At 39.7% G+C, this 64,724-nt stretch overlaps 2 protein-coding genes and 1 long non-coding RNA gene across 8 annotated transcripts; 2 read left to right on the top strand and 1 right to left on the bottom strand.

The window, feature by feature from the left end:
• The first annotated feature begins 26,060 nt into the window (after positions 1-26,060).
• Positions 26,061-28,210, top strand: LOC113018862 (uncharacterized). Its single transcript, XR_003271876.2, has 2 exons — positions 26,061-26,196; positions 26,305-28,210. It is a non-coding gene; the product is annotated as an uncharacterized LOC113018862 (long non-coding RNA).
• Positions 28,211-35,419: 7,209 nt separating this feature from the next.
• Positions 35,420-39,746, top strand: LOC145425395 (uncharacterized). Of its 5 annotated transcripts, XM_080298403.1 has the most exons (10): positions 35,444-35,891; positions 36,322-36,400; positions 36,599-36,716; positions 36,819-36,887; positions 37,040-37,414; positions 37,541-38,093; positions 38,191-38,369; positions 38,465-38,558; positions 39,063-39,419; positions 39,515-39,739. In XM_080298403.1, the coding sequence occupies exons 6-10, from the start codon at positions 37,830-37,832 to the stop codon at positions 39,722-39,724; spliced, it is 1,104 nt and encodes a 367-aa protein (XP_080154529.1). In that variant the 5' UTR covers positions 35,444-35,891; positions 36,322-36,400; positions 36,599-36,716; positions 36,819-36,887; positions 37,040-37,414; positions 37,541-37,829; the 3' UTR covers positions 39,725-39,739. The 5 variants fall into 5 exon arrangements, 2 of the variants coding, with proteins under 2 accessions (XP_080154529.1, XP_080154528.1); XR_013906075.1 differs by having other exon boundaries at positions 35,420-35,891; positions 37,040-38,093; positions 39,056-39,419; positions 39,515-39,742; XM_080298402.1 differs by having other exon boundaries at positions 37,040-38,093.
• Positions 39,747-44,276: 4,530 nt separating this feature from the next.
• LOC145425396 (uncharacterized) lies at positions 44,277-48,895 on the bottom strand. Of its 2 annotated transcripts, XM_080298404.1 has the most exons (6): positions 48,624-48,895; positions 47,981-48,187; positions 47,365-47,530; positions 45,907-46,398; positions 45,703-45,770; positions 44,277-45,192 (listed from the first exon to the last, which is right to left on the bottom strand). In XM_080298404.1, the coding sequence occupies exons 3-6, from the start codon at positions 47,399-47,401 to the stop codon at positions 45,100-45,102; spliced, it is 690 nt and encodes a 229-aa protein (XP_080154530.1). In that variant the 5' UTR covers positions 47,402-47,530; positions 47,981-48,187; positions 48,624-48,895; the 3' UTR covers positions 44,277-45,099. The 2 variants fall into 2 exon arrangements, with proteins under 2 accessions (XP_080154530.1, XP_080154531.1); XM_080298405.1 differs by having other exon boundaries at positions 47,365-48,895.
• Positions 48,896-64,724: the final 15,829 nt, after the last annotated feature.

Below are 64,724 nucleotides of genomic sequence, written 5' to 3'. Positions count from 1 at the left end.
CTAACCCAAATTTTGATTTCCCACATTAAATAACAGCATTCCTCTGTGTTCTCACCACTCCTCTCTGTCGTCCTCTCACTCTTTTGTCCTCTCCCACTTCAACAGTCCCGGCAGTTCTCCTTCAGCTTTGTCCTGTGTCCCACTGTCCCTTCTTGCCATTTTACTCCACAGGTGGCAAATGTCAAACTCCAACTGTTCAGTTCTCCTCAAACGTTTTCTTCACATGCACAGTGAAGTTTCAGCTTGTTGTAGACACAGTGCCATTCATCCGATCAGTCAGGATGATGGGTTTGCTCTTCTTCTCTGATGCTGTTTGTCCACATTGCTGCTGCTTGTTGGGACTCTTTGCTCAGGACTTGCTGCTGTCTTTATCTGCCATGTTATTGCTCTTTGGAGCTGCATTCTTCAGGGAGGAGTGAGCACTTGCTTGTGAGGTTGAGAGACACATACACATTGCGCTGTAAATAAGTCAGCCAGAAACTTGGCCTGCATGTTTCCATTGGTGTTAAACTATAACTTTCTTCCGACCGCTGCATGTGGAAAATTGATTCAGGTCTGCTTTTCACCTGAAAGTGACAAACTAAGACATGCTCATTATTATCATCACTGCTTAATCAACACACATCTCTCTCTCTCTCTCTCTCTCTGTTTTTGTGAACAATCCTTTCTTAAAAGCAGAAAATAAGATTGTAGTTGTTCTTGGCTGATCAACACAAAACCTTTTTCCTATGATTTTTTTCATCTACAAAGTAAATTCTCTCTTTTTCACTCCTTTTTTTTTTTTTTTTTAAATAGCTGGTGACCTGCAGAATCACCGCTCTCACAATCAGAGGCAATCACTTTTACACAGCGCACAAAAACACTGTGACGTCAGACACATTCACACTCACTTTTTCATCTGCGTAAATAAATCACATGGCTGATGATATGTGCCATGGTGATCCATAAATATGATCACCAGTTTATTTAACTATTTTTCAACCCAACAAAACAAATAAACAAAAACATAATGCTGATGTTATGAACACTCTACACACAAGTCAAGATGCAGGAAAACTGCTCACGGAAACGCTGCACACTCCAGTTATCACAGTTATCATATTTCTGTTTGTGTGAATTATCTGCTTTCATTATTAATACCAGTTTATAGGTTGTTATCCTTTTTATTATTAGTTTGAATGCATTAAAATTAAGCTGTAATTTAGCTTTTTGTTTATTTTACTTTATTCCTCTTGCATTTATATCTATTCAGTCGGGTCTGTTTCCAACCCTTTTTTAAACTACTTCAAACTACTGTGATCTCTAATTTTCACTGGGTGAGGGATTATTATGTTCTTCCTAGTCTGAACTGCTCTCTTCACCTGAGCTGCTATCCTATTCTGAGTTACTGTCTACTTTGTTTCTTCTACCTCTTGCTCTTCCACGATGGATTCCTCTCTCTTTCTTTTGGATTAGTCCTGCTCCGGCTTGCTGTTTTTCTAGACATTTCTCATCAGGTGTTAATTTTACTTGTTTATCACCCATTTTCAAAGATTTTGCTGGGCCGTCGCTGGCACGCTTGACTTCAGAGTGGTTTACTGATACGGCCTTCGACTTCACCCTAACGGTGAAGCGGTATCAGTTTTATGAGATGAAACTCAACCGTTCTCCTGTCACCAGCACGTGAGCCTCAGCAAAGAAAACAAAAATGGAAGTAGTTCAGCAGCGTATTGTGCTGTAAAATCAACTTACTTCCAGACACATACACACACATAGACATTTGCGCGCTAATTTGTCACGAGATAATTTCGGCTACCTCTAAAACTGGTCAAAACACGGTTCCTTTTGGCGAACTTAAACCCTTTTTTCTATCACATTTCTTTAAACTTTTGCGGCCGTCTTATATACCAAAATAGTGTTTCTCACCCCTGACGTCCCACTGGTGATTCAGATCATCGGACTGAATCCCACCGCCGTGGACCAGATTATAACACCGGCCCAGACCCGAATTTAACGTCCTGGGGCTCTCTCCTCATCCAAGAGGGCTGTGCACAGGCTTCGGTGCTGGCTCCCCACGGCGTCAGGAATCAGTGCTGGATCTTGGTATTTTCTGCTCCGGCTACGAAGGACCAAATCAATGTTAGGGAAAATATTCTAAACACTTCTTCAGTAAAGACTCAGAGAAGAGAAACACACAGAACTTCTTGCTAGCAAGGGCAGCCTCCAGACTGAGAGACTCGCGCTGAGCTTTGCCCTGGTCTTTATTTATACTTCAGTGGTGTGTGTGTGTGTGTGTGTGTGTGTGTGTGTGTGTGTGTGTGTGTGTGTGTGTGTGTGTGTGTGTGTGTGTGTGTGTGTGTGTGTGTGTGTGTCCTGCTGATCAAAGGGTCATAAAAGCACAAAAGGTACATCCTTGGTCAGGAAAGGGTAGTCTCCCCCTCACCCTAAATAACATGGTGAGGAAGTCCAGCAGTTCATCTATATGTAAAGAAGCACTTAAACTAAAACAGACATAGCTACGTTAATCCTGCCGTAAAACAATAAGAGAAGGTATGACCTCTCTCGTGCTCCCAGGATGTGGGTGTGCATTCTAGTGTGGAATACACACCAAGCCTTTGCAGCCAGTTAGAGATCACACACAATTAATTATATGCCTCTAAGTATACATGGTTGAATATTTCCTAATACAAATAACTACATGCAGTACTCTACCATATTAGATTAGATTAGATTAGATAGAACTTTATTAATCCCTCGGGTGGGTTCCTCTGGGAAATTCGATTTCCAAAAAAGCACAGCACCGACAGAAGTTACAGAGTTACAGAATATTATATATATATATATATATATATATATAATACACACACACACACACACATATATATATATAAATACAGAGACAATATAAATAAAATATACGAAGGGGATAAATAGAATAAATAGGAATAAAAATAAAAATACAAGTGAATTGCACATTTCAAGTATTGAGTCTATTGCACCGTTGACTATTTACAAAAGTATTGCACAAAAGGTATTGTACAGTGAGGTGAAGAGGCACTACAGCTTAGTTGTTCCCCCCTCCTTTGTCCTCCTGTTTCCCCTCCCTCTCCCCTCCAGGGAGGAGTTAAACAGTTTGATGGCGTGTGGGACAAAGGAGTTTTTAAGTCTGTTAGTTCTTGTCTTTGGGAGAAGCAACCTGTCACTGAACAGACTCTTCTGGTTGTTAATGGCCGTGTTCAGAGGATGCCCAGCATTGTCCATAATGTCCATCAGTTTCTTTAATGTCCTTTTCTCTGCCACTGTCACCAGAGTGTCCAGCTTCATGCCGACCACAGAGCTAGCCCTCCTGATCAGTTTCTCCAGCCTGGATGAGTCCCTCTTTGCTGTGCTGCTCCCCCAGCACACCACAGCATAGAAAAGTACTCCAGCAACCACCGACTGGTAAAACATCCTCAGGAGCTTCCTGCAGATGTTAAAAGACCTCAGCCTCCTGAGGAAGTACAGTCGGCTTGGGCTTTTTTATACAGGTGCTCTGTGTTGCATGACCAGTCCAGTTTATTGTCCACCCACAGCCCGAGGTACTTGTACTTGTTGACCACCTCCACCTCCTCCCCCTCTATCTGAACCGGCAGTGGACCTGCTCTAGACCTCCCGAAGTCCACAACCAGTTCCTTAGTCTTTGAGGTGTTGAGTTGCAGGTGGTTTGTGTGACTCCATGCGACAAAGTTCCTCACCAGACTTCTGTACTCCTCTTCCTGATCATCCCAGATACACCCCATGATGGCTGTGTCGTCTGCAAACTTCTGAATGTGGCATAATTCAGAGTTGTAGCCGAAGTCAGAGGTGTACAGGGTGAAGAGAAGAGGGGACAGCACAGTTCCCTGTGGTGCTCCTGTGCTGCTGACCACTGTGTCAGACGTGATGTCCTTCAGCCTGACATACTGTGGTCTGTCGGTGAGGTAGTCGGAGATCCAAGCCACCAGGCAGGGGTCCACCTCCATCCTGTTCAGTTTTTCTTGAAGCATACAGGGCCGGATGGTATTAAAGGCACTGGAAAAGTCAAGAAACAGGATCCTGACCGTGCCTTTTCCCCCATCCAGGTGTGAGTGGGCTCTGTGTAGGAGGTACAGGATGGCATCCTCCACTCCGACACCCGCCTTGTATGCAAACTGTAGTGGGTCCTGGGCATGTTGTACCTGTGGTCGGAGGAGGTTGAGGAAGAGCCGCTCTAGAGTCTTCATAAGATGTGACGTCAGTGCCACCGGTCGGAAGTCATTCAGCTCATTGGGCCGGTTCTTTTTGGGGACTGGGACGATGCAGGATGTCTTCCATAGGGCGGGCACTCTCCCCAGTCGCAGACTGAGGTTGAAGACTCGTTGTAGCGGCTCCCCAAGTTCAGCAGCATACGCCTTTAGCATCCTAGGACACACCTTGTCTGGGCCTGCTGCCTTTCTGGGGCGAAGCTTCCTCAGTTGTCTCCTGACCTGATCCACTGTGACACTGGGAGATGTTTGGGAGGAGGGGAGGGGGGGAGATGTCTTGCTGCTGAGAGAGGGATTGGAGGAGGGGGGTGTCATGGTGTCATATGCAAACGTATATCACTAAAAGATTATACTGACTACTAAATACAATTTTCCATTGACAAGTAGGAAAGCTTTTCATGCAGACTTCCTCTGAGTTTAATTTCCACCTGTCTCACTTTCCTATTTAAAAAAAAACAGTCCTTACTTCTAACAGACCCATCCTACAGTCTCTTTGTCCTGCAGAGGTGCTGCTCTAACCTCTTCTTTGTTGAAAAAAACAAAACTAACGCTATGAAACATAAACATTTAAAAGTACAGTGTGAAGCAAACAATATTTTGTGGTGATAGGTTAATAATTTTTATCACTTTTCTTCCTCTTACGGTGCCCCTGCCTAGATTACTGCAACAGTCTAAGCAAACAATCAGCTGAATGACTGCAGACCAAACAGATTTAAGCTGCCAGGCTTTGAGCTCAAACACATCACATAGGATCCCAGCACTCCCATTTTTCATACTGGCTCCCAGCTTCACGCTGATTTTAACCTCAAAGTAAATGTAAAGCAGAAAAATCTGTGAGTTTTGGAGTATAAATAAACTATAACTTTACAAAGTAAATTCTAATACATTTTATATTAAAATGTTGTGTTACAGTGTGAAAGCTATAAATTGTTTTATTGTGACTTTGTTTTGATTTTCAGACTTCAAACTGTCTGTGAATCATTTGCTTTGCATTCACTCTACTCTTACGTTATAAACAGCAGAGTTTTCATGTTTCTCTTCTAACTGGATCATTATTATGTGAACAGTTCCCACTAAGCCCACTGTGACCCTGCAGCCATCCTGGACTCAGATATACTGTGGTGAGACAGTCACTGTCAGCTGTGAGATTCATGGAGGTGAAGGAGCTCAGTGGACGTATGAATGGAGACGAGGCCAAGTAAACATAGGTTCAGCATCCAGTGAATACAGAATCAGCAGCGCTGCTGAGTCTGACAATGAAGAATACAGCTGCCCGGGTAGAAGAAGCTTTTCCTGGACAGAGTGGAGAGCAAGGCTGGACTGGGACAAAAAATTGGCCCGGGCATTTTGACCAGAGACCGGCCCACCAGGATAAAGATTAAAAATGTGACGTCATTCAGGGGTAAAACCGCAAAGGATTCTGGGAACTTGTGGCAAGAGGTACTAGCGCACGCAGGCTTTCAATTGAACTCAGTTACACAGCGATAAAAAGAAACACAAAAAATGGCAAGAAGCTGTTGTATTATTAACTGCAATAGCCGGTCGCATGACAGCCACGGGAAGCCGACGGGTAAAGAGATCGTTTTTTTTTTTTTATCGGATTACGTCGTTGAAGAGAAATTTTTTAAGCCATGTTTCCGAAGTAAGAGCCGACGGATGGTCTGGATATACCAAATATAACGTTTCAGAACACTCCAGCTCACATGTTAGTCTGCTCCAAGCATTCCCACAAAGGTCAGAGTTTTGTAGTAGTTAATGCGTCATTTTTCTTAACATAATTGGTGATATAGGTTACAAGCAAGTCTGGCGCTGAACAGAAATTGTCACGCTATGCTCCTTTGTTTATTGTGTTTATTGTGCATAAATAGTGAATTGTCCTGACACAATATTGCGTTTCGCTTCTGTTATTGCCATGGTACATTGACAAAAACATATACTTTTATTCACAGGATAAAACAGTTGTTTTGTATCACTAATTGTCCAGTGCGATTACAACATACAATATTATTGTCACTGCTACATTTCTGTGATGCTACCAGAAATTATTTCCACTACTAAATAATTACCGTTGAGCTCAAAGGTCCTATTAACAAACGGTTAACGAATGTGTATTTATGACGACGATTTGTGAGACTGGTAAACTTACCTTTGTTCGTACGATGGTCTTTCGTTCTACACGGTGCATTTCAAGGTCCTGCACCCATCCGTCGGTAAACTGTACCTGGGCTTGTTGCAGTGACCTGAAGTTACTAAACTTCATGAGTGTATGCACTCACTCCAAGAACCGTATAATTATAAATCTGAGCGTGGTGAAAGTTGGGCAGCACGCTAACGTCTTTTGTCCACTCTGTGTGCTCATACGGGTCTAACCCTTTCACTCCTTTGATTTTTTCCTCATATCTTTTCTTTGTCTTTTCGTCGAGTCTGGCTTTGTACGGACCGGTATTGTTCTCCTTTTGTTTTGTACATTCCTTTTTTGTGCGGCAAAGAAAAAACAAGAAGGTATTGGAACCGGAGAATGAACATTTTGCGGTGCTGCAAATGCTTGGATTGTTTTGCCACTAGTTCCCGGCATGCAATGCGCGAAAATCACGTGATTGCTAAACAAGGGGGAGGGTGCATCCGGCCTCCTCGGCTGTAATTGGTCCAGCCCAGAGTCGATCATGACCAATTAGCCAATCCAACACCTTTCATTATATATACCCTTCCTTAAAAAAAAAAAAAAAATCCATCGGCCCATAAAAACAAAAAATCGCCAGCGGCCCACCGGGCATGTGCCCGATGGCCAGTCCAGCTATGCTGGCCAATAGGGATGGGTATCATTTAGGTTTTATCCGGTGCCAAACCGTTACTTTTGAAACGTGCTGGTGCTTAAACGGTGCTCAAACCGTTGCTTAAAGAATGGAGAACACAAACTTTGTCCAAAAGCCTCTTATATTTTTATTTTTTTGTCAGAACCCATATCGGTACCCATCCCTACTGGCCAATACCAATATACCAACAACAAAAATACATTTCAGTGCAAATCGAATAAACCATGAAAAGTGTTTCCAATGGAGAGTTAGTTAAAACCTCACATGTAAGCTATGGCGTTATTTTTGTGCCACTATTTTAAGCGCACGTATAAAAGATTTTTGCAGGTGTTACATTTGGAAGAGAAATTTATTTTGAGCGAAGATAAGCTAAATTCGAATGAACAAAGATTTATTGCTGCTTCATTTCAGTGTTTGCAATTATCCATATCCATAATTTTGCAATTGTCCATATACACACACAACAGCAGCCCTTTTCGCTCAGCTTTTGCATTTGCTTTTGCTCAGATCACGGACCTGCTCACAATGTGTTGCTTGCGCTTCTCAACATTTCTACCCCTGTGCGTTCAACTGTTTCTGTATGCTTTTATATTTGTGCCACAAAACCAACCAATCACAGACTTGGATGCAAAAAATTCTGATTGGCTGTTTTGGTCTCCAATCGGCTCACTAGCTGCTGTAGCTAAACCCAGGCAAATATCCCAGAATGCATTTCATCCAAAACTCAAACGAGGCAGTGGCGGAAGAAGGCAGAGTGGCGGAGTTTAAAATATTACTCTGTCTGGATCACAAAATAAACTTTTACAATATTTTCAGGCGAGAATGTTGCTGTGTAAACTTCAAACATCTGCTCGATTTAACAAGACATCACATATTTGCAACAGTGCTCTAACGTTTTCAGAGATGCCTGTTACCCACCAGCTGACCGGCTGGTCAAGGCTCCCGCACATTGCTTTCAAACCCCCCCTGTGGTCTTTCCCTACTCGGGTTAAACATAATATATAAGTCACTTAGATCAGCAGTCCCTAACATTTTTTTGCGCCACAAATTGGTTTAATGTCAGACAATATTTTCACAGACCGGCCTCAACGTGTCGTGGATAAATACAACAAAATAAAATGATAAGACCAACAACAAAACTGTGGTATTTTGTAGATATAATAATAAACGCAAATTCACTGCGTAATTGTGTAACTTTATTGGCAGTGTCCTCCTAAAATGTCCTCAACTAAAAAACAAATATAAAGTACATGAAAATATAGAATTAGTCATAACACTAAATCAATGAGAGCCCTGTGCTTGTTTCTCTGCAATGAATGTAATGATGGACAATGGAGGACAATGACATCCAAAGTTTGCTGTCCAAAAATCTTCCCGTGTATTGACTAGACCACCAGGTATTATAGGAAAAACCATAAATCCTTTGAATGAAAACAAACGCTTTTGTGACAGTGATAAACAGTCTTGTTGGTATATATATATATATATATATATATATATATATATATATATATATATTAGGGGTGCAACGATACACAAAATTCACGGTTCAGTTCGGTTCGATACTTTGGTGTCACGGTTCGATATTTTTTCGATACAAAAAAAATGTTCATGCCTTTTTAATTTGTCATTTATTAAAATTATAAATATATATTTTAACTCAAAAGTACAGTTTTTAAATTTAACCCTAACCCTTGTGCGTGTTTTTTATTTTGACAGCGAATGCGCACCTGCGGACCACTTATGTGCAGCCCTGGTTATTTAGCTCGTCATATTGCAGCCACAGAAATTCTTTTGTCCATGAAACCATAAAGCTGCACTTTCTTTTTGCCTTATAGTCTGATTTGTCATAACTTCTCCGTTTTGTGGTAAGCTTTTCTTTGGCTGTCACTTCTTCACCCTGACCTGTCTTATTTGGCTCAGCAGAACTAAAATATATATCCTGCTGCTTTTACACACGCACTCACATAAGCTCAGCGATTCTCTGCGCGATCAACCTCTCACATGTTTAAGCTGCGGGAGATTTCACTTGTCATGTTTGCGTAGTAAGCTACCAATTAATAAGACGATGTCAGAGGAATTGGTGCACAAATTATCATCACTCACAGATCAGTGCTGTCATTGCAAAGTGAAAGCAAAAAAACAAGCGCAAATTCAAACGCGACTTCAATATGTCACATATTGACAGTGGCTCACCGATGCCAATGACATAATTACCCAGCTACATTTCTGAAAGAATGCAAAAGCATTGACATATATTTTTCCTTCCTACAATAGCCCGACGGGCAGGGCAGAGATAGATTTTGGTAGCCCGACTGAAAAGATCGCTAGCCCCGGGACGTCGGGCTAGCGATATTGCGAGCCCTGTATCTGATTGAGGAATCACTCATGTTTGGAAAAGAGAGTTTATTACAGAGAAATGTCTCTTTCCAAAATAAAAGCTATACTATCCGCTTCTTCTGGGCTATATTCTCAGCAGCATATTAAACATATAAGGAGAATCGTGTGCTAACAGCTGTCTAAATGACTCAGCTAAAGTTAGTAGCATGCTTGCTTGTTTTTTTTCTGCTTCCACTTGTCTTTGCACTAGGATGATGTCGGCGTAAATGTGCAGTCATATTCGTTGTGTTCCCACTAGTGCTTTCAGGTTAATCTCGTTGAAATGACCTTAACGCCACAACACGGCAAATCTCCGTTAACGAGCTACCGCCGATCGCCCCGTGCATGGGGCTAGACGGCCAACACGTTAACGAGCTAACTGCGCTAACACACTAGTTCCCACCCATGTAATTGAGCATTGCATGGCACATCCAACATACTGTTTTACTTTAGTGCATGACTCACTTACCTTCAGGGTCATACGTCACATGAAAACCAAAATAATTCCAAACGCCAGATCTGAATGAGGGTGGGGGAGGTCCATGATGCAAGGAGAGCTTAACTTCTGTCTCGCTAGCTTGCCCTGCGCTCTTCCTTCTGACGATGCTGTCTGTGTTGAGCGCTCAGTGAATCTGCGTTCGACTACTCCGCCTAGGCTCGACAGTGCAGCCTAGGCGGAGTAGTCGAACGGACAAACATCTTGAGAAAGTTGAGGGTAAACAGGAATATTTCCTCTGAATGAGTCCGACTCACCTCTCACCACATATCTAAACCAATATCATGACCAGCAGCTTTTACAGCTGAGGCTCCAGCAAACATCACCTGATACTAGAAAGTAATATTAAATAAATTCAAACGACAGCTGATCAAGCTTAAACATGCTGCTGTTGTTTCGAGCGACATCCACTGGTTTCCTCTTTTTGGTGCAAAGTGAGCGATAAACAAACAAGAGAGATGGGACTAGCAGGAAAGCCGACAGAAAAGCCGATCAGCTGATCATTGATCTGTTCCATGACTGAAGCAGCAACAAGAGAGGGAGGGGGCGAGAATAAGAGAAGAAGAGAGGGGGGGGGGGGTTCATTCTAGCTGAAGTACGGGACAAACTTTTCATCTCAATAGGGATGTATTGTAATTGGTCCACCCAGACTTGATCATGATTAATTGGCTAACCCACCACCTTTCATTGTTTATACCGTTACAAAAACAAACAAACATGAAAAATGAAAAATTGCCATCGGCCAACCGGGCCGATCAGCTGGTGGGTAAAAAGCATCTCCGAAAACGTTAGAGCACTTTTGCAAATATGTGATGTCTTAATAAATCAAGCAGATGTTTGAAGTTTACACAGCACCATTCTCGCCTGAAAATATCTCAAAAGTTTATTTTGTGATCCAGAAAGAGTACTATTTCACTGCCTCGTTTGAGTTTTGGATGAAATGCATTCTGGGATATTGCATTTCGCGCTGATTGAAGAACAAAACAGCCAATCAGAATTTTTTGCATCCCAGTCTGTGATTGGCTGGTTTTGTGGCACAAATATAACGGTGTACAGAAAGAGCTGAACGCACAGGGGAGAAATGTTGAGAAGCGCAAGCAACACATTGCGAGCAAACGCAAAAGAAACGAAAAAAAAAACATTGCGAGCAAACGCAAATGCAAAAACAGAGCGAAAGGGGCTGCTATTGTGTGTGTGTGTGTGTGTGGATAACAGCAAACACTGAAATACATTTTTGCACGCAGCAATTCATTTTGTTCACTCAAATTTAGCTTTTCTTTCCTCAAAATCAAATTCTCCTCAAAATGCAACACTTGCACCTGCAAAGGTAGCACGTGTGGGTACACTAGCATACTTTTCACAGGGCTAACACATCTAAGACATCGTTAACAGCTTCTACAATCACATAGAAGCTGTTTTATAAAGTTTTATAAATTTTATAAGTTAGAAACCGGACTGTGAATCAAATTTAATTTGCACAATTCGAGACTCACCGGAGTTAATGTATTGCTCAAACAATACATGAACTCTGTAGCTCAACACACATGGTAAATGGACTGGTTCTTTCTACTCTCCTGGAGTACTCAAAGCGCTCTATACAACACACCCATTCACACAGGCATTACTATCTATACTTTAAGTGCTTTCTAACTATCAATCATACGCATTCATACGCCATAAGTATCTTGCCCAAGGATATTTGGCATGCAAACTAGGGGAGCCAGGGATCGAACCACCAACCCTCCTGAGCTACAGCCACCCCACCACAGCAGTTTTGTGTATCTGCAAAACAAAATCAGTGCTCAAAACTACGTTTCATGGAGTTCTTTTACCCTTTAAACACAGTGCAACATACAGAGAAATTTACCTTGCTGCGTGCAGAGAGCTGCAGTGAAAGAAAGTTAACATGAGCAGTGCAGCGGTGCATTCATGGTACATGGGAAAACTCAAGACTTCACTAAAGATAAAACAAAATTAAAATTAAAATAAAATAACAACCAATAACCAATAATACATACCAGGACCAGGGTGAACTTTGAACTTGTAGGTGGGAAACAGAAGACACGGAAATATACAACCAGTTTCCAGTTTACATTAATTTATGCATCTGAAAACCAGAATAAAACATTTAAATAAAATTAAACAACAATATGTAAAAATCTCTCTCTCTGTCTAGTTCAGGTTAGTTTGAAATTTTATCTGTGGAAACTACAAGTTAACCTGTGTTAGCTCCTACAGGGTTAACCAGCTTTCTTTCAGCTGCTCTTCAAACTTTGATCAATATGAGTCGACTCAGTTTACTCACTAGACCTGCAGAGTGGCTGGTTAGGAATAATCAGTAACACAGTGAGTTACCAGTACAACACCAACACAGTGGATGGAATTACAACACTGAACGCACAAAATCAGCTGTCCACTTATTTACAGAGAAAACCTTCCACAGTCACAGTCTGGTGTGGAATCAGTTCTTGGATTATGGGGGAGTCGTATCACAGTTCAGAAGTGTGAGTCAGTTTCCTGATCTCTGGAATATGAGTTGATCCAGCAGGAACAGAAGATTTCAGTGGAGGTTCAGATCTCCTAGGCGTGGATCACCATCAAGATTCAACAGTCTCAGATTTCAGTTCTGAGATCTGCACTCGGCTAATAAACCTGATCTGTTTTGCAACACAAACACTGAAGTCTTATTCCAGCATTCCTAACAGCTCAGCTGGAAATCACATCCAAACTGCTCCCTGCAATGGCATTGGTGAAGTTGACTGTGCGTATTAGTGTGCGACAGGAAATGTCAGCTTCCACAGCAAAAGAATATAAAACAACCTTACTAGGTCTCATCTTAGCTATCAGAGGCTTCAACATCAGATTTAGTAAAGAACACAATGACATAACGTGCTAACTGACACCAAAGAAAACCAACTGTGACTCACCAAATCCCAACACACCAAAAACAAAAGTAAAGAACAACACCAATGAAATGATAAGTGCTCACACTCATTTAGGAGCAATTCTCACATGTTCAAAATACAATCAGATCATATTAACCTGGGTTGCTTCCTCATTATTGATCAATAAACTCAGTCATGCTTCAAATGAATTATTTGAAATGTGCATGTATGTAATAAATGAAAATACACAAAAGTAAATAAAACAAATTCACTGTTTTGATCAAAAGAGTAATACAGAATATTTTGTGTGACACAGTTTGTTTTATCTCAACTATGGTTTTGTGATATTTGATCATTTACATGTTTCCATCTTTAAATTGTTCTGATTCAGTCATTTTTACTTTTATGTTCTTGTTCTAAACTGAACTGCAGCGAAACCAAAGCCTGAACTGAGAGCTGATAGGACAGCTGTTCCAGTAGGGGGCAGTGTGACCCTGACCTGCTCTGTGAACCCATCATCATCATCATCATCATCATCATCTGGATGGAAATACTACTGGTACAGAGATTGGAAATCTTATCAACCTGTGAGAAATGGACAAATCAGTGTCTCAGAGGGAGGACGCTACAGCTGCAGAGGAGGAAGAGGAAAACCAGTTTACTACACACAGTTGAGTCAGTTAGTCAGGATTGACACAACTGGTGAGTTTAAATGTAACTTTCTACAAAGCACTACATCTGATGGTAACTGAACTTTTTGTCTTTCATGTGTTTTTATTGTACTTTCTTGAACATTAACAGCCTCAAACAGGCCTGTTGTGACTCTGTATCCAAACTGGTCTGAGATATACAGAGGAGAGACGATCACTGTCAGATGTGAGATCCATGGAGGAGACACTGAGTGGAATTATGAGTGGAAAACAAACAGCAACAGAAAACCTCAAAATCTAAATGAATACAGGATTATTTCTGCTTCATCATCCAACAGTGGAAACTATCGCTGTAAGGGCAGAATGAAAAGTTCACAGCATGAAACAACAGAGTGGAGTGATTCAGTCACACTGACAGTTTTTGACAGTAAGTCATGTTTGCTTTAAGCTGTTTGAACACTTTGTAAAATGTGTTTCTGTTCATATAGACTGAGATTATTATTCTTTGTATAAACTGAGCTCACTGTTCAGAGACTGTACTACATGTTCACTGAGAGAAAATCTTTGTTGAACAGATGAACCCCGTCCTGTCCTCACTGTGTCTCCATCATGGCTGAGTCCTGGAGCCTCAGTAACTCTGAACTGTGAGGTTGAACATCCGTCTGCAGGATGGAGCTTCTACTGGTATAAAGCTGTTCCTGATCTATCAGAGAAATCCTCCAGTTATGAGCTGCTACCTGATGGTAGTGGGACTGCACAGGACTCCTACATCATTCATGGACAGACACACACAGCAGGATATGTGTGCAGAGTTGGAAGAGGAGACCCAGAGTATCACACTGATCACAGTCAACCAAAGTTTGTCTGGTCTGCAGGTCAGTTTGTTTCTCTGTCCTTTCAATGAGCTCATGTTAGCTCATCATTTTTATTCACAAGGATTTAGACCATTAAAATCGCATCTCCATGACAACCATTTATCTCCGTTTATATCAAAACTCCCCAAAAGAACAAATGAACTGAATGTTTTCCTTTCTCTCTGTGATCAAACCAAACTGAATTTATTTTCCTTTTCTTATTTTTCAGTTTTATTTAATGTGATAACATGAAAAACAAAAGACATCTATGAGATTTTAAATGTTTTCTATTTGAATACTTTTACTTTGATATTTAAACTCATGTTTCTGTTTGCACTGATTATTTTTACTTAGTGCACAGACAGGATTTACACAGTTAAGACTCTTTGTTTAGTGCTCAGGTAGGTGTTCAGATAAAAAAGTCAAATATAGTTAATAAAGAAACAAAGATGTCAGCAGGCAGGTTAACAGCTCTGACAAATACAAGAGAAACACTGACTACAGATGGACGCTAGAAGAAGACGTCACAAATAACAGCTGCTGTTATTGTTCATTTAAAATATACTTCAAAGGTTTTTAGTTTTGGTCCTGCTGCTGCAAAATATCTCACTGTAGAAGGAATCTGTGAAACAGACAATATCACAGAATTATGACAGAAACATTACAGCAAATGACTGAAGTGTGTTCAGAGTGATCTGTATCAGGTGGATGATGCTGAGAGTGATGACTCAAAGCTCATGATGTCACATGACGTGTACCAAGCTCTACATGAGCTGCCAGCAGATAAAGCATGTGGGTTAGATCATCTTAAACATGTCAGTATTCGGCTCCTTTGTTTTCCATTGATTTGACTGTCTGTGTGATTCAGGGCTTGTTGTCAGACTCAGTGTTGTCTCACCAAACAAACACTTTATCACATTGAACTATTAAATTTGATTTTCAAAACAAAAGCTTCAAACAAATATTTTCACTGTGATATTTTGAATCCTAACATCTGTGAGCTTTGTCTCTTCACTGCATGTTGTTTCCAGATGTTCATTCAGCAGCGTCTCTCACAGTGAGTCCTGACAGAGTGCAACACTTCACCTCTGACTCTGTCTCACTGACCTGTGAGGGAAACTTCACTGAGTGGAGAGTGAGGAAGTTCTCTGAGGACGGCCGACTCTCTGACTGTAGGAGAATGACTGGATCCACATGTAACTTCAACACATCAAAGTCAGATACTGGAGTGTACTGGTGTGAGTCTGGATCAGGAGAGTTCAGCAGTGCAGTCAACATCACTGTACAGAGTATGTTATTATACATTTACTTCTTGGATCTGAATGATTTAGACGTCACATGAACATTTGTCTCAGCTTTGCTGTATGTGAAGTAATTCTATGTGGAAAACCAAAAAAAAACTGAGAATTTCAGACAATTTCAGGCAACGAAGCATCAAAATATTCTTGGTTGTTTGTCTAATTTGTCTTCATCCTTTCATAATCCAGTTTGTCATAATTTGTCAACAGTATTTTTTATTTTCTCTGTCAGAATAAAACTCAAAAAAGCTCAACATCTCTGTCGTCACATTAGATGAACCTTTAATGTCTCAATTCAGAGAAATTTGGGAAACACGTCATGCAAAATAACACAAACATACAAACATTTACAATTTCACCTTTAACCATTCAATAATATCACCGTCAATAATTTGACTCCTGCAGGGAACATCCCAACTATATTTCCAGTCCTCATAATCACTCAGAAAACCAGGTCTGCATGTAGATCATGAGACACGACTCACAGCTTTTTCTCAAAGTGTGCACCAGCTGGTCTGACTGAAACAATTGTGTGTGATTGTTTCACAGATGATGGTAATGGTCCTATCCTGGTGAGTCCTGTTCATCCTGTGACTGAGGGAGCTTCTGTTAGTCTGAGCTGCAGTTTGAGAACACAAAAAATACTTTCCAATGTGTTTTTCTATCACAATGACAAACTTATTCAAAATGATACCCGAGGGGAGCTGAAGATCTCTGCAGTGTCAAAGTCTGATGAAGGTTTCTACAAGTGTCAGTACTCAGGAAGAGAGTCAGCACAGAGCTGGATGTCAGTTAAAGGTGAGCAGGATCAAAACATTTGATGTGTTTCTGTAAATGAGTTTCATGATTGAGAAATAACATCATATTATCTCTTTTAATGTTTAAATCCACCTGGATCTATTTAGTCAGAACTTTATAAAACTATTATGTAATATCTCTAAATTGTCAGGTTTAATATCATTGTGATTCAGGACTTATGTGTGGGACTCAGGTGAAAACAGCAGAGGATGTAATCAGTCAGTTTCTTTATTCAAACAAAGGATAATTCATTTAACAAAACAGATTGCGAGCTTTGACTCAGTCAACAAGAACAAAACATAAATGAACCTAAACTTAAGGAGCGAGTCCTACAAAAACATCTTAACTGAGGTGAGAGAGACAGGCCAGAGGAGCGGACATAACAGTGTGAGGGCGGCAGATCTGTGGGAGAGGAGAGAACAGTTAGGGCAGGAAATCTGAGAGAATGTGACAAGACAGAGAGTGTTCATAAAGTGGCTGCAACTATGCCTTACTTGGAGTCCAGACTAGCTGGGTTTAGTGGATGAAGGCAGAGGCCCAAGGAAACTGCTGAATGATGGGCAGGCAGGCAAGTGAGGAAGAGGCTCTGAGGGGGGCAGCGGTGGTGGTGAATAGGGGGGTAATGATCCAAGGTGGCAGGCGTCTGACTGGAGGTGAATGATGGCATGAAAACAAATCTTGAAGCAGGAAGAAACTGAAACAAGGGGAAAGTCTGTTAGCATACAAATCTTATTTTCCTAGAAAGGATCCCAGCAGACCTGCCTGGTTACCTCACTGACGAGCTGCAGTCATGTTAACTATCCATTAACATTTGGCTACAGCCACCGAGGTCTTCAAGGTCAACTTTATCACTAAATAAAAATCCTTATAACATAGAAACTATGATTCTTACAAAGGTGCTGTGTATTGTCAACATATAGAAAGTAATGTATAAAGATTTAAAATATCATTTGTTTGACCTCTGACCTCAATTTTACATTTCTTATCGCCCTTTCTTGTCATGTTGAAAAAAATCTGCCTTTGGACTTATTTTCACTGAACTACAAACTTCTCACAGTACAAATAAAAAAAAAAATACACTAAAAATATATATTTTTTTCTTTTAAAGCAAATACTGTCAACAGAGTGAGCTGCCTTAGCAGAAATTTGTGCTCTCTGTGTTTGTTTTATACTTTATTAATAATTAATTATTGTTTGTTGTTGCAGTAACTGTGTCAGGAGCTGACAGCTCTTCATCTCCTGTGTGGTTGATGGTTGGACTGGTTTGTGGAGTCTCTCTCATTATTATTCTCCTGCTCTTGTTGTGTCACTGCAGACAGTCCAAGTGTAAGAGCCTCTTCTTTTCATGCTGTATTAGAGAGTTTATTTACTACATACACTTTAATTATTCACACATATACATGTATTCTGATCTCATGACACTAAATATCAGTGGAACAATTTATACATGACAAACATGTGTAATAACATTTGTCTCTTTCACAGATTCCTGCTTCACCAGGTTGGTAAAATACTTTTTATTATTATTTTAAACAAACATCAGTTACTTTTGAGTTTATTGTGTTTATTTCCTGTTTTAGGTCGATCCAGTCTGAGAGTCACAGTCTGGGCTCCTCCACAAATCATGGAGTCAACCAGAATGAAACTCATGTTTACGACTCTCTTCAACATGGTCAGTGTAATGATAACAGCAAATCCTTATTTGCCTAGTATCATGTTTTATGCTGTTAATACTCCTAGACGGTAGGGGGAGCTAGAGAGCAGAGGGAGTTACCTCGGAGTAGACTGTGATGGCGAAGCTTTGTTTACATGTGAACCACAGTTCGACAAAATACCTTCTCTTCAAGTAATGGTGTCATTCTTAAGAACCCACAACAACATAAAGAAACAAGACATGGGGTCCGTTCTTCGTACCTCGCTAAGTAAGTTAGCTGGATTTGATTGTTGATCCGTAAGCGTAAACCTGCTCGGGAGCAGGCTTACTTTATGTAAACAGGATTAGATCGCGGCCACTCAGGTATGTCCGCTTCATTTATACGAAAGCAACAGCGATATTTTACCACTGTTTTTCCATAAATAAATATTATCAATGTAACTAAAGTTAATGCAGTTTGATCCTTTTATTGATTCCATACAGATACATACAGGTCATTTCCTAAAAAAAGGGAAATGTACTATTAATCATTCTATTCCATGTATTTGATTATTACAGATGTAATTCATATTTTAGAGTACCGTAGTAATAGTAAATTACTTCGTGTAATCAAGATGAGAGACCACGGCTATAAAAGCGAAGGTGGATTTGGGAAGCCTGTCGCAGCCATGTCCTGTCCATATACGCGAGCCACCCATTGCGGAAGGTGCAAGATTGATAAGGAGAGTTTTCAGAATTCAGCGTATATTGCGGGACAGACAGGATCCTTTAGCTCAGCGCGACAGTGTGCTCATAGAGAGATATCGATTTTCCCGTGAGGGCATTATTTACTTAACCAACTTGTTGACGAGGGGGTGCAGGACCACCACCTGTCTTCTTTTGCTCTGCCCTTTCCTTGGTTGCTGTTATAAACAAACAAACAGATTATTTCAGGGTCTCTTTTCAAGAGACTAAAAGCAGTATAAGTGATAAATATTACCATTCTGTAGAATATTCTTATATTTCACTTTTACTTGCTCCCATGTGCTAGTGGGTCCTGTTGTGGCTCTAATGTGAAAGAGGATATAATGTAATATAATATAATATAATATAATATAATATAATATAATATAATGTAATATAATATAATGTAATATAATAAATTTACCCTACCGCCTACTGGTGTTGGCCAGAGGGGCCGATGGCGCGATATGGCAGCCTGGCTTCTGTCAGTCTGCCCCAGGGCAGCTGTGGCTACAACCGTAGCTGCCTCCACCAGTGTGTGAATGTGAGAGTGAATGAATAGTGGCATTGTAAAGCGCTTTGGGTGCCTTGAAAAGCGCTATATAAATCCAATCCAATTATAATTATTATTATTAAATTACTTACGAGTTTAATTTGTCAGCAACTTTCTGCCAGCCCTCTCTCCTTGCTTTTGCAGCCTTTGCAGTGTTCCCTTGCATTTTAATTAAACTCTGAAACTCCTGAAATCCCTCAATCAAGAGTTCTTGCTCTGCTGCCGAAAAATACTGAGCGCGCTCCTTCGACATTTTCGCCGACCAATCAAAGGGTTGCCGATCAATGTTTCTACTATCAATGCGTAGCCCCTGTTAAGCCACCCAGTGATCTCACATTACTTCATCCAGCTATACTAACCGTCAACAACAGGTGTGTTCGGAGAACCGGAATAGCGAGCTCAAAGTTGGCGCGATGATTTGATCTTGGATGTGTCATTTGATCTTGGATGTAGTAAGCGAGGTACGAAGAACGGACCCATGGTGTCAGAAGATGGACTTGAAGAAAGGTAACGGACTACAATATAGCAGTACCGACGGATCAGCTTAGCAGTGAACGTAGTGTAGCTAACTCGCCGAGGGAGAGAAAAGAGACCTAGCGACGTAAGCATGGACGGCTTACACCCACCACCGATTCTTCAGTTGACTGGAAATGTGGCTGAAAATTGGAGAAGATTTAAGCAACGTTTCACGTTGTACCTATCAGCAATTGGACTTGACGAGGCAAGTGATAAAAAGCAAGCGTCAGTGTTTTTGCATATAGTGGGTGATGAGGCACTGGAAGTCTATAATAACTTCACATTTACTGATGGTAACGGAATGAAGCTGAATAAAATAATGGAGAAGTTTGAGGCTTACTGCATACCTAAGAGAAATGTGACATTTGAGAGGCACAGATTCTTCATATGTGTACAGAAGACAGGGGAGACAACAGATCAGTATGTCACAGAGCTGCAGAACAGGAGTAAAACATGTGAATTTGGAGGACTGACAGACTCTTTGATAAAAGACAGACTTGTGTGCGGGATTCCAGACAACGGTCTGAGAGAGAGGCTACTGAGAGAGGAAAATCTTGACCTGGAAAAAGCTGTGCAGAGCAGCTGAAACAGTGAGGGCACAAGCTAAAGAACTGCTTAGTGACAGCTGCAGAGTGGATGCTGTGAATAAGAACACACACAGAGTCAAAAAGGAGAGTGCTGCCGCTGAAATGAAACTGCAATGGAAATCGCCAGCAAACAGGGACAGAAAAGAAAAGACTTGTGGTCGCTGCGGAATGCAACATCCTCCTAAAAAATGTCCAGCATATGGGAAAAGATGCAATAAATGTAACAAAAATAACCATTATGCTAGGTGCTGCAAAGCTCAAACCCTGAAACAAAGTGCAGTCCATACTGTGGATGAAGAAGACACAGAGGAACTCTATGTAGCTGCAGTGACAGACAATAAGACAGGTGAAAAGGACTGGATAATGACACTCAAAGTGAATGACACACTCATGAAAGTCAAGCTGGATACTGGAGCTCAAGTGAATGTCATATCAGAAGCAGAGTTCAAGAAAATCAGACCTAGACCTAAAATGCATGCAACGAAGGTGAAGGTGAGTGGATACTCAGGTGCAGAAATACCTGTGAAATGAAAATGCATGGTTAAAGTGACACACAAAGACAAGGAGCACACGCTAACATTCATTGTGGTGCCGAAGACAGTGCAGCCTATACTAGGGTTACATGCCTGTGAGAGTCTGAACCTAGTGAAAAGAGTGCTCGTTGTGGAAACTGATGATGACATGGACTATAATGAGTTGATGAAGGAATATGGTGACCTATTTCAGGGACTTGGTTGCCTTGCTGGAGAACACACAATCAGAGTCGATGAAAGTGTAACACCAGTCATTCATCCATGCCGCAAAGTACCATTTGCTCTACAAAAGCCACTGAAAGCCGAGTTGGACAGGATGGAAAACCTGGAAGTGATTGAAAAGTTCGATGAACCAACGGAGTGGGTGAGTTCTCTTGTTATTGTGGAGAAAAAGACTGGAAAGCTCAGAGTTTGCATGGATCCTAGAGATCTGAATAGAGCAATAAAGAGAGAACTTTTCAAACTACCTACAAGAGAAGAGATAATGTCACAGTTTGCAAAAGTGAAGTACTTTAGCAAGCTAGGGCGAAGCTGGACGAAGCAAGTTCAAAACTGTGCATGTTCAACAGCCCATTTGGCAGGTACAGATTCCGTACCTGCCAGATTCCGGCGACTGCCGTTTGGCATTGCTTCAGCACCTGAGGTGTATCACAAGCAGTGTTGGGGAGTAACGGAATACATGTACCGCCGTTACGTATTTAAAATACAAAATATGAGTAACTGTATTCCGTTACAGTTACCGTTTAAAAAGGTGGTATTCAGAATACAGTTACTTTGTTGAAATAAATGGATTACACTGCGGTACTTTCCTGTTTCATTTTGTCGCGGGTCAGGACTGTTTGGGTTTTGTTTGACAGCTACGTTCTGTTGTTCCAGGCAGCAGCGTTATGGTTGCCATGGTTACAGGGCGACGCTCTCTCTCTCTCTCTGCGACTGTGTGTTTCCTGGGTGAGAGAGCGCCTTTTCGTTGTTGTTGTGCTAAGCTAACAGGCAGAATGCTACAAGCATAGCTCTAAAGAATGTAGCATCATAGGCAATGTAGTCCGTGAGGGAAGCTTTGTTTATATGTGAACCACAGTTCGATAAAATACCTTCTCTTCAAGTGATGGTGTCATTCTTAAGAACCCACAACAACATAAAGAAACAAGACAGTCAGCATTGAAAAACAGTTTTTATTATCATTATTAATATTTACTTTTATTAAACCTCCATTAGCATGAACATTTAATAGGTTCAGTTTGCGTTCACAAGTTTTTTAAATAACATTTAAAGATCTTACAGTCCTGGTTTTGACTCACACAGTGTTTCTGTGTTTGCTCTGATCTTTAGTGTAACTGTAATAAAATGATTAATGTGAGCCTGGCTTGTTTTTTCTTTAGGTACTGCTGACGTCTATGAATCAGTCACACAAGTGACAAACAGAAATGGTACAGTATATGTGCTGAAAATCACAGAGCAGTTAGAGATGAAACTTGTTTTTGATTTAATGAAACTAATTTCATGTGATATGTTTTTACAAACCTGTAAATAAAATATGAACATTTCAGGATAGTTTTACAGAGTTTATTTACTACATTCACTTTAATTATTCAAACATTCATTCTGATCTGATGACACAAAATATCAGTGAAACATTTAAACATAATAATTGTAATTGAAAGAATCTGAACAGTCTGATGAAGAAGACCAGCTCTGTTCTGGGACGTCGTCATGACCCAGTGGAGGTAGTCAGTGACAGGATGGTGGCTCAGCTGTCACCCCTGTTAGATAACACCTCCCACCCCACGCAGGTCACTCTGACAGCACTGAGCAGCTCCTGCAGTGACAGGCTGCTGCACCCACAGTGTGAAGGAGAGATTTAGGAGATCTTTCCTTCCAGCTGCTGTCAGACTCTACAACATACATCATCATGTGAAAGCACACATGCACACACTGGTGTCTGTAAATATCTCAATGTGCAATACTCTATACCTGCTGCTACTAACATCCATCGACTGCACGATGAAATGCTGCCATTTGCAGCTGGTACAACAGAATTAAAATTCTCTACTTTTTGTGGTGTGCATTATTATTCATACTTTGTGATATATTATATTATTTAGTTTAGTCAGTTACTGTTCTTACTGTCTTTGAGCCACTGTGACCACTTAGTTTCCTCTGAGATTAATAAAGTATTCTTATCTTATCTTACAGATTCATGCTTCACCAGGTTGGTAAAATACTTTTTATTATTATTTTAAACAAACATCAGTTACTTTTGAGTTTATTGTTGTCAGGTCTGCCGTGGCAGATGAGTGGAGGTTGAGAATTAGGACCTAAGATGCAGGCAGCTGAGATGCAAATGAGTTTTATTCATGAAGTGGTGAAACAAACAGAGACAGCAAAGGCAAAATGATGATGCAGGGAGACACGGGGGACGACACAGAATGATGCAGGGAAAGAACACAGACGAACCAGCAACAAGCACACGAGGACACACACTATAAATACACACAGAGGGAAACGTGGAATAGCAAACAGGAGGCAGACACAGCTGAACCAAATTGAACTGACGAGACAGGGGAAAACATAAACTGAACACACTAACAGAAGACATGGATCTTCACAATAAAACAGGAAATGCACAGAGACACGGTACAGACACTAAACAGAGGAAACACAGAAACCAAACTCTAGGAACTAAAAAGTCTAAACCCCAGTACACAAACAGAACAAACACAATATCATAATAATGAAAAACACAAACCGTTGGGTCAAAAGACCGAGGACCATGACAATTGTGTTTATTTCCTGTTTTAGGTCGATCCAGTCTGAGAGTCACAGTCCGGGCTCCTCCACAAATCATGGAGTCAACCAGAATGAAACTGTGTACGGCTCTCTTCAGCATGGTCAGCATTTAAAACAATCTTTATCATCATTATTTATATTGACTTTTAGTGGGGAAAGGCTAATTGATCAATCTAAATTGCCCATAGGTGTGAATGTGGGAGTGAATGTGAGCGCGAATGGTTGTCTGTCCCTGTGTGTGAGCCCTGCGACAGACTGGCGACCTGTCCAGGGATAGCTCAGTAGGTAGAGTGGTGGCCCCATGATCGGAAGGTCGGGGGTTCAACTCCACTGAACGGCTACCCTGAGGTACCCCTGAGCAAGGTACCGTCCCTACACACTGCTCCCCGGGCGCTGCATTGGTGGCTGCCCACTGCTTCACTGGGTGAATGGGTTAAATGCAGAGGAACTATTTCCCTATGGGGACTAACACATATACACACATTAAGGGTGTAGCCTGCCTCTCGACCTATGACAGCTGGGATAGACTCCAGCGCCCCTGAAAAGGATAAGCAGAAGCGAATGGATGGATGGATATTAACTTTTATTAAATCTCCATTAACGCGAACATTTATCAGGTTCAGTTTGTGTTCAGCAGTTTTTCAAAGAACATTTAAAGATCTTACAGTCCTGGTTTTGACTCACACAGTGTTTCTGTTTTTGCTCTGATCTTTAGTGTAACTGTAATAAAATGATTAATGTGAGCCTGGCTTGTTTTTTTCTTTAGGTACTGCTGACGTCTATGAATCAGTCACACAAGTGAAAAATAGAAATGGTACAGTATATGTGCTGGAAATCACAGAGCAGTTAGAGATTAAACTTGTTTTTGATTTAATGAGTCTAATTTCATGTGATATGTTTTTACAATCCTGTAAATAAAAATATGAACATTTCAGGTTCAGATGAATACGATGACATCACCTCCTCTCTTATTGAGTTTAAAGATCTTAGAACTAAGAATGAGTACACCAAAGTTAATTTTATAAAAAGAAAACCTGGTTTGGAAAGTTTTTTTAATTAGTATGAAATTAATTTTGGGGCTGGGAGGGGGGACATTTATTCCCCCCCATTTGAATAATACATTTATTGAAATGTATTATTTTGTTCTTTTCATCTTTTTTAATCTGTGTATTTAGTTCTGATCAAACTGAACAAAGCATGAGCTTACAGTACCTGGAAAAAGTATTCATACCTGTTGCACTTCTACACATTTTGACACCTTTTTTTTAATTGAGATTTTCTGTGATAGACCAACACAACGTAGCACATAATTATGAAGTGGTATGAAAATGATACATGGTTTTCAAAATTTTAAAAAGTAAAAATCTGAAAGGTGTGGCGTGCATTTGTTTTCAGCCACCTGTACTCTGATATCCCTCATTAAAATCCAGTGCATTCATTTACCTTCAGAAGTCACCTATTTAGCTGCTCTGTGGAGGCCTCAGTGGTTTGTTAGAGAACATTAGTGAACAAACAGCATCATGAAGACCAAGGAACTCACCAGACAGGTCAGGGATAAAGTTGGAGATAAGTTTAAAGCAGGGTTAGGTAATAAAAAAATATCCCAAGCTTTGAACATCTCAAGGAGTATTGTTCAATCCATCATCCAAAAATGGAAAAAGCATGCTACAACTGCAAACCCAGGGTGATCTCTAAAACCTGCAGGACACCAGCCGACCCCTGGTTTAGATCAAAGAATATTCTTGTGTTAGAATGGCTCAGTCAAAGTCCAGACCTAAATCCCACTGAGCATCTGTGGCAAGACTTGAAAAATTGCTGTTCACAGTCTGGCTGAGCTTGAGCCATTTTGCAACAAATAATTGGCAAACATTTCAGTCTGTAGATGTGCAAAGCTGGTAAAGACTTGCAGCTGTAAATGCAGCGAGCAGTGTCTCTACAAAGTATTGACGAAGGTGGGTTGAAAACAAATGCATGCCACACTTTTCAGAGTTTTATTTGCTTAAAATTTTGAAAACCATGTATCATTTTCATACCACTTCACAGTTCTGCACTATTTGTGTTGGTCTATCCCCGTAAAAACATTTAAGTTGGCGTTTGTAAGGTGACAAAATGTATAAACGTTCAAAGGGTATGATACTTTTTCAAGTCTCTGTCAGTTTGATTTAGTCGAGTAACAGCATCACCGTACAAAACACACCATTGTTTCAAGTATCCCAGGTGAGGTCTTAATGATTTTTTACTGATACAGAAGAAGATAGAGAAGTGTTTCAGCTTCACATGTTTTAAAAAAAATCTTTACAACACAGAACAAATTACAAACGATAAGTTATGTGTCTGAGGCCAGATGTTTACATGAAAGTAAAACCAGATGGTTTCCTCGTCCACACAGATGCAGAGTCTGTCTCCGCCTTCTAAACAAATCCTATAAGGTACAGTAACATTACACACCTGTAAAGACTCAAACACAAAACAGAACTTCACTTTGCATCAAGGGGAGACAATGCTTTTATAATAAACCTTATTGTTCTCCAACACAGGTGGGACAGACACAGGGGCAGCCAGTGACCCCTCACACACGTCCTTATGCTGATATCCAGGCAGGTTCTCAGTGTTTGTAGCTGCTGATTTATGCAGCAAACATTTCCACAGTCCTCTGCAGCAGATTATAGAAACACTTCTTCTCTCAGCTCACGACAGAAGATCTACAGCTGGGACACTGTTAAGTGGTTCTACGTGAAAAATAGTTAAATATTTACTCAAACATGTTCTTGTATGTAAAGCAGGTTCAAATGCATGAAATTACATTTGTCCTTTATAGTGGACGTTAAAAAACACCACATGTATAAATGATAATTTACATCTTAGAGCCCTGCTCTCAAACACTGACTCAGATGTAACTGTCTGTGAAACTGGATTTAAGAAATAAGAACTTAAAGTTCACAAAACATGTCAAACAGACTCTCCTTCATGAAGTCCTCGCTCATAAAGTGCTTCACAGACCTGAACATTACAGCTAACAGCTGGATTTTCCTGTGTCAGTGCAGCTAACCAAACAACGCAGAACCTCTTACTGCTAAAGAGACAGACGGTGAAAGCAGACAGTATATCCTCCGTTTTAACATAAAAATCATTGTTGCAGCTGAGAGCAGCACAACAGTGGTTAAACTGATGTTTAGTTTTAGTGTCCTTATTTTCACTGAGTTATTGGTTCTGCTATTAGTTACTTAGCATAAACTGATGTGAGTCTTTGACTGAAACAAACCGACCTGGTGATGTGATGCTCTGTACTGACAGAAGATGGCGCTGAACATCTTTTTATAACTCTAAGCACTTATTTCTTAAATTAAGCTTCACAGTCAGAGTTACATCTGTGTCAGTTTTTGAGAGCTGGGCTCCATGATGTACATCAGCATTTATACATGTAGTGTTTCATGTCCCCTTTAATGCTGAACACCTGATGTGACATTTCCACACATTAATTCTGCTCAGTACCTGATTGTTTTACATGTTTTCCATCCTCCATCTTCCAATTTTTGTGATTTGGTTCATGTAAACATTTCTGATGGTTTTATTTTCATCAAAATATTTTAATTTGCACTTAAATTTGAACTCTTAGAGATTACACTCACTTTGTTTTCACAGACTTGTGACCATGACACAAAACTACAGACAGAAGTGGATAAAATCTCAGTGTTACTGGTTTTAGAAATGCTTTACGATAATAAAAAAATACATCATTTAGAGTCAAAATATCTTAAATGGTAACAAATATAACTGTTATCTTCGGGTTAGTCACAGTCCAAATCATCATCTGCATCAATGAATGTCAGTGAGGCGTCCTGAAAGTCGTCACGTCTCCTGTTCAGTGACCGTCTCTGAGAATCACTCTCCTCTCAATCAAATCACTTTTCTTCTGTTTATCCTCTGAGTTGCTCTTTGATGGTTATGAATCATCGCTCTTCTTTAAACTGTGAAGTCGTTGCTGTTCTTGGGAGACATTTCTCTTTTGTTCTGGTATCAAATTGCCTCGTGTTTGCTGAGCTTCACCATCTTTCTGGTCACCTGTCAAACTGTTGCTCATGTTTCCAGAGCAGCTTTTCTTCTGCTCAGACTGCATGTGCGTGTGTGTGTTTCCAGCTATACCATACATAGACACGTGACCTTTCAATGAACTTAAACCGTGTGTATGAGGTATGCAGAAAAGCAGAAACAAGCACCTTGCTAAACTATAAAAACAGGAACTTGTAATAGGTCATGTCTCAAACAAACATTTAAAGGTGTGAAGTCTTGCACTTTAGAAGAAACTGAACATGGTGCTTTCCTAATGTATAACATAGCTCATCTCTGGACTAAGCTGCACTCTAAATAAAGAAAGCACATTTTGTCAGCACAGACACAGATAAAGGAAATAGTAGAAGGTTGAAAATAAATCCTCTGACTGTCTGACTTCTTCATAATTATAGCCATATTAGGACACATAAAGGCGATGATTATATATCTATATATTTTAGCACAAATGACAATATAAAAAATATCAATGCCAACAGAATCTGCCTCTGTTTAGTTTTTCTGTTCATTTGTCCAGACTGACACTTCTTTTGCTCTAAGAAATAAGAACACAATGATCGGGACGGTGTAAGCTACAACCCTATAATCACTTTCTGTCACCGACCTCTCAGCTAAACCTGTGTAGAGTCATCCAATAATAACAACTGGGGTTGCTACGATTCGTTGACTAGTCACGATCAGGTCAACTAGTGTTCAACACAAAAACAAGAAGAAGCCGTCTCCAGTACCGTTGATGTGTCCAAATTCAGGGGCTGCATCCTTTGCAGGCTGCATTTGTAGGTCGATAACGTTACAGCAACGCAACGAAGACTGTCCAACCTCGAAGACTCCTCCAAATGTGTCCTTTTCCTTAGATTGAAAAGATGGGTCGGGTGTATTCTTTGTGGCCCGATCTAACCCAGAATTCATAGCGCGGCCAATTCTAGTTTCCAACAATGGCGGCAGCTACTTTGTTTTAATATTACTCTTTCTTGGTCACAAAATAAATGTTTAGGATATTTTCAGTCGAGAATGTAGCTGTGTAAACTTCAAATATCTGCTCAATTTATCAGGACATTACATATTTGCAAAAGTGTTGCGATCTGCCCTCATTCATGTTGTGTGTTCTGTCTGCCTGCGTAAGTTTATTTTGTATTTTACTTCAGCCAGTTTTCTGTTTTGTCGTCCAGCATTAAAGCTGTATTTAAGTTCACCTTTTGCTTCCATCTGTGTGCATTTTGGGTGCCACCGGAAGTAGCATATGCTAAGGTGCACATAGTCTTTTCGCATTACCTCAGTAAGACCATGTGAAAATGAAAACAAATCATCCTGGGTGAACTTAAAAACATTTGTTCCCCTTTTGTTAAGACAGAAAAACGCAGCACACAAAAATACTGCAAAAGGACGGTCGCCTTATATACATGGTGTATAAACTCAACATGCACATTTCACTTAAAAATTAAGATGAGAACAAATCAACTTGTTAGAGATATTCTTCTCCTGTTGACCCCCCCCCCCCCCCCCCCCCAAATAAATAAATTATCAGATATTGATGCTTCTTTCCTGTGTGATAGAAAATAGGAGACTGATGTTTGTTTTTTAAGTTAATTCCCAATAAAACTGTTTTGTTGCTAACTACATTGCTGTCTGTATTATTGCTGAAGTCCTAAATGATCACCTTTAAAGTGTTTGTGCTGATGACATCATGTACAGTCAGACAGGCATGGAGAACAGCACTGACTGGGAGGCTTTGAACAGATCACATAGTTCAATTCAACATATGAGACTTTAAGAATGCACAAGCATCTACTTAAAATCTATTTAATTTATCATCTATGATATTATTATGTGCAATTCCAATGTACTTTGTTCATCTCCCTTAAATAAACAGGCAGCCTTAAAGTATGAAATATTCATATACAAACACACATAAATGTGTGAACTGTCTCAGTGGCTGATTGTGCCCCACAGGCCTCAGTGTGAGCTTGAACACATTTATAATGTTTAAGTAGTTTAATGTGTCGGTGCTGACGATAAACACATTTTGAATGAAAGCCGGGGAACTTTTGGTAGCACAGAAACAAGTGGCTATTCTTTGTGAGCATATGGATCAGTCATATTACCATTATTTCACCCAAAGGCACCAAGTTAATACTTAAAAAAGCTGCAGAAATACACACAAATGTAAACAGTACTTGGTGACAACTTTGCTTTTAGCCTTTAACCCTCTGAGGTCCAGGGTATAACTGGCCATTTTTGACTACTTTTGATTCGGCCTCTATATTTCACCTTTAAAAACTGTTTATCTTGCCAATCTGTTATTTACCCATTTTGATATAATGTATCAGCCCAATTTATCTAAATTCAGACAAAGTGATATTTTTGACTGTAAAAACCAAAAGCATGTTTAACGAATCATTTTCATAACTTGAAATGCAAATAAAAATTGTACATTTTTAAAAAATATGCACAAGTTTTGCAAACAACAAAGTTATATGGTACTATTTACCTAAAAATGCAGCCAAGGCTCAGACGTTTTTTATATAACCATTTAAAACTGTTTACAGAACAATCAGGTGTTCTGCATCAAATAAGAAGAGAACAAATTATTTATGCAACTCCAAAAAATAGTTTGTGTCACTATAACACAGATGAGAACAGCACAGGGATAAATCCTGCAGGTCTGACAGCAGGTGTGTCACTCAGCATTTACACTGCAGTCTGCCTTTGGTGGCTTTAAGACAGCAACTGTGACGTTCACTAGTAGAACTGACACACAAAACAAAACAACGACTACACTACACACTAACTACACAAGACAACAAACTAACTTGAGACTCCAAACACAGTAAACATCAGAAAGCTCTCACCAGTGTTGACTAACGCGTTACAGTAACTACGTTATTATTGTGGTAACGAGCACGGTAACTAGTTATTATGCCAAAATCAGGAACGTGTCAATCGTTACTGGGATTTAGATAGGCTCGTTACTTCGTGTGGTGGCTATCATGGAGCCTCCACAGATTGAGTACCATTAGCAAGTGGTGGAGGCCAGCAGGTGAGGCAGGAGGAGCAGAGACCCGAGGCGGTGAACTGAACTTCAGGTAAGAAGTTATGACCTGCAGTCTATCTGGGTCAGAAATAAACCAAGTTTAGGTGGAGTTTATTTTCGTTATGCTGACCTTTTCGTACTGGGTACTAGCTAGCATGATGGAGTTTCTATACAGCTGGGTGGTGCTATGATGTTACTGATGTTGGACTTTATTTTGTTCATAAGGTTAATTAGTAGAGTTGCCAACTGTCCCCTAAAAAACTGAATCATCTCGTATTCAGAGAAAATATTACGCGTTTCGTGTTGAGGTTAAAAGGAACAGTTTGTCCCGTACTTCAGCTACAATGAAAAAGCTGGAGTTATTCTGTGTCTTGGTTACAGTAACTAAACTAAGTACAACAATCCAGCAAAGCCTACAGCTCAGCCACCACCTTAAGCATCGGATGAGGATGATGAGCAGCAGTTGCTTTGGCTAAAGGCAGGAACCTGGAATGGTGCACCACCCAGGTGGAGAGGACAGCAGGAGAGAGAGAGAGGAACAACAACAGCACTGACAGGAAGTCAGAGAGGACTGGAGGACCATGACATCTGTTTGTGTATGAAATTTAAAGGCATTAAGATCAAACCGCAAAAATGACAATACAGAATAGCTACAGTGCCGATATGTGTGTGAAGGGTTGTTGGTGGTTACTGTCTGTTCTGCCACAGGTTTATTTTTAATCTACTGAACGGCCTCATTTTCGTCTCGACCACATGCAAAAGAGGAAATGCAGCCTGTGGTTTGAGACAATAGTTTTGTGTGTAGCAGTGTCTTATTTTAAGCCATCAGTATCCAGCAAACATAAGGTCCTAAAGCACACTGCACTTTATTGTCCTCTTCATACCCCGATGAGGAAAATACTTTATAATATTAACATGTCAGTAACATGTGAAACTTTAATGACTGAGACCATGAACATATGCAGAAAGTGTTTAGACTCTGACCTGTAGATCAGACTGTGACAGGAAGGATTGTGTAAACATTGTTATTTGTATAACTGCAAGTTCACACGGAGCTGCAGTCTTATCTGCACCATCTCTGCACTGAAACAAACCTCAATGATCTTTTGTTGTTTCGTTCATCAGCCTGCAGAGTTAAAATGAGGAAGAACATTTACTATAGAAACTGTGCTTTAACTGCTACATTAACTAAAGTAAAAGAAAAAAAATTACACATCTTTACTGTAACAGTGCCAGAGCTGACAGGTGGGGAGGAAGAAATTAGAAGAAGGAAAGAGATTTTTAAAAAAAAGAAAAAAGAGGAAATGACACAGAAAACAAACAGCACCTGAAAGAGAGCAGAGGGAAGACGGAGGACAGGGCCCAGAGCTGTGATCACATGCACATAATATACAAGGAGAAACAACCGTCCACATCAACCCACTGCTCTAAAACACTTCAAAAACTCTGGTGTGAATGTGGTGTCGTCTTATTCTTGTTATCAAACCTCAGTAAGTGTAAAGAGGAAGTGGAAGCTTGATCCAGTTATAAGTGAACAGTTCAATAGTGGTTTGTTGCAATGCTTTGTGCATTTTCTCAGCATGCTTTCAAGATTTAACCTGTGGCGTCCACATATGTGGACATCACATTTTGTCTTGTCTAGACCACAGTACTAAATTTTGCTCTACAAGGACCTGATATCCACTCACGAGGACATTATTCTGCCACTGTTCTATCAAATTTTCAAACGAATGTCCCCATATGTGGATATCAGGCCATTGTAGAGCAAAATCAAGTAAAAAGTAATTCTTTGTTTTTACATTCATCAGGTGCCAATCAGCCCAAATAGCAAAGAGAAATAAAAATGCTATGAAAGAGTTCAGGTCTTCGGAGGTTAAAGTTGCTATGGCAACATGAGTAAAAATAAAGGTAAAAGTCTTTCAGGAATAATTATGATAAGATCCGTCTACAGTCATGTTGTAGGTAATACACCACAGTATCTTCTGATCTATTAGTCTACACATCACTGAATCATTTGGACAGATTAACATTTGTGGAATCACACAGTGTTTAAGTCTCAGTTATTTATTTATGTTGACTGCAAAGTGTAAGTTGACACTTTTGTGATCTCAATAGAGATTTTGTGATGACCCACAGGTACGTCTCTGTGTGCCTGTGATCAGTTATCTGTAACTCAGTTTTCTTCGTTTGTTACCATCGAGGCCTGAAACTATCAGCTTCATAATAAAGGTCACCTTTGTTTGGTACTCTGAGTCCTGCTTTGCATGGGTGGCTGTAGCTCAGGCGGTAGAGCTGAACATCTACTGATCGGAGGGTTGCTGGTTCAATTCCTGGCTTCTCCTAGTCTGCTTATCAAATATCCTTGGGTAAGATACTAACCCCAAATTGCTCTCCGAGGCATCCATCGGAGTATGAATATGTGTGTGAATGTTTGTCACAAAGCACTAAGAAAAATGTGCTAGTGTGAATGGGTGAATGCACAAGTTGGGAGTTCGCCTTGTAATCGGAAGGTTGCTGGTTTGTTCCTCGGCTTGGACAGTCTCGGTCGTTGTGTCCTTGGGCAAGACACTTCACCCGTTGCCTACTGGTGGTGGTCAGAGGGCCCGGTGGCGCCAGTGTCCGGCAGCCTCGCCTCTGTCAGTGCGCCCCAGGGTGGCTGTGGCTACAATGTAGCTTGCCATCACCAGTGTGTGAATGTGTGTGTGAATGGGTGGATGACTGGATATGTAAAGCGCTTTGGGGTCCTTAGGGACTAGAAAAGCGCTATATAAATACAGGCCATTTACAAGTTGTGTGAAGCGCTCAGAAGAGTAAAATAAGTGCTGTATAAGAACCATTTAGCATGTGGGTCTGCTTTTTGAACTGACTCTGGACACAATCACATGATCTGTGTTGGTAACATGTGCTGTTCAACACAAACATCATTATTACAGTGTTTCAATCATTGTTTCACATCAGTTTGTTTTATTTTATTGTGTTTACATGTAGTCAGAGGCTGAGGTCAGTGTGCATCTGCACATACATGTCAAAGCAAGACAAAGAACAGTCTGCAGAATAAATGAGTTCCTGCTTTACTTTGAAATGATAACAGATAATAAATATAACTTTGAATTTATCTATGAATTTAATTGTTCTTTAGTTGGTGAAACATAAAAGTCTTTAGTCTCACTTCAGCCACACACTGAGTCATTTCCTGTGTTTGGGTCTCCACCAAACTTAAAACCAGAATTTAACCACAAGGTGGAAACTTTCACAGGTCTGAGGTCAAAGGAGCCTTTTCACTATATGACTGCATGATGATGTTTCAGCTAAGAGTCAAATAAAATAAAAACATTTTAATGCAGCCTAAAGTAAGAATTTAATTTTAATTCAGCAGTAAAACAATTAAAAGGAGAAAAATGATTTAAAAAGGCTTTAGTGAAAATACAGGCACCAAAGTAGAAAAGCTGTTTTGGTTATATTCACTCTCAGTGACTCCCAGTCTGCAGAAACCTGCCAGGAGACAAATATTAGTGGATATTGCAGCCAAAAAATCCCCCAAACGGGCAAAACATGTATACTTACATGAAGCAACACAACAACTTTTTATATTATAGAAAAAGGAAACAACACAACAAAAGAAACAAGCTTCTATGTTTGCAGTGGACAGGAAATATAAACATATCAACCAACTGCTACACGAGCTGTTTAAGTTTCGTGTCAAAGGGCAGGAAGCACAGAGAGACCAATCAGAATAAGAGCCTGTAGAAAAACTCTTGTTGTATCTATATTAAACACAACTTCTCTTTATCTGCAAACTAAAACTGTTTGATTATCTGAGGATCAGAGTGCAGCAGGCTGGATGTGACGATGGGGCACTCTTTGCTCTGCATGATGGGCTTTTTCTGTAAGTACACGTCTGACATTGTTTGAACGGCAGCGATTAATGAAAATGTTTCTGATCTGTGAGAATTACAGTGAGTCACTGCTTTAACCTGTTTACCTGAGAGCTGGAACAAAGCAGACTTGTGATTCTTTAAGTGTTTAAATGTTTGATACACTGCTGCTTTTTGCATCACTTATAGTTGCACACTGTGTTACAACAGTTTGATTGTATAATGTCTGATGAGGTTTTATTGATTATTTTAGTGCTCAGTACTGTCATCTGTGGAAATGCTGAAGGTAAGAAATGATCTTTTTCTTCCTGTTCATATATGTAGCTGTTATCTCCTATAATGTGCTCAATAATATCCTCCCTGTGTTTACATGTTATCTTCTGCACAGGCTCAATGCTTCTATTCAGCCTGTGCAGTTAAACATAAATGGCTTCAGTAAGCGCTCCATGTGGAGACTGTGGCGTTCTTCACAGCTTTTACTGATCTACCATTTGTACCACTTTCAGTCTGTAAACAACCCGTTCTCACTCCCAACGCGTAAAATAATGACGATTTGTCACGTCCCTTAACTTCTCATGCTGACGCCTAAGGTACCCTTCCACGTTTTTATGTGACGCTGTGGGTTGTCAATTCATTCCAATATGAACCCGCTCGCGGTGATCAGAGACGCTTCGAGCAGAGGCTCCAGCCATCCATTTACTCCAATAATAACCCCGTCACGGCGAAACATGACGCCGTGAAGCACAATCTAACTGGAGAACCGGGGACCCTCTCCGCGAACGGGTTTTTCTCCCTAATTTAATGCTTTCTTTTAATGACATCGTTAACATTTCTCAACAAAAACACGAAAGTATCACTGATAATTCAACAATAAAATCGCTTCATGTTGTGGCCATCACACAGTGTTTTCCAAACTGATTCACGATCTGAAAGTGCGCAGATTTAACGTACATAATCCTTTGTTAGGTTTATTATTTTCATTTCACACGTAAAACACATTTATAGATTCATTCACCACTCCTGTTAGTTTTGGACGCGCTCGGCTCCAGCCAATCAGACGCAACCTGTGTAAGCAAAGGCTGATGGGAGAACGGAGAGACCCATTTATAAGAATAAGAAAATGAGGCGGAACTGATTGATTCTAATGCAGGTATGTAAAAAATACATATATTTAAAGTAATACCTTGATGTGTGTTTCAAAGTTTGTTTTTTCATAAAAGCTTCAAACAAACAGAGGTGACTGATCTCGGAAACGGTGTAATGTATTTAAAAATGGCTACAGCTACCGTCAGCATGCTTGCTAGGTAACGACTACACGTGTCTACTGCAGCATTAGCCATTTAATCCAACGATGATGGATTAAATCTATTACAAACGTTAAAGGACTTGTGTGCCGCAAAATACCCTCACATGGTGCGTAAAGCAGTTTTTGCGCTAAGAGTTCTGCTAGCTCTTTACAAACTGATGATGCTAACGTTAATTGCTAACATTAACCGGAGCGCCAAGACTGAAAATCATTTGAATTGCGTTAGTTATGTGTTTATGTCACTGAGTTCTGCAAAAATCTCTTTCCTCTTTAGCTTGAAAATGAGTGATTCAGAGGATCCCGAGCTGGAGGAAGAGCTTCAGGCTGCTGACGAACTCCTTCAAGATATGCAGGTAACATTTTTAGTGGAAACAGTTGTTAAAGAGGGAACACGCTTGTCTAATATTTTGTACGGAGTAAACGTTATGTTATTTGAATTTTTTTTAAAGTTTATGTCAAATTAAGTTGGTTAACTTAAGATGTTTGATAATCTTTGCTTTAATCATAGACTGTATTTTAGGTGTTCCCTTTTTTCCTTGTTAATTGCGTAGAATGATGCACAGAGTGAACCTCAGCCAAGACCAGTGCGCTGGAAAAAACGTGACAGACAGGGAGCTTTTATTCCTCAAAGACCATCAACCAGTCGAAGTACTAGTTGCATGCCACGTGGTCAGTGTTCACACAACCATTGATTTTATCTCACAACTTGTTTTCACCAAAGAATTTCAGTAAGTAAATATTCTTCATTCCCCCCCCCCCCCCCCCCCCCAGTGTCCAGAGAGCAGCATCAATGTCCACGTGAAGAACCTAGTTATGTTGCCAGTGTCAACCCAACAAAAGGTACTTTACCTTCTTGTATATATTGTGATTTCTGTTTACTTTTATATTTGTTGTTATAGTTGAGTTATGCAGGGCTTTTGTGGAGTCCTAAGAAACATACTGCCTAGAGTGTTTTTCAGAGTTTCTTCCTTTCTTTATTTTTTTTCTGTTAGTGTATGGAACTGAGGTGCTTCGTCAGGAGCTCCTTCAGTTGTTGGAGGATGGAGAAGAGGACGCAGCCATGACTTGTGAGACGTCGTCTGAGTCAGCTGCTACTCACTGGGCGATCAGAAATATGGTGTCCTCGCAAAAGTGGAAAGAGGCCAGGCCTTGTCTTATAGACAATATGTTAGCTACTCTGGATCCACAGTCACACCGTGTGTGTCAGTGTGGCAAACAAGTAGTTGTGAGGTGTCTGGACTGCCTGCCTCTTCCATTCCTTTGTGCTGACTGTGATATTGCAGTTCACACACGCTTTGTCCTGCACAACAGAGAGGCAGTAACAGGAGGGTTTTTGCAGCCTTCATCAGAGTTTCACAAGCCAATAGGTACAGTTTTTAAGTCTTATGCATTTCTTGCTATGTATGAGTATGAGTGGGTGCTGTTATTGTATATTTATTGTGTATCAGTTAATTTCTAATTCTTTTTATATATATTGTGTGTTTTAATGTTAGTTCGGCTGTTGCCTGTGCAAAGGCCAGACCATGTGTGTGACTGCCCAGCAGGTAACGTTGAGGTTTCACCCGGCGCAATTGTGGCTCTTGTAACCATAAATGGTAAGTTGCCCTTTTGTCACACACTACATACACAATAGATGTGTTTGGAGGTTTTATTGCAAATTGTGCATTGCTATCTTGGTTTTAATTACCCTCGGCCCGCAGTATATGTGGGCACCTGTCAAAGGTCATTTGGATTTACCAGACCGATTTGAAAACAACATGAAAAAAATGAATGCTTTGAGCCATGACTGAATTTATCCTTATCCTTTCTAAAGGCCGTTATAACCTTGCACTGCCAGTGGTGAGCTGCACCAGCTGTGGCCTAATGTGGTCCCCCTCAGTTAAGGACATCCTGGGTAGTGGATATTGGCCTGGCACCTTAAATTTCTGCACCCTGTTTTCTATGGATGTCTTTCAGTCTTTCTATGACATTAAGAAGGCTGCACCAGGGATGTCACTTAAGGCATTTGTCAAAATGCTGGATGAACGAACAGCCCATTTTGGAAGGGTGAGTTTCTAAATTTGCTAAGTTTAAGGAAATTGTGCAAATCAATGTTTATGATGACTGTCCTTGAATATTCTGTTGTATGTCCTCTATGTAAAAGAATGGCCGAATATCAGCTGATGCCTTCAGTAAAAGTTTCTTGGAGTGGAGTGCTGTAAAGTTTGAGGTGGACAGGATGTGCAAGGAGCCATGCTTTAGCTGCCCTGCCTGCACTCCAGACATGCTTGCCGTCTCAGTTGATGGAAACCGCAAGCTTTATCGCTTTCAGTCTAATGCAAGGTACGTTATGCATTGTGTACATAAGTCAAATATGGATTTGTAGAAAAATGTATTTTAATGTTTCTTTTCAAACAACTGTCACTGTGTTCGTTCAGCACTTCAGAGCAGGGGAACTTTGAAGGTGTCTTCATTGAAAAAGATGAGGAAGTTGCTGAGTTTGTGAAATACATCCAGAGACACACAAATCATGTAAGATACACATATATATATATATATATATATATATATATATATATATATATATATATATATATATATATATATATATATATATATATATATATATATATATATATATATATATATATATATATATATATATATATATATATATATATATTAGTGCTGTTAGCGTTACTCTTGTTAAAATGACGTTAATGCCGTAACCATATACACATACGTGTGTGTGGACATATATGGATGGGTCGATATTTTTTTTATTTTTCTCTTGGTGTTGTCGTAATACTATTTACTTTACTTTATCTTAATGTTTACTTAATTTTGTCACCATGTGTATTTAAAAAAAACAACATGATTTTTATTTTGTGTTATCAGTGCTGTCCTGGGGAGATCTGAGGTCTTGTGTGACTCGAGGCTAATTCAGCTAATTGTTATGCGTTTGTTTTAAAAAGTTTGTCCCTGATAGGGCTTAATCATGTCATGTCTTTTATGTTAAAATCTTTGAGTGTATAGGTCCCGGGGAAAGGGTTGTGCGGATCTTCATCTTGGACTGCAGCAAAGGAGTCGTCCAAAAAGTCCACTGGGAAGTTGGATGAGGAGGGCATGGAAATAGCTGTTTGTCGCCACGGAGTCCTCTTAGCTGCATTGAACATGTTTCGAGGGGAGATCTTTGCTTACCCCCTTTTTCTCCAGAGGAAGTTGGCAGCTAGCATCCCAGGACATATTACGTTCCTTTGCTCCGATGTGGCCTGTAAATATTTCCCCTATTTAACCAAGGTGGCTCAGCAGTGCCCTGAGCTGAGGAACCTCTTGTCAATGCGTCCTTTTCTCTCCGTCATGCATGCAAAGGCTCACACTTGGAAATGCGAGGTATACTGCAGCTTGTAGTTTTGGATTAGTTTGAGACATTTTGTTATAAGGTTGAATGAATTCAGCAGTCATGTATTGTGACCTCCTTTCTATAGATCAAATGGGGAGGTGCGTTTCAGGATGGGGCCGGTTCAACAGTTGGAGAAGAGGTGGAACAAGTAAACAGTTTCCTGTCTAGGGCGGCCATCACAACGAAGTACATGTCTAAAGCAGGTGTGTGTCCGTGTCTGAGATTCCACTCAGTCTCCTGCTCATTAATTCTAATTTGTATACTAACTGAAATGCAGGGCGAACAGACATGCTGACCCTCCTGGCTTTGGGGTGGAACAAAAGGAAAGTGGAACAACTGGGCCGCACTTTGAGCCAGAGATATCTAAAGGTCATTTTTTCAACACCCATTTTAATGTGTGTGGTAATGGGGGGAAAACACCAGTACTCTTTTAATGTCAATATGAATGACATTTATGAATGCATTCTTAGATCATAAGGATCCTTAGAGAACAAGTGGAGAGCCTGAATGCGACCAGAAATGAGCTGGGTGTGGATGATGACACACTGCAGCAATGGGCTGAAGGTGAGTCTCAATATAATGCACTCATGTATAACAACAGGACCCACCATGGCCTCATTAAAGAACTTAGAGTTAAGATCTTTCTGACAGTGTCAACAAACAATGAAAAATAAGCCTTGTAAAAGCAAATTTATGGCAGAGTTGTTGCGTTTCATCAAATTGGATAGAACCTGGGTTGAAATGATGTCGTACTAGTTGGTTTTATAAACCTGAACACCAACATACTTGTTATCTCATGATTATCATGAGATAGCAGCACATGAAGGCTCCAGATGTCTTATAATGAATGTCATCAAGTCAGTGATTACAGAGTCCACTGTAGTTTGGTGACTGTTACTCATCCTGTATTCTGATTAATATTCCTCTCACTTAGAAAGTGATCAAACTGATGGCAGCCTTGGAGCGTTGCAGGCACGAGTAGAGGAGCTTGTCGTCATCATCAGAGTGCGAACACAAAGTCTTTACAGACAAAATGGTACATCCCAGTTTCTTTGAAACGGACCGTTTGATGCTCAGTTTGTACAGCTTGTGCAGCTACTTTGTAAACAGAATCAAATCAGATCCAGGTTTGTTTAAGCTGGATGTGATTTGTTCTAGCAAACAAATTGATGAGTGTAGATTAAAATGAAACTATATACATTATGTGAAGGTGTGAATTTTTTATGATTATTTACAGATAGCAACAAGAGGCGACACAGAATTCGCAAGGTCATCTTAGTTGAGAAGAAACGCTTGGCGGCTGCTGTTGACGACTACAACAAGCTCGCTGAACCAACAAAGCAAATCGTATCCAGTGATGCCCTCATGCAGACCGATATTTGGCCCTGGCAGAGCACAAGTGAACGTAAGCTCTTGATTTATAAATATCCTTTTTAAACAAGCTCCCAGTATCTGAGCAGTAGTTGAATGTTTTGTTCTTGAATCATAATATGCTGCTATGTTTTCCCATCTGATGTTGTTAAACTGTAGCTGCTGCTGACCTCCGGACAAAGAGAAAGGTCTTTGAGAAGGTGATGGCTGTGAGGCGCCTGAGAGAGGAGGAGATGATCCTTTGCAGGGAGATGCGGCATCACTGGACAGTGTTGCGAATGCGTTCTGTGGTGTTGGGGACAATCTCCTCAGACTGTAAGCACTTTATTTATTTATTAATTTTTTGATGAATCGATTGAAAATAAGAGCAGATGCTAAAGTCTTACTGGATCTTTTACCTATATCTAGATTGCTAGCTAACACTGCCTTCTCCCTTTTAAAAAAATGTTTAATTACAGCATCCTAATTCCTTGTGTTTATGAGGTGATGTTTTTTTGTTGTTTGTTTTTTTTACTTTTCTCATATTTATTTGTTTTGTTCTTTTTACAGCCTCCTTTGTTGGCATGTCGGAGGATGCACAGAAGGGACTCTGTAGCCTGGTGTTAAAAAAACAAAGTGAACTGAAAGCTGAAATGCTCAAAGTAAAGGACGTGTACAAGAGAATCCTCAGCCACCAACCACTCCTGGAAATGGACTCGGAGGAGGACATTCCAGACGATGCCACTGAGAGTGATTTGAGCACTTCTGCTGAAGACTGATTGTGTCATCATTGATGTTATGTTTGGTAAAATAAAAAGTTAATCACATCTCTGTTTAATGTGATTTTTCAACAGACATTTTACATTTTGAGAAGAAAAATGGAATTTCCTTGGTGCAGTTGTTTACCCTGAATCATTATTTCCCATCTAATTTAATGACTAGTGTACATGTTCAGATACGATAACATAATTTAATTTATGGGATGCTTTCTGGGCTGCTCAAATAATCACAAAATTTAAAAGCACCAGGCAGCACACTCACAAGTAAATTTTTTGTTCAGTGTTTTGTCGAAGAAATCAACAAGTACAACTGAGATGTTTGCTGTAGTGGTGTGTTTGTTAAGAAGCATGCCAGCACACTGGTGAACTGACAGTCCCAGAATGCACCCAAGCCATTGACTCGCCCCAGAGCAAATGAAATTGCTTATCTAGAAAGACAACCGTCATCAAAGAAGAAGTAAAAGAGTAGGAAACAAATGGTAAGGGAAGGTACTGTGGGGTAGGAAAGAAAGGCCAGAGCTGTGCAAAATGACCTCCAGCAGGCCACAAATGTGCACGTCCGCTCAAACGGTCAGAAATGGACTCCATGAGGGTGGTATGAGGGCCCGACGTCCACAGGTGGGGTTGTGCTTACAGCCCAACACAGTGCCGTATGTTTGGCATTTGCCAGACAACACAAAGATTGGCAACTTTGCCACTGGCGGCCTGTGCTCCTCACAGATGAAAGCAGGTTCACACTGAGCACTTGTGACAGTCTGGAGACGCTGTGGAGAACCTTCTGCTTCCTGCAACATCCTCCAGCATGAGTTTGGCAGTGGGTCCGTTTTGGTGTGGGGTGGCATTTCTTTGGGGAGCAGCACAGCCCTCCATGTGTTCGGCAGAGGTAGCCTGACTGCCATTAGGTACTGAGATGAGATCCTCAGACCCCTTGTGAGACCATATGCTGGTGCGGTTGGCCCCGGGTTCCTCCTAATGCAAGACAATCCTAGACCTCATGTGGCTGGAGTGTGTCAGCAGTTCCTGCAAGACGAAGGCATTGATGCTGTGGACTGGCCCGCCCATTCCCCAGAACTGAATCCAATTGAGGACATCTGGGACATTATGTCTCGCTCCATCCACCAACTGCACCAAAAAATGTCCAGGAGTGGGCAGATGCTTTAGTCCTGGAGTCTGGGAGGAGATCCATCAGGAGAGCATCTGCCACTTCATCAGGAGCATGCCCAGGTGTTGTAGGGAGGTCATACAGGCATGTGGAGGCCACACAGACTAGTGAGCCTCATTTTGACATGTTTTGAGGACATTACATAAAACCAGATTAATGATTCTGTATTGCATTGATCAAGGAACCAACCCAATAGGAGCTAAAGGAATCCTCTTGACATTACTTCACTCAGTAAGTTTATACTATGTTTAATGTGCATTTTCTTCATCAGTTTAGAACATAACATGTTAGCGCTCCCTGGTCCTTTTTGGAGACAGATCCTGAGACAGCAGGCAGCTATGGAGAACTCGTGTCAGCTGTGGTAATTAAGGAATACTTTGATTTAATATTGATTTCATGACAACTATCCTCTGGCACATATTCCTGGATATATATAATGACATAAGTAAACTCCCATTTTAGAATCATTGCCTTCTTTGATCTGACTTATTGCCTCAGACTTTGGCCCTGTGTCCCCAAAAGTATAGAAAATCCATGACACTGAGTAAGAGGCCTTTATCATGTTATAAGTGAGAGAGTTTGGTGTAACAGTGGTTGAACATGCCAAATCAATCCACAACATACTGCCATTCCCCAGCTGTAACCTGCATATGCATCAAACCAAAATCCAGTATCATAGCCACAAAAAAGACATAAAGATTAGGTTAAAAGGGTTGTCTCATTTTGCCAGATAGCTTCATCCCAAAAAAGATAAACATTCTTCAAAAACAAAAGTTTGTGAATATTTGCTGTATTGCCAGGCCTAAACCAACCTGTTAAACTTATCAAATTATTGTCATAGATACAAACCTATTGATTGAAACAGAATAATCCATTGAAGCCTCCATCATCATCCACAATCACTGTTACTGTTCAGATTATTTTATCTCTGTTTTCCTCTAGAATGTTTTGAAAATCAGCATTTGATCAACAGACTTTTTAAAAGTTTATTTTGATCCTATTGTTTACGTGTGTAATTGCATTTTTATTGAAATTATGACAGGAAAACCCTCAATCAAATTGTATCTTTGATATCTAATAATAATATTAACAATAATGTTACATATGTAATATGTACACAATAATATTGTGCAAACAAACAAGAAAAATAGCAAAAAATGTCAATTTTTTTTAATACCCTGTATATAAAGACCACATATGACCACAACTCCAAATGTGCAATTGTCACTGCATCTAAACATGACATATTACAAAAAGGTAGAAACATATAATATACAATATGTTCTGAAGCTGGTACTGGTGCAGTTAACTTTGCTTTAGGCTCCCATACACAGTAGGTGTTACTTACTATACGTGCAGTGCAGTATTACTTTACCTTGTAATATGTTATAATAAGCAAGTCACTTCTATATTTATGAGGATGTAGACAATAATGTTGGCTGATATGTAAAACTATGAGATGTCGAGTGCAGGGAAGATATTATTGATCGATCAGATTCATGAATATGTTAGGTACTTAAGCCACAATTAGAGAGTGAAACAGAGACTGACACTGGTTGAAATGTATAGTAAATATTTTATTTTGAACTTTTATGCTGAACTACAAGCTGTGAACTGTGCGATCTCTGCGACCTGTGGTGCCTGGTTTACTGTGTGTAAAACTGCGCAGGTTCCCATGTGTCATCCCACACTTTGCCACTGTCAGGAGAAAAACATAACAAACAACAACGACAACCACACACAAAATAGGACAATTTAGGTTGTGACATATGACAATTTTTTAGGATGAAATATCTTCTATATTCATGTCATGCTTTATACACCTTCATTGTAATATAAATTAATCAAATCAAGTCAGAGAGTATTAATATATGTAGTAGATGTCAAGCAGGACCACAGCAGCAGCCACGATCCATTGGAACCTGCTGGATGAGAGAGCACAGAAACTCCAGGGAAGAAGTTTAGTTAGTAACATGCATGAACTGCATTACTGAGACATGTATGTTTACAGATGGTGGTGAGGGAGAGGGGGAGAGTTTTCAGTAAAAGGAGACGTGACTGCATCTTCAACCAATACTGAGCCTGCATAACCCTGAAAGAGACAGAGAGAGAGGGGGGGGACACTAACCCCCAGCAGTCTGGTCCTATTACAGCATAACTAAGGGCTGAGCTGAACCAGCCCCAACTATAAGCTCTATAAAGAAGTAAAGTCTTATGCCTACTCTTAAAAGTGTTGACCATGTCCACCTCCAAAACTCATAATGGACTTTGGAGGTGGACAGCTATCAAGCTCCTCACAGAAGAGGAGCTCGATAGCTAAAAGCTCCCAATTTACTTTAGTCCAAATACATGAATTCAAATTGAGTTGATAACTATTTATCAACAATATGAATGTCTGTTCCCGTCCAACAAAGTTGTTACTACATACCATGTTGAGCAAGGCTTCCACTTGACTTTAACTTCTTCTTTTTCCTGAAAAACATGATATAAACAAACAATTAATTAAGAAAGACATGCAAGTTGCATACAAAAAGGAGCTTATAAACATTTGTGTACTATTGAATGGCTCAATATATTATACAATTAGTTTACAAAAACATAAGAACCACTACAATGCTTGTACTGCCAGCATCAAGTGCATGTCAGCAAAGCAACACTGCTTACATTGTGGCTCACAAGCAAAACTAACTGAAGCAGATGTTACTGAATGGGAAGGAGCACCTCCACATCAATCACTCCTTCTGAGCATGATGTCAGGAGGACTTTAAAGAACGTAAACATCAGGAAGGCAGCATGACCAGGTCGTATCAGGTGGTCTGTTCTTATTTAATGTCCTATTTGGAGTGAAATCCTGACTCAGTGGCTGAATTAGTGTAGATTCATCAAATACAAAAGCTTATGGATATTCAGTCAGGCACAGTTCAAATCCGGGAAGTCCAAAGACGCAAACAAATCTGCACAACAGCAGGCTAAATTACTTACATTTACAACTCTCCTGTCTACTATCTCTTCATATTTGAAAATCTTCTGTGTACGGTGTTTTCGGCATTCTGAAAAATAACAAATGAAATATTTACATGAGTTCTGTAAAACTGGAAAAAATGCAAAAATTAAGAAAAAGAAATCTTAACAAACTTAACGAACATGTCATGTGTTTCGTACATTTACAATACCATAACGTCTAACCTTTCCTTGTCCTTTTTTTGTTTGGGACATCCGAGGTGTACACCATAGAAATTGAGGGAGATGCAGGATGTGGAGATGGAGAGGAGGATGCAGGAGAAAGCAGAGATGAAGAGGAGGATGCAGGAGGAAGCAGAGATGGAGAGGAGGATGCAGGAGGAAGCAGAGATGGAGAGGAGGATGCAGGATGAAGCAGAGATGGAGAGGAGGATGCAGGAGAAAGCAGAGACAGAGAGGAATATGCAGGAGGAAGCAGAGATGGAGAGGAGGATGCAGGAGGAAGCAGAGATGGAGAGGAGGATGCAGGAGGAAGCAGAGATGAAGAGGAGGATGCAGGAGGCTGACAGAGGGAAGATGTTGGTACAGGCTCTAAATGAAGAATAAATTCCTCGTTTAGAGCCTCTGGGTCTGGGACTGGTCCAGCATCGACACTGTCAGCAGAGGATGGTCCAGCTGCTGGTGTAGAACTTTTAGCAGGAGGTGAAGCTTGTAATTCTGAAAAATTTTAAATATTAAACATTCATTAAAATGGGTTGAAAAAATGTACAGTACACATAAACACATAATAAGTAGTGATTTGCATGTTTTCAGTTAAGTTTTTACTAAAGATACAACTGGTAAATATTGGCATCAAATAAGTCATCTCGCACACTCACTGACCCAAATAATTCAGTACAAGTGCCCTCTAGGGTAGTGTGACATCTGTAGTGCTTTTCTACATTGTACATTAAAAAATTAATGAGTGTGACTATAAATCCAGATAGATAATGACTTTTTCCTCTGATGACACTACTTTCCTGACTTTGTAGTGAATAACATTTGACACTTCAAGCTAGTACTGTGACTTAGGAGTTTTGTACAATGGTGATGCTAACTACCTCAGGGAGGTAATCAGGTAACCTCTTAAGAAGTATATAAGTTATTTAAGAATAATAATTATATAATTGGTAACATTATATAACATTTGTTATACTAGAAAGTCTCGAAGAGAATTATCAGGTCTGGTTTTCGTGAAGATTTTTAAAATTACATTTGTATATACATGAATGTGAAAGACCATACTATACACACACACATACAAAATTGTTCAGGTGGGTAACACCAGAGGTTCAGTATGGCTAGCTTTGGTGATGTGACCGACACATGGGGAGGTAATAAGGCAGATATAACACTATTTTCATGTTAGCAACAGGACATGTAGGGCAGCTGTCACCTCACAGCAAGAAGGTTACTGGTCTGAACCTTGGCTGAATAATAGAATAGAACAGAATAGAGTAGAGTAGAACAGAATAGCTGGTGACTGTTAACTATCCTCATCCTCACCATCTTGTTTGTCTCTATGTACCCCGTGATGATCTGCCTTCTTATCTAGGGTGTACCATGAGTATCACCCAAAGACAGCTAGGATAGGCTACCTGATAAGGACACCTGGTTACAGATAATGGACAAAGCATATCTTACTTCTCAGAAGGTGTTCATAAAGCTTCCTCATCTTCATGAGGATGTCACGTGCAGCACCTTCCGCTGGTTCGATCTGAGTGATCACGTCCCCTACTATACGGCCCTTACGGTCAAACTGTCCAAGAAACAGAATTGGTTGGTAGCCCAGGGCATGTAGCTTTGAAACCTGCAAGAACAACAAAGAAAAACATGCAGCCAGTCTTTCATGTAAGCAAATTGATGTATAACAAACCTTTAAGTTTCACATCTTTGTTGTTTTATTGTTGTTGATAGTTAAAAAGTATTTATGGTGACCAAACCTGTAAATGTATGATAAAATCCATCTTGAAATGTTTTGTCTCTCAGTTAATAGCCGATTAAATTAAAAATCAGAAGTAGCTTAAATAAAAATAGTTTTTAACAAGTTTTTTCTAGTTGGATGTCTTTAGTGTGATGATGTTATTCTGATGTGAATAACTTTTTTATTTATGCTCTTTTATAAATTAATATTTTATGTGTATATACATGTCTTGTTAGTTTCTTACTTCATGATATACAAGAAAACATTGACAACTGTGATTAATAAAGAATTGTCTACCAGACCAACCACTTATTAGATCAGAACTTTTAAACTTACTGACAACTGGGCTGAATTAACCACCCTGCTCGCATTTCTGTTTTTTTTTAACAGAGGCAGCCCAGTTACTGTTTTTAAACTGTTCTTGTTTTTTTTTCAATCCCTCCTTTAGGTTCAGGCTGCCCAGACATCCACTGCATGTCTTCCTGTTGCAGGTGTTTGGGGCCTGACAGGAAGGGCATGGTTTGGTTTTTGGCTTTGTCATTTCTGCAAATGAAAATGGAACATGTAGGGATTATTTCAGGTCTGTTTTGGTGAAACGATTACAAAAATAATTTATGACCAAAGAAATAACTTATATTACGAGGCAGTATTACACCATATTTAGAAAAAAAAATCAATTACGAGATTAAAGTCATTAATATTGAGTTAATTACGTGAATAGGGTTAAAAAAAAACCTGAATTGATTACAGAAAAGATACATTGCTAAAATAGAGCAGTACTAACATTAGCTGGGTGGCCAAGCAAGTGTCTTACACATGAGAATACATCACAAAAAAATTTAAATAAACTTTTGCAGAAGTAGTTCTCTTGGTACACAGACTGCTCTGTGAAAACATTTCAAGTTTAATATCAGTTTAATATCACTGAAATTAATATTTCAGTGAACATGCAAATTACCCACAGTTTATCACAACTTACTTAGCTAGGATCTGCCTCGTGTCCAGTCGAAAACTTCGCTGCAGGACCGTGAGTTGAAAGATACATTTACTACGACTCCCAAGATGCATTGCAGTAAAAACCATCCAATCGCCTTGCTTAAGATCTGTTGACGTGTCGCTAAAGGCGCGCTGTAGATAAATATTGCAATTTGTAAAAAATAAAATACTACAATTTGCATTTTTTAATTACATAATTAAACACTGGGCCAGTTTAATTTCGTATTATCGCTGGTTATTATTTTAGAGTAAATAAAGGAATAACGGGTAGCACCAAGCTGTTGTCATCTTCATTTCCATAGCGACGGCGGTTGAGGATTATGGGTAGTGTGCAGTTACGGGATTAGTGCGTCTGCGTAAATTGGTCTGATTGGTTGGAGCCGAGCGCATCCAAAACTAGCAGGAGTGGTGAATGAATCTATAAATGTGTTTTACGTGTGAAATGAAAATAATAAACCTAACGAAGGATTATGTACGTTAAATCTGCGCACTTTCAGATCGTGAATCAGTTTGGAAAACACTGTGTGATGGCCACAACATGAAGCGATTTTATTGTTGAATTATCAGTGATACTTTCGTGTTTTTGTTGAGAAATGTTAACGATGTCATTAAAAGAAAGCATTAAATTAGGGAGAAAAACCCGTTCGCGGAGAGGGTCCCCGGTTCTCCAGTTAGATTGTGCTTCACGGCGTCATGTTTCGCCGTGACGGGGTTATTATTGGAGTAAATGGATGGCTGGAGCCTCTGCTCGAAGCGTCTCTGATCACCGCGAGCGGGTTCATATTGGAATGAATTGACAACCCACAGCGTCACATAAAAACGTGGAAGGGTACCTTAGGCGTCAGCATGAGAAGTTAAGGGACGTGACAAATCGTCATTATTTTACGCGTTGGGAGTGAGAACGGGTTGCTGTAAAACTGTAACAACAAAACAGAGCAGGTACATTTAATCTCAGTGTAGATGCACAAATGTCACATGACCAATGCAAGATCATAACATTAACAATAAATGGACAAAGCCTGTCAAGTGATGTAAATACAAATACCACATGCTGACATGTTTTATGCTAACAGGCAAAACAAAGCACTAACAGTTAGCTTACAGTAGTAATGTAACAAACTTCACAGACCCACAAGAAGGACAGAGCACTAATATGTAGAAACAATCCATCATCTGCCCAAACTTACACTTAATCCCATCTCAAGAGCAGCAGATGCAGAACTATCACAGACACGGAGCTCTAGCCATTATTACTCGGCACTTCCTCCATTTAACCACTAGATGGCGGACTTTGACATGAGCGGACCAGGAAGAAGCGGATGAATAAATGTGACCCGTCATATAACAAAGTTGAAACAAACTATATTTCAGGAATAACCTGAGGGACAAAATATTGTATATGATACAGCTCACACTCCACTGCATTTATTGGTTAAAATATTAAAAGATCATATCAAGAGTGCAACCATGTGAGCAGATGTTTCACTCAGCTGATACACAAACTTTATATTTACTAGAGTTTGTTGCCTTGAAACTGACTGATTTCCTTTTCATGAGTATTTATCTGTCCATCCTCACAGATCACAGTTATGATTCACAAGATGCTGATGAACTGGAGGATCAATCTAATTTATTACAGCACAGCGTGATGAGTTTAGGGTAAATGCAGGTAACTCAAATCTGAAAACAGACTCAACCACAGATCAGTCAGTTAAAGTTCTGCCTGAAGACTTTAATGAGTCTTATTATGAATTTTTACTCTCAGTTATTTATAGTGTCATGGTGTGCTGTCTGCCTCAGTGTCCTCTTGAAAAAAACCTCTAAAAGTTGTTAAAGACTTCACATACACAAGAGTAACAAGTAAAACAAACTGGACAAAGTGCCATCGATATAGATTTATTCATTTATGACTGTCATGGTGTTTCATCATTTTAGTCTGAGTGCTTCTTCCCCATCTTTGTTTAGTTTTTTTAAAAATTATTTCCTCTTTAATTTAAAGGTTTGTTTTCTTTCCTACTTTGTGTTATTTTTCTTCCTCTTTTATGATTTTCCTGTTTGTTTTTAACTGTTTCTCATTCCCAGTCATGTTTAAATAGTCCTGCTGTGTCTTGTCAGTCTTTGTCAGAGCATCTGTGAACACTCATGTGTGTTCATCTCTTAGTTGTTTCTATTGACAGTTTATTTATTTCTAGTTTTACGTTTTGATTCTTTGTATGTTTCCATTTTTAGACTATTTAGGTATTAAAGTTCAGTTTTATTTAAGTTATTTTGCTTCCTGCATTTGAGTTCACACCTCTGCACTCCACTCATTGTTACAGAGACACATATTTACAAGTCTGTGGACTCTACTGGAAGAATGGACACAAAATACTTTTTCTCTAATTTGGTGTTTCTATGATAGTAGCTTAGTTTGGAGATTTTACTGTAGCAAAGTCATGTGTATATATATTAACCCTCGTGTGCATTTTATTATCTCTGTGTGTGATCAGGTTTGTAAATATGTCGAAACATCTGTGTGCACAGATATTATCAGCTGGAAAGTCTTAAAGTTTTGCATAAAGCACTTAAATACAGACGTGTGGTCAAGTTTCAGCTCACCTGCTCTCTTTGTTGTCTGTTTTATTACTTGTGACCTTTGCTGCACTGCTGCTGTGACAGATCCACAGATGAGTGTGGAAGGTTTTCTGTAATCAAGGGTTCATTAACCCTGAGCTCAGGCTCACAGGCTCAGGCTTTCTGTCACACTCAGAACAAACCACCAGGTGGCGTATTACTCAGCCAGGCTCACCTGCTCTTCACCTTGTATTTGAGTCTCAGTTGCAGTAGGAAATAAAACTGCAGCTGGAACATCTGTGTGGCAGATGTGGTGGGTTTCTCCTTCTTCCACTAAAAGGACCACAATAATAGCCTCATATTTGTCTAAGTTACAGAACTTAAAGTCAAGGCCACTCTGACAGCAGACAGCACAACCACACCAGCAGGGGGCAGTGTGACACTGACCTGTGAGGTGAATTACTCTGTTCAGAAAAACCTCATCTGAAAATGAGATCATCTCTTTTAGCTCTAAGAGTGCAATCTCTGTCTCTGATGGAGGCATCTACACCTGCAGAGGAAGGAGAAGAAACACGAATTTAGTCACAACTAAAAGCGATTCAGTCATTATTCAGGAAACTAATGAGTTTAAAAAAATTTGAGAGTTGAAAAAGGTCTTCTCCAAATTGTAATGGAAATCAGTATTCACTAATCACCAGTACTTAAACCACTAAATCTGTCAAATTATGAATTATTAGGCTCAGTACATTGTTTCACCTTTGTTCAGTCTTCAGATCACTTACAGACACAGAGGAGTTCATGGTGCTGTTTTGTCTTTTTAGAGTGATTTAAAAAACAGTTTGTGCTCCTTTCCTGGTTACTGAACCTTTACTCTTAGTTTTCTTTGCCAGTTTTGACTTTGGTGCCACATAAAAACTTTGTATTTCACATTTTATGAACAGTTTATGAGAGCAGAGCAGCCTCCAGCTTTGAATCCATCACTGGAGGTTTAACAACATTGTTAGGAAACAACAGCTAACTGATGACTCATTGATTATATGTTCATAAATGTATAAATATGGAAATGTAAAGATGTCGAAATAAGTAAACTGTTGAATATAAAGATCCGTTAATTACCTGATTTAATTTATTTATTTAAAAGAAAGAACTTTTTGATTTTCAAGTCCAATTATGTGCTAATGATATATTTTTGTTTGAACAGCTTTGCCTAAGCCCACTGTGACCCTGCAGCCATCCTGGACTCAGATATACAGCGGTGAGACAGTCACTGTCAGATGTGAGATTCAGGGAGGTGAAGGAGCTCAGTGGACGTATGAATGGAGACCAGCCAAGTTAAACACACCTCCAACATCCAATGAATACACAATCAGCAGTGTTAGTGAGTCTGATGGTGGAGGATACAGCTGTCGGGGCACAAGAGGCTCCTCCTGGACAGAGTGGAGTGATGTCATCACACTGAATGTAAAACGTAAGTTGGAGATATTTCACTCACACTATGTGTTTTTAATTTATATTGTAACACACCGAAGGCTTTGTTGTTTATTTGTTGTTTATTATCAAAAGTAGCAAAAATGGCTTTGATAAAAATTAACAGTAAAGACTCAAAGTTAAACATCTGAAGTATGGAAAAGATTTTGTTATATTGTTATATGTTATAATATTTTTATATTTTTAATGTTGAATTTCTTATCTATAAAATAGTGTAGAAGACATTTCTTACTTCTTAAATTACTGTTTGTAATTATGCTATTAAATAGTGGCAGTTATAACATAAGTAATTCTTTGGATATACATTTTTAAACAAAGTAAAACAAATTAAAATGTGTCTCTGTGCTGAGACCTGGTGGAACTCAAAAATGTTTTAATTCTTTCAGCTGACTGAAAGCTCTCACCACCTGCAACAGTCACAGGCAGCTTCCTGCAGGAACCTGGTCACAGCAGAGGTCTTGCATCTATTTGAACCCTTTTATATGCCAACACCTCACTGCTGATATTTATGGCAGCTCTGAACTATAATTATTTATGGTGGATCTGTCTCCTCCTGTGCTTGTTTATCATCCCCTCAAGTTAAACAAGGATTTTATTTCCACCCTTTTCTTTGGAATCATATAAAGATTTGACAGCATTCTAACTCTTGGGGATTTTAATGTTTGCTGCCCATCAAACTCCTAAAACCACAGATGACATGAGTTTTACAGTCTATTTAAAAGTTTTGCTAGACTGCTGTGATAACATAAAATCATGGTTGGCAGAACTCTAAGGTCAGCTGAAAAGTTGCTTCTATTTGTTCCTAGAAGCAGACTAAAACACAGGCTAAGACTAAGACTGGGCCTTTGTGATTGTTTTGCCTGAACTTTGGCACAGTTTGCCCTTCAAATTACTCTTTGATTACCAAATAAATAGTGTGCAGGAAAAAAATACAATTCCCAAGGGGCCTCCCTCAACTACACACATTTGACATAAAAGACTCAGCTCCTCCTTCAGATATCAGTGGGCTGGTTCAATTTCAGGAGTGTGGGTGTGGGCAGAGGCAGTGGGACAGCTAAGCCTGAGCCAGAGGTTTGATCTGTTTGTCTTGCCAGCAGGTTAGCAGATAAGTGATTTAGCATATATATGTACAAAGGGTCTGACTGCACCAACTAACTGCATGTTGGCTAAAAAACACACAAACACATTGTTTTCTGTTAGAAGTGAAGTAAGTTGACTAATAGTAGGAAAGCTTTTCATGCAGACTTCCTCTGAGTTTAATTTCCACCTGTCTCACTTTTCTTTTTTGAAAAACAGACCTTACTTCTAACAGACCCATCCTACAGTCTCTTTGTCCTGCAGAGGTGCTGCTCTAGCCTCTTCTTTGTTGAAAAAAACAAAACTAACACTATGAAACATAAACATTTAAAAGTACAGTGTGAAGCAAACAATATTTTGTGGTGACAGGTTAATAATTTTTTATCACTTTTCTTCCTCTTACGGTGCCCCTGCCTAGATTACTGCAACAGTCTAAGCAAACAATCAGCTGAATGACTGCAGACCAAACAGATTTAAGCTGCCAGGCTTTGAGCTCAAACACATCACATAGGATCCCAGCACTCCCATTTTTCATACTGGCTCCCAGCTTCACGCTGATTTTAACCTCAAAGTAAATGTAAAGCAGAAAAATCTGTGAGTTTTGGAGTATAAATAAAATATAACTTTACAAAGTAAATTCTAATACATTTTATATTAAAATGTTGTGTTACAGTGTGAAAGCTATAAATTGTTTTATTGTGACTTTGTTTTGATTTTCAGACTTCAAACTGTCTGTGAATCATTTGCTTTGCATTCACTCTACTCTTACGTTATAAACAGCAGAGTTTTCATGTTTCTCTTCTAACTGGATCATTCTTATGTGAACAGTTCCCACTAAGCCCACTGTGACCCTGCAGCCACCCTGGACTCAGATATACAGCGGTGAGACAGTCACTGTCAGATGTGAGATTCAGGGAGGTGAAGGAGCTCAGTGGACGTATGAATGGAGACGAGGCCAGGTTAACATACCTGAAACATCCAGTGAATACAGAATCATCAGAGCTACTGAGTCTGACAATGAAGAATACAGCTGCCGGGGCAGAAGAAGCTTTTCCTGGACAGAGTGGAGTGACATCATCGCATTCAGAGTATTATGTAAGTTGGACACGTTTCACACATTTTAATTTATACTGCACAATGTTTCATCCAAAAACACAACAAAATTCTTTGTATTGCAACAACACAACAGGTTTTGTTTTTAATTTTGTGTGATTATTTGGATATATTGGAGGTTTAACAGCATTGTTTGCAAACAACAGCTAACTTACAGCTCATAGGTTACATGTTCATAAATGTATAAATAAATGCAAATATGTAGAAATAAGTAAACAATCAAATATAAAGATCAGTAAATTACCTGGTTTAATTTATTTAATAAAAACAAAACATTTTATTGTTGATTTTCGAGTCAAATTATCAGTCTGCTAATGATATCTGTTTATTTGAACAGCTCCTCCTAAGCCCACTGTGACCCTGCAGCCACCTTGGCCTCAGATATACAGCGGTGAGACAGTCACTGTCAGATGTGAGATTCAGGGAGGTGAAGGAGCTCAGTGGACGTACGAATGGAGTCCAGCCAAGTTAAACACACCTCCAACATCCAATGAATACACAATCAGCAGAGCTACTGAGTCTGACAGTGGAGGATACAGCTGCCGGGGTAGACGAGGTTCTTTCTGGACAGTGTGGAGTGACTTCATTACATTGACTGTCTTATGTAAGTTGAACATATTTCTTTCATTTTAATTTCAAAAACAAAACAAAATAATTTCATCAGTACTGTGCTTCTGGGGTATTTGTTAACACAGTGGAGTGACATCATCACACTGACTGTGTCATGTAAGTTGGGCATATTTCACCTTTTTTTAAAAAAAAATTCTATTGCACAACGTTGGATGCAAAAACAAGAAAATATCATGTCTTTCAATAAAACTGCAGGCTTTCTTCTCATTTTAGTATCAAAAGTAGCGTAAAACAAGTTTTAAAATGTGGTATCGCAAGAAATTAGTTGGTTATATAAATATATGAGTATGCATAATAGTTATTATTCATAGATACCTACATCCTAAGTTCCTGTTATTCATCTGAAAGAAAAAGAATGAGTGTGTCGTTACAATGGTAATGCCAGGAGAGGCAGTAGTGGTTCTGTGTTACATTAATGTTGTAAGGAAGTGGAAGAAGAGTGTGTCCTGTAGGAGGCAGTAGAAAATGGATACTCATGTTCTGTACATGCACTGAAAAGAAGGTTCAGTAAACCAGTGTCAACGATACTTCATTGTTAGTCTCAGTTATTTTATTTCTATTTTTTGAAGATGCAACATAAAGTTTTACATAAAATCCACAGCAATCACTCACAGTGAAACTGTTATGATACGGCTGTGTGGCAGGGAGGATGTAGGACACAAACGCAAAACAATCATCAGAGCAATGAACTTAAAAGGCTGCTTTATTGCAGCGGTATAATTTTCACGAAAAGAAAAAAACTTGCAAAAACAAAATAAAACAAAAAAATGGGAACTAAAAACAAAAACACTGGGAAACCTGTAAACTAGTGACACTGATCTCAGGGAGCACGGAAACACGCAGCATGGTGAGGGGACGACGTGACACTGACAGAGAGAAACACGGGTCTGAAATACACTGAGTGAAACGAGGGAATGAGACACATGAGGGGAGAACAGTCGAGACCAGGGTGAAGCAAAACTAGAAACAGTGACAAAGGACAAGAGACCGTCAAAGTAAAACAGCAAGTATAACACAGACACGGACGAGACACTGAACATAGGGAACACGGAGCACAGAGACCAGAGAGACAAAAGACACGACTAGGGTGGGTTTTGATGATCTATTTTCCGATTAAAATCGATTCTAGCTTGAATAACGTGATATTGATTCAATAAAATCCTGAATCGATTTTCTAAATATAAATGTATTTTGCCCGAAACGCCAGAATCTCAGGTTAAACCACAAGATTTCAACAGCCACCAACCAGCTAAAACAGTAAATGAGAGCAGGCACCTGCTGTGATGCTCACACCTTTGATAAAGTCTCAACTTTTATAGATATAAAAATATGGATATGTACTGATAAGTGATCAGAATTATAATATTTCTGACTGTCTGAGGCAAAATTTCCCACATTCAAATCGAATCGACTTCTAGAAATCAGTGACGATACCCAACCCTGGACACGACTGACTGGGGAACAAGAAAATACAGAAAATCCCCTCGTTTATGTCGGGAGTTAAATTCTAAAAGTAATCCACGATAGGTGAAATCTGCGAAGTAGCCAACTTTATTTTTTACAATTATTATAGATGTTTTAAGTCTGTTAAACCCCTCACTACACACTTTATTCACTTTTCTCAGACAGGCACGAACATTTTCACAGTTTTCTCTCTTGTTTAAACTCTCAAAGTTCAAACCTTCTAGAAAAATAAGTCCAAAATTAAAGAATGAAACCAAACACACCCGCGGTTGCCTTTGACGGTGCAACACGTTTTGTCGCCAGTGTTGTGTTTGTTGGGGAGAAAACTTACAAACATACAGTGCAGCACTTCAGAGTCAGGCTGCTAGCGATCAAAGATTTATGTAAATTTGACAAGCTGAACGCATTCTGCACTGGACAGCAGCGGTCCTTTATCGCAGGCTTTCTTTCACATTGAGAGTAAGATCCTCCTCCTCTCTCCCTGATGCTCGCTGATCGCTATGGTAACACGTAAATATTTCTTTCAAAATAAGACACAAAACTACAAAAAGATAAAAATAAAGTACATGAAAATATATAATTCACCATAACGCTGAATCAGTGAGAGCCCTGTGCTTGTTTCTCTGCAACGAGCCGGTCCCACCTGGGCATAATGGGGGACAGTGACACCTGAAGTGTGTTGCTTTTGCTCAGTCTGCGCCGCAATTTTGTTTTGGAAGCTGTAACTGCAGAAAACTCCGCTTCACACAGTTATGATGTCGGAAATGGCAACAGGGTTTTTAGTGCTGTTGTGGCAATCTCGGGGTATTCTCGGGCGACACCGGCAAAGCTCATAATTTACTCATAACAACCAGGAAAAGATCCAGGGAAACCGAGCTAACAATAAAAACTCTGAAAACCATAAATTTTACACTCCAGCCTCAACTCTCGCTGCCCGGTACCAAATGACTCACGGTCCCGGTGAGGCCGCGAAAGGTGAATTGCATTGTAGCGAGGGAGAGACCACTGTAATACAAAATCAAAACACTGGTTCACAGACCCAGGACTGTGACAGAAGCATGTGGAGTTGAAAGACATATTCAGTAAATTTCATTAAAAAAAATGAAACACAAATGTAATGATCCCAGTTTATTCAGCTCAGTTGTTGTACATGTGGATTTTTCACCAGTTTTCAGCAGAGTGGAAGCAGGCAGTGGTTTAACCCACTTTTGTTTAACCCAGTTTTCTCCTGTTTTGTGGACAGCCAGGGAGGTCAGGCATTGCATCTTCCTTTTCTTGATCAGGGAAGTTTTACCCTGTGTTTTGTTTCTAGGAAGGGGGAGAGGTTTTTTTGTTATTTTGGCCTTGGAGAGCCTGATGCTTTTAGCTTCCTGGCTCAGCTGTGTTTATTGCGAGTCTTTTCCTTTTTTTTCAGCTTTGTAAAAATAAACCTCGTCAATTCAGCAGCAGCTGTGTGGTTTTTGCGTGCGTTACACACTTTTCCCGTGTTGTTTTGCGTTTCTGTTTTGAGGGGCGTAACAGTCGTTAAATTCTTTCTACATGGTGTTCCTAATGTGAGTGAATAATCCAGCACAGCCAGTTTACAACATAGGACACATATTAAACAGGTCAATACTGATAGATAGATAGATAGATAGATAGATAGATAGATAGATAGATAGATAGATAGATAGATAGATAGATAGATAGATAGATAGATAGATAGATAGCACATCCAGTGCCTACAGAATCACAGTTACTGAGTCTGACAGTGGAGGATACAGCTGCTGGGGCAGAAGGGACTATTTGTTAACAGAGTGGAGTGATATCATCAGACTGACTGTATCATGTAAGTTGATCACATGACAGGACATTTTAATGTTCACCACACTTATTTATTTTTCAGGGAGTTGGCAACCCTAGGTGGTGGTGATGTGTGTCCGGCTGCCAGCGGGAGAGCTGCAGCCGTTGAATGTACTGTTACAGCAACTGTGTGATTATTGTAAGAATAAATGATGCTGCAAAGCATGAAAATGCCATCGGGTCTGCCGTGGTGGCGATCTTTTTTTTTTTAAATCTTAAGTGCACGCAAACCAGTAAACAAATTAAAACAAATACTGTTGATAAACTAATACAAAAATTACAATTAAAATTCTCAACAACAAAAACAGGAAAATATAATTAATATGTAAACAACTTAACAACCCCCAAAGTGTCTAAGTCACATGACGTGTCAGTGCAACACCGAAACATAAGAGTGGGGGAAGAGTGAGCAAAGTGCTCTCCGCTGTCACAGGAGCGGTGAGTCCAGTGACCTGGTTGTTTCGTTTTTACCGAAAGCACAGCATAGCAAACAAGCAGAACTCAAAGTAAAGAATCGATCTCACCAGGCTAGTATCGATCCGATACCGATGCCGACTTGGGATCGATACTATCGATATTTGGATCGATCCGCCCACCACTAACAGAAAGAGCTGAACGCGCTGGGCAGAAATGAGAAGCGCAAACAACACATTGCGAGCAAACGCAAATGCAAAAACAGAGCAAAAGGGGCTGCTATTGGTGTGTGTGTGGATAACAACAAACACTGAAATACATTTTTGCACGCAGCAATTCATTTTGTTCACTCAAATTTAGCTTTTCTTTCCTCAAAATCAAATTCTTCTCAAAATGCAACACTTGCACCTGCAAAGGTAGCACATGTGGATACACTAGCATATTTTTTACAGGGCTAACACATCGAAGACATCGTTAACAGCTTCTACAATCACATAGAAGCTGTTTTATAAAGTTTTATAAATTTTATAAATTAGAAACCGGACTGTGAATCAAATTTTATTTGCACAATTCGAGACTCACCGGAGTTAATGTATTGCTCACACAATACATGAACTCTGTAGCTCAACACACATGGTAAATGGACTGGTTCTTTCTACTCTCCTGGAGTACTCAAAGCGCTCTATACAACACACCCATTCACACAAGCACTACTATCTATACTTTAAGTGCTTTCTAACTATCAATCATACGCATTCATACGCCATAAGTATCTTGCCCAAGGATATTTGGCATGCAAACTAGGGGAGCCAGGGATCGAACCACCAACCCTCCTGAGCTACAGCCACCCCACCACAGCAGTTTTGTGCATCTGCAAAGCAAAATCAGTGCTCAAAACTATGTTTCATGGGGTTCTTTTACCCTTTAAACACAGTGCAATATACAAAGAGTAGTTGTACCTTTTGTCATTCATGTGTTTTTATTGTACTTTCTTGAACATTAACAGCCTCAAACAGGCCTGTTGTGACTCTGTATCCAAACTGGTCTGAGATATACAGAGGAGAGACGATCACTGTCAGATGTGAGATCCATGGAGGAGACACTGAGTGGGATTATGAGTGGAAAACAAACAGCAACAGAAAACCTCCAAATCTAAATGAATACAGGATTATTTCTGCTTCATCATACAACAGTGGAAACTATCGCTGTAAGGGCAGAATGAAAAGTTCACAGCATGAAACAACAGAGTGGAGTGATTCAGTCACACTGACAGTTTCTGACAGTAAGTCATGTTTGCTTTAAGCTCTTTGAACACTTTGTAAAATGTGTTTCTGTTCATATAGACTGAGATTATTATTCTTTGTATAAACTGAGCTCACTGTTCAGAGACTGTACTACATGTTCACTGAGAGAAAATCTTTGTTGAACAGATGAACCCCGTCCTGTCCTCACTGTGTCTCCATCATGGCTGAGTCCTGGAGCCTCAGTAACTCTGAACTGTGAGGTTGAACATCCGTCTGCAGGATGGAGCTTCTACTGGTATAAAGTTGTTCCTGATCTGAAAACATTCAACTATAAATCCTCCAGTTATGAGCTGCTACCTGATGGCAGTGGGACTGCACAGGACTCCTACATCATTCATGGACAGACACACACAGCAGGATATGTGTGCAGAGCTGGAAGAGGAGACCCAGAGTATCACACTGATCACAGTCAACCAAAGTTTGTCTGGTCTGCAGGTCAGTTTGTTTCTCTCTGTCCTTTCAATGAGCTCATGTTAGGTCATCATTTTTATTCACCAGGATTTAGACCATTAAAATCTCATCTCCATGACAACCATTTATCTCCGTTTATATTAAAACTTCCCAAAAGAAGAACTGAACTGAATGTTTTCCGTTCTCTCTGTGATCAAACCAAACTGAATTTCTTCGTTTCCTTTTCTTATTTTTCAGTTTTTATTTAATGAGATAACATGAAAAACAAAAGACATCTATGAGATTTTAAATGTTTTGATATTTAAACTCATGTTTCTGTTTGTACTGATTATTTTTACTTAGTGCACAGACAGGATTTACACAGTTAAGACTCTTTGTTTGGTGCTCAGGTAGGTGCTCAGATAAAAAAGTCAAATATAGTTAATAAAGAAACAAAGATGTCAGCAGGCAGGTTAACAGCTCTGACAAATACAAGACAAACACTGACTACAGATGGACGCTAGAAGAAGACGTCACAAATAACAGCTGCTGTTATTGTTCATTTAAAATATACTTCAAAGGTTTTTAGTTTTGGTCCTGCTGCTGCAAAATATCTCACTGTAGAAGGAATCTGTGAAACAGACAATATCACAGAATTATGACAGAAACATTACAGCAAATGACTGAAGTGTGTTCAGAGTGATCTGTATCAGGTGGATGATGCTGAGAGTGATGACTCAAAGCTCATGATGTCACATGACCTGTACCAAGCTCTACATGAGCTGCCAGCAGATAAAGCATGTGGGTTAGATCATCTTAAACATGTCAGTATTCGGCTCCTTTGTTTTCCATTGATTTGACTGTCTGTGTGATTCAGGGCTTGTTGTCAGACTCAGTGTTGTCTCACCAAACAAACACTTTATCATTTTGAACTATTAAATTTGATCTTCAAAACCAAAGCTTCAAACAAACAAATATTTTCACTGTGATCTTTTGAATCCTAACATCTGTGAGCTTTGTGTCTTCACTGCATGTTGTTTCCAGATGTTCATTCAGCAGCGTCTCTCACAGTGAGTCCTGACAGAGTGCAACACTTCAACTCTGACTCTGTCTCACTGACCTGTGAGGGAAACTTCACTGAGTGGAGAGTGAGGAAGTTCTCTGATGGCCGACTCTCTGACTGTAGGAGAATGACTGGATCCACATGTAACATCAAAGCATCAAAGTCAGATACTGGAGTGTACTGGTGTGAGTCTGGATCAGGAGAGTTCAGCAGTGCAGTCAACATCACTGTACAGAGTATGTTATTATACATTTACTTCTTGGATCTGAATGATTTAGACGTCACATGAACATTTGTCTCAGCTTTGCTCTATGTGAAGTAATTCTATGTGGCAACACAAACAAAAATGAGAATTTCAGACAATTTCAGGCAACAAAGCATCAAAATATTCTTGGATGTTGGTCTAATTTCTCTTCATCCGTTCATAATCCAGTTTGTCATAATTTGCCAACAGTATTTTTTATTTTCTCTGTCAGAATAAAACTCAACAAAGCTCAACATCTCTGTCGTCACATTAGATGAACTTTTAATGTCTCAATTCAGAGAAATTTAGGAAACACGTCATGCAAAATAACACAAACAGACAAACATTTACAATTTCACCTTCAACCATTCAATAATGTCACCGTCAGTAATTTGACTCCTGCAGGGAACATCCCAACTATATTTCCAGTCCTCATAATCACTCAGAAAACCAGGTCTGCATGTAGATCATGAGACACGACTCACAGCTTTTTCTAAAGGTTTGCACCAGCTGGTCTGACTGAAACAATATGTTTGTTTTTTTGTTTTCACAGATTATTATTATTATTATGATGATGTTCCTATCCTGGTGAGTCCTGTTCATCCTGTGACTGAGGGAGCTTCTGTTAGTCTGAGCTGCAGTTTGAGAACACAAAAAATACTTTCCAATGTGTTTTTCTATCACAATGACAAACTTATTGAAAATGATACCCGAGGGGAGCTGAAGATCTCTGCAGTGTCAAAGTCTGATGAAGGTTTCTACAAGTGTCAGTACTCAGGAAGAGAGTCAGCACAGAGCTGGATGTCAGTTAAAGGTGAGCAGGATCAAAACATTTGATGGATTTTAATGGATTTCATGCTTGAGAAATAACATGATATTATCTCTTTTAATGTTTAAATCCATCTGGGTCTATTTAGTCAGAACTTTATAAAACTATTATGTAATATCTCTATATTGTCAGGTTTAATATTGTTGTGATTCAGGACTCAGGTGAAAACAGCAGAGGAAGTAATGAGTGAAAGTTTCTTTATCAAACAGGATAATTCATTTAACACAACAGATTGTGAGCTTCGACTCAGTCAACAGGAACAAAACATAAATGAACCTAAACTTAATGAGTGAGTCCTACAAAAACATCCTAACTGAGGTGAGAGAGACAGGCCAGAGGAGCGGACATAACAGTGTGAGGGCGGCAGATCTGTGGGAGAGGAGAGAGCAGTTAGGGCAGGAAATCTGAGAGGGAATGTGACAAGACAGAGAGTGTTCATAAAGTGGCTGCAACTATGCCTTATTTGAGTCCAGACTAGCTGGGGGTAAAGGATAAAGCAGAGGTCTGTGGAAACTGCTGAACGATGGGCAGGCAGGCAAGTGAGGAAGAGGCTCCGAGGGGGGCAGCAGTGGTGGTGAATAGGGGGGCAATGATCCAAGGTGGCAGGCGTCTGACTGGAGGTGAATGATGGCATGAAAAGAATCTTGAAGCAGGAAGAAACTGAAACAAGGGGAAAGTCTGTTAGCATACAAACCTTATTTTCCTACAAAGGATCCCAGCAGACCTGCCTGGTTACCTCACTGACGAGCTGCAGTCATGTTAACTATCCATTAACATTTGGCTTACAGCCACCGAGGTCTTCAAGGTCAACTTTATGACTCAATAAATCCTTATAACATAAAAAACTATGATTCTTACAAAGGTGTTGTGTCTTGTCAACATATAGAAAATACTGTATAAAGATTTAAAATATCATGTTGCGTTTGACCTCTGACCTCACTTTTACATTTCACATGTGCCCTTGTTGTCATGTTGAAAAAATCTGCCTTTGGACTTATTTTTACTGAACTACAAACTTCTCACAGTACAAATAAAACAAAATAAATACACTGAAAATACAATATTGTTCCTTTAAAAGTAAATGCTGTCAACAGAGTGAGCTGCCTTAGCAGAGATTTGTGCTCTCAGTGTTTGTTTTATACTTTATTAATAATTAATTATTGTTTGTTATTACAGTAACTGGACGTAGTTCATCTCCTGTGTGGTTGATGGTTGGACTGGTTTGTGGAGTCTCTCTCATTATTATTCTCCTGCTCTTGTTGTATCGCTGCAGACAGTCCAAGTGTAAGAGCCTCTTCTTTTCATGCTGTATTAGAGAGTTTATTTACTACATACACTTTAATTATTCACACATATACATGTATTCTGATCTCATGACACAAAATATCAGTGGAACAATTTATACATGACAAACATGTGTAATAACATTTGTCTCTTTCACAGATTCCTGCTTCACCAGGTTGGTAAAATACTTTTTATTATTATTTTAAACAAACATCAGTTACTTTTGAGTTTATTGTGTTTATTTCATGTTTTAGGTCGATCCAGTCTGAGAGTCACAGTCCGGGCTCCTCCACAAATCATGGAGTCAACCAGGATGAAACTCACGTGTACGGCTCTCTTCAACATGGTCAGCATTGAAAAACAGTCTTTATTATCATTATTAATATTGA

The sequence above is a fragment of the Astatotilapia calliptera genome, chromosome 3, assembly GCF_964374335.1.
Source record: "Astatotilapia calliptera chromosome 3, fAstCal68.1, whole genome shotgun sequence".
In the NCBI taxonomy this organism is placed as follows: Eukaryota; Metazoa; Chordata; class Actinopteri; order Cichliformes; family Cichlidae; genus Astatotilapia; species Astatotilapia calliptera.
This window is presented reverse-complemented; position numbering and strand designations above follow the sequence as displayed.

What these genes read in the sequence shown, in the direction of transcription:
- LOC145425395 (XM_080298403.1), top strand. Translation starts at nt 37,830, where the DNA reads ATGACTGAATTTATCCTTATCCTTTCTAAAGGCCGTTATAACCTTGCA. An exon ending in CGCTTTCAGTCTAATGCAAG is followed by an intron (nt 38,370 to 38,464) that starts GTACGTTATGCA and finishes GTGTTCGTTCAG; the next exon opens with CACTTCAGAGCAGGGGAACT. An exon ending in TCCAGAGACACACAAATCAT is followed by an intron (nt 38,559 to 39,062) that starts GTAAGATACACA and finishes TTGAGTGTATAG; the next exon opens with GTCCCGGGGAAAGGGTTGTG.
- LOC145425396 (XM_080298405.1), bottom strand. Translation starts at nt 47,401, where the DNA reads ATGAAGATGAGGAAGCTTTATGAACACCTTCTGAGAA. An exon ending in TTATGAACACCTTCTGAGAA is followed by an intron (nt 46,399 to 47,364) that starts GTAAGATATGCT and finishes AAAATTTTTCAG; the next exon opens with AATTACAAGCTTCACCTCCT. An exon ending in TAGACAGGAGAGTTGTAAAT is followed by an intron (nt 45,193 to 45,702) that starts GTAAGTAATTTA and finishes CATGTTTTTCAG; the next exon opens with GAAAAAGAAGAAGTTAAAGT.